Source organism: Notamacropus eugenii, chromosome 2 (assembly GCF_028372415.1).
Source record: "Notamacropus eugenii isolate mMacEug1 chromosome 2, mMacEug1.pri_v2, whole genome shotgun sequence".
NCBI lineage: Eukaryota > Metazoa > Chordata > Mammalia > Diprotodontia > Macropodidae > Notamacropus > Notamacropus eugenii.
Window position 1 is genome coordinate 12141292 of NC_092873.1, and position 58685 is coordinate 12199976.

At 39.4% G+C, this 58685-nt stretch overlaps 1 protein-coding gene across 2 annotated transcripts; it reads left to right on the forward strand.

The window, feature by feature from the left end:
- The first annotated feature begins 2830 nt into the window (after positions 1-2830).
- MS4A14 (membrane spanning 4-domains A14) lies at positions 2831-54080 on the forward strand. 2 transcript variants are annotated; one of them, XM_072638756.1, is made up of 7 exons: positions 2831-3101; positions 3195-3332; positions 4847-4900; positions 7617-7769; positions 8253-8357; positions 19934-26638; positions 26725-26839. In XM_072638756.1, the coding sequence occupies exons 1-7, from the start codon at positions 2958-2960 to the stop codon at positions 26740-26742; spliced, it is 7317 nt and encodes a 2438-aa protein (XP_072494857.1). In that variant the 5' UTR covers positions 2831-2957; the 3' UTR covers positions 26743-26839. The 2 variants fall into 2 exon arrangements, with proteins under 2 accessions (XP_072494857.1, XP_072494856.1); XM_072638755.1 differs by having other exon boundaries at positions 2836-3101; positions 19934-54080.
- Positions 54081-58685: the final 4605 nt, after the last annotated feature.

Here is a 58685-nt window from a genome sequence, read left to right on the forward strand (position 1 = left end):
TCCAGGTATTCGGAGCTGTAGTGGGCTATGTCAAATGGGTGTCTACAGTAAATTCAATAGCAATATAATGAACACCCAGGATGGAAGGGTGAACAGATTGCCTAAGGAGGGGTGAAGTGGCATGAGACAGAAATGTAGTAGGTTAAAGCTCCCTATCAGTAGTGGGAGAGAGGGAAAGAGGGAGAGAGAGAGAGAGAGAGAGAGAGAGAGAGAGAGAGAGAGACAGAGACAGAGACAGAGACAGAGACAGAGACAGAGACAGAGACAGAGACAGAGAGACAGAGAGAGAGAGACAGAGAGAGACAGAGACAGAGACAGAGAGACAGAGAGACAGAGACAGAGACAGAGACAGAGAGACAGAGACAGAGAGACAGAGACAGAGAGACAGAGAGAGAGAGAGAGAGAGAGAGAGAGAGAGAGAGAGAGAATGACAGGTTTGAATGAATATAGTTGCTTAAGGAGATGGTAAGTGGAACTACAACTATGTATGGGAAACAAGCTCAATATCTTTCTGGTGTTCAGTAAATCCAGGTGTCCTCTATTGTCTCAGGCTCTAGAAAGTCTTAATTCAGGGAAGGTTAGGAGAAAGCAGAGGATGAGGTGTTGGGTAGGGGACTGGATAAAATGACTTCCTAAGGTCTGTTCCAACTCTGAAATTTTATGATTATATGAAAACTTAGTCAAGGTTGTATACCAAGGCATTGCAAAAATATTTTATTTTTAAACATACCTGCAAACATATTTACATGTCTATGTAAATCAAACAGTAAAGACTGATGAGGTATGAAATGACAGAAAAGGGGCCCACAGCTAAGTAGATGAGAAGTAAAAGAAGGTGAAAGGGGAAACCAGGCATGGTGATGCAATGTGTTAGTTGAAACAGAACAATCCAGGCCCAGATGGAACACTTTCTGCTATTGTCTGTGCTTCAAAGAATCATAGAATTTCATAGCTGGAAGTGATCTGAGAGGTCATTTAGTCCAAGGTCAGTGCCCACCCAAAGTATGAATCTTAGCCAGAAGGTCCCTTGCATGCAATCATCCAGTTTCTACTTGAAGAACTCCAATGATGGAAAAATCATTACTCCCATCTTTAAGGCAACTAATTTCCCGTATGGGTAGGTCTAATTGTAGGAAGTTTGTTTTTTATTCTTTATGTCGAATCAAAATATTCCTACCAAAAAAAATGACCTATTTATCTTACATTTTTTTACTCCTATAGAGTCAAGCAGAAAAAAATTACCTCATTTCCACACGATCATTTTTCACATATTTGAAGATGACCCTCATGCTTTCTCTCCCTCACCCACCCTAAGATTTTTCTCTTAACTAAGCTAAGTATCCTCAGACTGAAAATAAATTCCCTTCTGGCATGCTTTTTAAGTCTTCCTTCTTCCCTCTTCATAGCTCATCTAATGGGCATACACTGGTTTACCAATATCCTTTCTAAAATGTGGTAGACACCATGGCACTATCAAGCTGGATGTGGAGGGAGCTACTGATGGAGATTGTGTGCATTATTTTCATTAGCATAATCTTACTGAGATATAGAGAAACGAATAAGATAACAGGGATCTTTAAAAGGGGGACTTTAAAAGATAGAAAGTAGGTATTCAAATTAAAACTTAAGAGAAATTAATTTTCTTGAGTTTAAGAAGTGACCTGGGCTAACAAATAAACGATGCACTGATTTTTCATAATGGGCTGCTGAGTTTTGGTCAGAACCATTGCAAGACCACAGAAAATTTTGTGATAAAAGGTCAAGGAATGGCCATACATTTGCAGAAAGGGGGGCTTGCAAGAAACGCAATCCTTATGTAAACTCATTCCCAGCAACAGGGGCTGGAAGAAAGCAATTAGTAGCAACACCACATACAACTGTCAGTGGGGAAAGTATGGACTTAATTTCATAGTCAAAACTTATACATCCCAAGTATTTACTCTGTGTTATAACCTGTCTTTCTTCAGCTGGAGAGAGATTAACAACAAAGGCTTATCTGAAAGGCTTTACAGCTAAGACTCTGAAGTATTATTGACAATCCTGAAGTTGTACATGATTAATGAAGCCCTATGGAATGGGAGAAGCAGCCTAAGATGCTTCTTTAGAAGATATGTACCTTGTACCAACTGGCTTGGCATTTGGGCAGGGTGACTGAGGGGCTTAAGCAATGCTTTTCTCTTTAAGAGTCACATATCTATGCAGGAGGGCTGTTTCTGTCTACTAGCAGCTTTGATATTATGGCTCAGGCATTGAATTTTAGCACAATGATTAAAAATCCATTCAGCATTAAAAATGTCTACTAGCCCTGGAAACCACTCATCACATGGATCCCATCTTGGATGTTTTGCTATTTGTCACATTCCTTTTGCTACAGCCTGAAATAGATCTAATTGTATCTCATCAGTTTACAAACTTTTTTTTTTAATCCACTCTACAGAAATGTTTTTACCAGGCCTTCCCACACATACTAGTGCAAAGGTGGTGATACATCTGGCAATAATAAAAATCAGTTGTTTGTTGAAAAAAGAAAAAGAAGTGACCTGATCCAATAAGGATTAGAAGGAGGTTGATCAGTTATTCTACAGGTCCACAGAAAAGCAAAGTAGAGAAATGAACTTGAATTAAATATGAAAAGAATCCCCATGGCCAGTGGTATATGAGAATGGGCTCTTGAGGGAGGTTGGAGGATGGGCATTCCAGCTTAGAGGTCTTCTACCTGCCTGAATACAGGAAGCTGTAGGAAGTGACCTGTCAATGTTCTTTCCAGCTCTATGACTCTTTGACTTTATAATTCCATTACTTTATGACCAAATGATTATGATTCCAATATAAAGTAGAGTTAAGAGTCAAGCAAACCAAGTGAACTTGGCAGAGGAACAGAACATGATGTTGTCTGGGATGTCAACCAACCTATTTTCTAAGCATACTTCTGGCAAAGAATCAAAGACAATATCACAATGTTAAAACCTAACCCCAGAGGAGACAGCTCAAAGATGTACCAAGATTCTTTCCATACAGGAAAGTTAATAATTAGTGCAATTCCCTATAAACGTCAAGGTTTTGTGCCAAGTTTATTAAGAGGAGAGCCAAAGTTACTGGGGGTAAGTCAGATCTGTTCAAAGGTAGAAGCCATGGAGGAATGTGTTGCCCACTACTCATCTACACATGGACATTGTTGCTTTCTCTTTACCCAGGTTCTTCAGATCCTGATAGGCTTGATCATCACTGCGTTTGGAGTCTTCTTATTTTCCAGTGTCAAGCAACTCAACCTTCCAAATTCAGAAGTTCCCATTTTGTATATCACAAAATATCCATACTGGGCAGGAGCATGTGTGAGTAGAGTAAATGCAGTGACTTTGGATACGGAATTAGGCCTCTCTGAAACTCCTAGTGAATTCCATGAACCCAGTTCTATGAATGGGATTGAAATCTTGGGTTTCAGTAATCCTACAGAGGATTTATAGAAGTCCTGCCCTGTAATATATGGGTAGCAGTAGAACAGAGTTAGGGTTTGGCTATTTCCTTCCCATGTAGTCACTGAGTATTGTACTAGTCCTATAAATCCACCACTGTTATGGAAACTGGACTGATATCAAGACTGTCTGAGGAGTTGTCAAAGTTCTTCTTTCCTTAGGGGAAACAGGAAAATCAAAGTCATATGAAGGATGGAGGAAGCAAACAGTAGTGGGAAGAAAAGTGAACCTGGAAAAACATGAGACCTGAGTTCAAATCTCAGTTAGAATACTTACTACTCATGGCACTTCGTTCAAAACACGAAAATCTCTATGCCTCAGTATACTTATTGGCAAGATGTGGGGGTTGGACTAGATGATTTCTAATTTCTCTTCTAGTTCTAAATCTAGAACCTAGAAGACCAAATGATAATAGTCACAATTTATAGAGTACTTCAAGGTTTGTAGAGTGTTTTATATATGTTAGTTCATGTGACCCTCATAAGAATCCTGTAAGGTTGGTGTTATTATTATCATCATTTTATAGATGAAAAAACTGAGGCTGAGAGGGGGTGAGTGATTTACTCAGGTACACACAGACAGTAAGTGTCTGAAATCAAATTTGAACTCAGGTTTTCTGTTCCCAGTTCCCAATGTGTCACCTAGCTGATAAGAATGTGGTTGGTGGCCAGAACTGTTATATACTTCGGAAGCCTTTCACTGTCTGCCCTCCTGGCTTTGGATCCATTATTCATACCTTTGCATGGGTCATGTTCCAAATCCACCATGGACCAATCCACTACTCTCCTCAAACATTTCCATTGACTCCTCATTGCCTACCAAATAGGACAAGATCTCCTTATCTCAATGTTTAAGACTCTTCAATGACTGTTTCCAGCTTCATCTCACATTAGTACACTTCCCATATTTGCCTTTCCATTCAAACTGAAGAGTTCACCATCTGTATTCTTCCATCTCCAAGTTAAGACTCATCTTATTCCCTGCCCCAAGTCGTGCATATGCTTTCCCCATCTCCTAACTTCCTCTACTGAAATCAAGGCCAAACTCAATTCTCACCCCCTCCATGAAGACTTCCTTGATTCTGGCATATGAAAGCAATCTCTTTCCCCAAAAACTTCATGACAGTCTGCCTGGAGCTCTACTTTGTCTTTATTAGATTGTAATTTAAATCACAGAAATATTTTTACAATTAACCTCTTTATCCCATTATGATACTTCTTTGCTGACTTGAACTCTTTGGCCTCTGCCTTGAGAATTTAGTGATCACACTAGGAGGAAATGGTGTGTGGAGGAGGGAGCCAAACTAAATTAATATATATTCAGACAGTGGAAGCTATTTCATATGCATTAACACATTACTCTACTCTTAACAGTATATCATTACAGGATTCGTTACAATTTGTAGGACGCTGCATGTCCAAAGGAAGGTAAGAAATAGTCTCTTGGTGATTCAAATTATTTTCATGATTTAATAGTTTAATGCCTCTTGACCTGGAGTTGATGAACTTTTAAAAAAAATTTGATTACTGTTTTTCAATATAATTGGCTTTCATTGTAATCCTGTATATTTAAAAACATGATTCTGAGAAGAAATTCGTAGATGCTTCAGCAGCCTGGCTGCCAAAGAACTCCGTCCACAATGCAAAAGAGATGTTCTAATGGACCTGTGATCTCAATGTTATTTGGAAATTCGATCCAGTGTTGTAGCTCTTAACCCATTGTACCTGTCCATCTTATCTGCCTTTCCTTTTTTTAATAATTAACCATGGGGGGCCCAATACCCTGGAAGCCTTCCTTATACACTCTTGGAATTTCCTGGATATCAATGTTCTCAACATGTGATTGGCCCAACTTTCTGCACCTCATCCCTAATTATACTTGTCTTTGATAATATCCTCTGCAGCACTTCCACTGGGCAAATCCTCATTTGTAACATTTTGTCATTTATACCAAGAGTGTCTCTGTTGCCCTTTGAATGATCCTGAACTCCAAAGTTTTGATGAGCCTATCACTCCATGACTCACAGACACATAATATCAGTAGAAGAAAATATCAGCACTCCTCCCTTTACATGCCCCCCCCCCAAAATCACTGGTTCCTTAATAATTCACCCTGGGTCAGCACATATGTAATAAAAGTATTTCTATTTATCACTATCACTATTTATCTATAGCATGATATTAATTAAGAGTTAATAAAATGAAAACCACTCTGAACTTCTATATGAAAATTCTATAAAAGAAGAGAAAGCAAGCATCAATTTCTTTAGGGCCTGTGGCATAAATTCAATTAGGACATTCCAGCCACTTTTTCCAGGGATTTGAACATGTGCTTTTTGTCAGTTATTTTTGGTCTATCTTCAGCCAAACTGCTGAATCTTCCTTAAAAAAAGAAAGAATTCCTCATCTATAAAATGAGGGGCAGCAGGAAATGGCAAATCACTCAGTATCTTTGCCATAAAAACCCCAAATGGGATCATGAAGAATTGAACATGATTGAAAAACAACAGGTTAACACAATTTACCCTTCAGCGAAGGCCAGGCTGTTCAGAATGGGGGGATTGGTTTGTGGAGAAGGTAGAAAGGCCTTAGAGTATTAAATGCTTTTCTGCAATACATCTGCTACTTGGAGAGGATTTTCATTATTTTGAACACAATAAGGGTTCTGTTAAAAAAAAAAACTATCTTGTGCATACTCAATTATTATGGCAAATAATAAATCCTTTCTTACTATGCCTATAAAAAAAAAAGAAAGAAATCCAACCATGAGGTTAGGACATAAGGAAAAGGAAGTCAGATTCTAACCATTATAAAAAATACATGGAGAAAAATTCACCTTTTTTCCTCCTGTGTATTGGTATGTGCAAGTACCTACCACATTGAGGGCTGTGCAGAAGGCAAGCTTCTCCAGGATTTAATATCTGACTCCCTGGCTAAGCCTTCTTCATCTCTGGGATTCTGTTTTTGTAAATCTAAAATAAAAGGGCTGTACTAGATCATCTCCAAGATTCCCACTCGCTTAAGTCCCTGGATCCTATGTGCTCACCCTAAAATTCAAATTTTTTTGTCCTTAATTCAAAGTGGGACAAAGTGTCAGTTCAGCAGTTGTGACAGAAATAAGAGTTTCATGGAGAAAACTCAAGACATAATTTTTCAGCTCCTTACATACTTCTTTAAGGAGCCTTGATTCCTTGACAATTCCCTCTGTGGGCTTTCTCCACGAAGCTTATGTTCATACTTAATAAGTCTTATAAACATTTATTAAGAACCTACTAAGTAACAAGCATTATGCCTGGTACTAGAAAAACAAAGAGAAACAGGAAACCACGTCCTCAAGGGGCCTGCAGAAGGAGAGACATGTACCTAAGTGTATGGAGGAGACATAAAATGACTACAAGGCAATTGGGGGAGGGAGGGTGGCTATGGCACTTAAGAAAAAGGTTATCACCTGAGAAGAGTTTTGAAGATAATGAAGTATTCTACAGAGGTTAAAAAGGAGTACTTCCTAGGCATAGAGATGACCAGAGAGCAAGGCAAGAAGATAGCAGTGAGGCAAGGTGACCTGTGTGAGAACGGGCAAGCAGGCCAGTGTGACCTGATCTTAGCATTCAGGAAGGGATGCACCCAATGCTGAGCCATCCCAACTCTCCCTGAGCTAAACAGAAGGCTTTGGATTGGAAAGCCTTCCTCAAGAAGCAAGTTTGATTTTTGAAACTAATTTAGTAACAGATATAGAAAAGAAGTGCAGGAAAAGAGCTAAGGATAGAAAACTTACATGTGGCACACAGGCATTTGTGTGGATCCAGATTCCTGTCTGCCATCTTACATGCTTGTGTTTGTGGTAAGATGGGACCTCACAGGAAGATCAGAGAAAGGCTGAGAGAAGGCATTCCACAACCACAAAGAGGTTCTCTCAAGGCCTGGGACAAGGGGGTCCTTCAGAAAGGAATGGAGTACTGTCCTCAGCATCTGGGACATGCCCTCATTCTTATCTTTCCATCTCCATTTCATCCCCACCCTAGTTTGTCTCTGCATTCACTTTTAGGGTCTCTGACTCCTCTGTTGATCTTTGAAGTTAAGGTAATAAGCTCTGTACAGTGCTGGAAAGGCCAGGGGCTGAGTGTCTTTTCTCCATCTCTCTTAGAACCACATCAATATCTTCCTGGGTGTTCTAAGTGTCTTGGTATCCATAAGCGGGATTGCTCTCCTCCTCTACAGCTTAGTCGAGGATGAGTACTTTCACTGTTCATCCCCTTTATCAGAAGGCATATGTTCCATCGGAAAAATCCTCCTTCATGTAAGTGCTCCACCGCATAGACTGAAATCCCACACCATTCCCTGAACAAGCATTTCTCAAGTGCCTAGTACATAGCAGGCACTGTGTTAAGCACTAGGGACACACACACACACACACACACACACACACACACACACACACACACACACACAAAAAAAAGGCTCTACCTTCAAGGAGCTCAAAGGGGAAACCAAAAAGCAAGGTTCTTGTTTTTAAAGTTTAGTTATTTTTTAAAGTTTAGTTAAATTTTAGTTCCTTTAGCTTGTTTGATGAATAAAAATACTGCCCCTTGTGACTGAGGAGTGAATACTTGTTTGCTTTAAAAGACAGGAAAGAAATCAAATTCTGTGGCTGCACACACTCCTGACATGGGCTGGGTCCCCACGCCTGGGCCTGGTCTGAGGCCCAGTGCTCTCTTTGGGCTGTTTGCAGTTGGAGGTTTCTTGCTCCTGAGTGCTCTTTGACCATCTCTGTCTCTTTTAGGGTGTTCTGTCTGTCTTGCTGATCCTTACCACGGTGCAGATGTCCATTGCTGCAACACTAATAGCATTTCAGTGTCAAGGAATGAGGAAAAACTGTGCAAATGAGGTGAGCTCAACATCATTGTGATAACTAAAGACAGGTTGTGTCCTTATTGGGAGACGATTTGATTTTCACTCTCCTGTCTGATTGTATCAAATCCTGTGACTAGGAGGGCTTAGGGAGCTGGCATTAAAGTTGACAGGGAAGTACGAGGGCACTTTTACTTGGGAAGAAGAAACCTTTCCTTCTGTGATTCCCAACCTTCACTGTCTGTTCCTCAGTCTCTCAGCTGTCTACAAAAACTGACTTTCACAAATATTCCTTTTTCCAATTCACTGATAAAATACAACAAAAGCTAAGTTCTTGCTACTCTGGGAAGGAAGCCACTAGATAGCTACATTTCCCAAATCTTCATCACACAGAGAAAAGGAAGGTCACATGTCTGGAAGGGGTGGTTTAAGTGAAAATAAGTTGTCTGTGTAATGGAGTTTTGACATATACCCAGATCTCCTGAGATGGAGCCATATATGTGACAGACACCAGGTACCTGGCAATACTGGGATACTGGGAGAAGACATTCTCTGTTAACTTACCATTTGGGTAACAACCACCTCTCTCCTTTGGCTATGCAACTGCAGCTGGAATAGTCTGTGTCCATAAAACTGCCAGACTGGGACAGTCTTTCTGTCTGTCTGTCTCCTTCCCTCCCTCCCTCCTTCTCTCTCTGGTATACTGGAGGTTGGGGTGAAGATTTTTTTTACCCAAAGCATAGGCACCAAGAGCTACCTCTACCCTGCACTACTCTACTCCCACACCCCAAGCCTTTTGTTTTGTTTCATTTGTCCTTTTCAGCTGTAGGAAAAAGCAGTGGAGTGAGGAACTTGAGTCATGGCAACTCTGGAGGCATGAATCCAGACAGGATGTTTATGCCAACCCTGAGAAGTATCCCTTTTCACCAAAGGCACACCAAAAGTCTCTAGGAATCCCTGATCATTGGCAACCCCCATAGAAGTTCAAGCAAATTTTTTCTGGTTCCAAAGGGCACCCCAAATTCCCCCATGAACCCCTGCTACTTCATTCATGAGAAATTGCAAACTTACCCAAAAGGACAAGAAGACAAGTATGTTCAGTTAGAGACATAGCAAAGAAATTCAAGCACTGCCAGATTTGACACAGACATTCTTACCCTAAGAAGGTGCAAGGCCATATGGCTCTCATAAAAAAGGCAACCATCCTGGGTTTGTTTAAATGCTATACATATACACATATACATACATATATACATACCACTAGGTAGTGGCAGTCTAGTGCAGAAAGTCAAAATTTCTTACCTTATACAGGATTTAACAGAATCCAAAGAACTTTCAATCAACCAAAATAACAACAAAAATATTTTCCAAAAAAACCAAAAACGTATCAGTAATTCAGCAATCAACAAATGAAGTGTGCAAAGTTATATTAGTGGAATTAACCTGTGAGGGGAACCCCTCTAAACAAAAATTCAACTATACAATCTAATTTTCCTTCCTTCCTCTCTTTCCCCCATTTTTCCTTCTTTCCTTCCTGTTTTTTCTTCCTCTAATTTTTCTAGAATCTCATTAGGGTATCTAAAGTTAAAAACCCCAGGTAGAGAATGTCTGTAGCAAAGAGCCCAATTTCATTCAGACCAGCCCCCACATGTAATAGTGATTACCCTTGCTCCCACTCCTGGGAACCAGGTGGATTCCATTGTGCTCCTCCCTCAGTGTTCTCCATTTCTCTGAAGGAACTTTGGGAGTTTCTCTGTCATTGGCTCAAGCCCCATCAACTGTATTCCTTTCATTTCAGAGGGCCCTCTAGCATCCCAGTTCTATTTAATCACTTAGTCACATTAGGTTTTACAAAGGATATTAGTTTCAAAGCTATAGTAAGAACAAACATAAACATTAGTCACCCAAATCACCCCCAATTCTACCTCAACATCTGAGAATGACAAGGGAAACAGGGTCAAAACTTAACTCAGCTCCTACATAGCAGACCTACACAACTCAGCAATAGGTAGGAGGCAAAATTTAAATAGGTTAAACTTCTTTGTGCCACAGATAGGTTTTTTAGCAGCTCACTTTCCAAGTAAAGGAATAATTAATGATTAAACTATTTTGCAAATAAATCATATTTTTAAAAAAGGGAAATTTCAATTAATATCAATTATACTTAGTATTTAAGATTTTTATTTATCATGAAATCACAATAATGATAAGGAAAATTACTTTGTTGCACTCATTTTGTCCTAGGGTTCAACACCAGTAATGACCGAAAACACGGTGAAAAGATATGAGTCTTGTTCTTCTCATACTAGACATAGACTGGCCATAGTTGCCACCATTGCTTGCCACAGGTCATGTGACAAACAGGAGAGAGTGTGCAGTGGCAATCCAACCTCCATGTTACATGACAGACACAATAATAACTAGTGGAAAGAGGGTTGAGGGGACATGGACCAAGCACTCATTAACATCTTTACTTTCTTTTATATCCTTTGGTGGTCAGGCCATATGGTGTGCAGGCCTGCTCTCTAGCATGATTCCACCAGATTCCAAGTCTAAAGCCCTGTGGTTTCTCCAGCCTGCCTACTGGGCTAGCACCAGTGGCCAGCATTGAATCTTGACTCTAAGTCCTGGCTTCAGTACCAGGATCTGTGTATTTTACTGCTTATCCCTAGAACTGAGAAGGACAAATAAAACAGACTAAAGAATTTCAGATCTTTCAGTATGTGTCCTTCCTCTACGGGGATAGATTATAGCTCATTCATGCTTGTTCATTCTGGATGAACCTTACAATAGTAGCTCTACAGCTAGAAAGAACCTTAGTATTTATTTAATCTAATCTCATGTTACAAAGGAGGAAGTGAGGCGAGGGGTTTGAACAAAAAGTGTTCAACAAAAACATACTTAAAAAAGAAAGCAAAATGGGAAAAAAATTGTGACAAATGTCATAGATTATAAACTTGACTTTTTAAAGACATAAGGAACTGTTAAAAAGTCAATATGGTAATTCTCAAGCTACAGCTGGTCAAAGGATACCAACAGAATTGTCAAAAAAAGAAGAAAAACGTTTAAACAATCACTTTAAAATATTCAACTACACTAATAATCAAAGAGAGACAAAATAAAACAACTCTGAGATAATATATCATTGCTGTGGTGGGTAATGACTAGGAAACAATCTGAGCTCTACAATAGGCATAATAAATGGGTTAGCACACTTCCCAGTCAATCCAAAGAACCTAAACACAGAGCGAGACAGATTTTATGTATTAAAAACAATTAATCAAATAACACTAATTAATTAAAAACAACAACAATTAGGTAATCTGATTTCTAATTGGAGAAAAGATTAGGGACTTTACCAAACTGAGAGGGAAAGAATAAACAAGTGCATTTCCCTGGAACAGAAAAAAGTTGTCCTACTAAGTGTGTCTGCATAATAAAAGGAAGATGGAAACAATAACTGATTTACCTATATGAGACTAATTTTCAGGTAACACATATCAGTTTCTTGAGATGTATACTTGCAAGACAACTCCTTTGCACAAAACTTTTGGATCTGATTAGGTTTCTGGTCAGCATAACCTAGGTTCTTAGTTAAGGGTCTCTAAGCAAGAGGTAGAGGTGGTCTAGCTTCCCAGTCACACAGGGCTAGGTTCAAACATTGCAATAAAGTTTTCTCACAATTCCCACAACTGAATAAAGTCTTCTCGCAAGAAAGAAACTGGACTAGACCCATAAAAGAACAGGAAGGGAACTGAGCTAACTCAAGAATTGAATCACAACATGGAGTCAGTGGGGTTCATTCAATTTCCACAATTTCCCCTTTTGAGTCATGGGGGAGGGGCCAGTCCATTCCCCCAATTGGTTACTTATCTGTAAGTCAAATCTATAAGGTTTTTCATATATTCATAATAAGAATTACATAAGTCAGGCAACAGAGCATACTATTTAGAGGGCTCACAATGGTATAGTTGTTTTGAGAGGGAAGATATACATGTCAGCAAGGTAACCAAGAAAAGTTAGCATAAACACCATGAAACAAAAGGCCAAAGCAACACAATGATTATCATCAATATTAAATGACAATTTCCTTGTATCCTAGTGACCCACTCCCAATATCATTTTAATAATTTATCTTATTTTGAATCCCAGATGTTTCATGTAGTCATCTGGTCCCTGGAGATATCTTCTCTGGGACATTCTGGAATAGGCCTCATTCTCAGGGCTGCTCTGAAGGGGACTCTGCTTCTCTGGTTCCAAATCACTTTTAGAAATTCCTAAGCAATTCTGCTAAAATATGCCAGTAATAAGACTTAATAAAATTTAATACAATCTCTTAAATCTGGTTTTCCAATAACTAGTTCATGTAGTAAAAACCAATTCAAGCCTTATGGTTCTGACCTGACAAAAGAATATTTTTTAAAAATTCATGAAAGTCTAACTTATAAAATACACCCTTTTGTCTAAAATTATCAGATACTTTAAAAATGGGAAAATAATTTCACAATTTTATGTGTAAAATTCTTAATCCGATTTTGAGAACTTATTATTAAAACATAATCAAAGCCTGAATTTCCATTAGACAAACATATATCTCCATACTTCCAAACATATATTTGGAAGCCAATTATATACATATGTATATAGTTCTTAGAGAAAATAGTCTTATTCTGCTACTTTTTCAAAATTTATCATTTCATTTCATTAAAAACTTTTACATTGCTTCTTTCTCTCATAACTTTGTTTAATTTGATATCATCCTTATATTATAATTTGACCACAAATACAGATTAAAATTTTAAGATTTTTCATACTTGCATCTTATTATAGCAATTCAGAGCTGTTCCAGCACCAATTAGTAGATTTAGCATTGTACTTTAAAAAAAAAAACACTTCTACTACTCAGCTGACTTGATTATAGTAATTTGCTATGAAAGGAAAATGAAAGACATAGTAATAACAATGTCAACACTCATCTCTTCAAGGACACAGAATGACAACATATACCATATAACAGGAAAAAAATCTCTTAGGTCTCTTTTTGATTCTAGCCATGAGTCATATCTGACAGTAGATCATGTAGTCACAGGACACCAAAAGCCAGACTCATGATTAACCAGGTGGGGGAATTTCCTCTTCAGAAAGGAAATGGCACAACTGACCCAGACACAAAGACCCTAGCTACCATTAGACATGTGTGTACATGTATGTGTAATGTACATATACATATATATGTAAAATTAATCAACACATATTTATCAGTTCTTTCTCTGGATGCAGATAGCATCTTTCTTCATGTGTCCTTTCCTTTTGATTTGTGTATTATAATAACCAAAATAACTTAGTCATTTAAAGTCATTCTTAAACAATATTGCTGGTACTGTACATAATGTTCTCTTGGTTCTGCTGATTTGACTCTCCCTCATTTCACGCAAATCTTTCCATGTCTTTCTATTTCTAAGCTCATTGAGTTCATCATTTCTTATAGCACAATAGTATTCTCTCACACCCATACACCACAATTGGTTCAGTCATTGCCCAAGCGATAGGGATCCCTGCAATTTCTAGTTTTTTCTACCACAAAGACAGCTGCCATAAATATTCCATTCACATTCAAAGTTATAATTACTATTTGTGAATTTCCCTCTTATTTTTGCTTTTTCTCTTTCTCAGCCTCTCTTTTTACTCTAGCCCTGTTGGCTTATCTTCTCATCCCCACTCTCCCCCACTTCACCCACCCGTCCAAGAGTCCCCTTACATCCCCTTCCCAACCTTCCCCAATCTCAATACACACACTCCTCTAAAAGTCCCTCCCCAACCCTGGCCCCCAGTTTTCTCACTTCTCTTCATGTTCAGAACACTTCTACACCCTTCCAGATGTACATGCTGTTTTCCTATTCAACTCAGATGAGAGTAACGTTCCAACATTACCAATCCTCCACCCCCACATGCTTTCTCTGTACTAATTCTTCCTTTACATCCCAGTTTTATAATATAATATTAGAATATAATTGCTCCCTTTTATTTTTCCTACCTAATTTTCTTTTTTACACTCACTCCATCATACACAACTCAACCCCAACCTTTCTTTCAAACTTAATAATAATGACAGTTTTAAGAATACTGATAACATTTTCATATATAATAAGTAAACAGTTTGATCTTAATGAGTACTTTATAATTAGTCTTTAATACATTTTTATGTTTCTTCTGGATATTTTATATCAAATTTTCCATTGAGTTCTGGTTTTTTTGTTACAAATACCTGAAAGTCTTTCAGTTCACCAAATATCAATTTTTTTTTCATTTAGGATTATACTCAGCACTTCTGGGTAAGCATTCTTGAACACAACCCCAGCTCTTTTGTTCTTTGAAAACTCACTTAATAAAGAAATCTTAGGAAACTGATTTTATTATCTGTTTTAAAATATACCCCTATTAAATATTTAATAGTATTCAAATATGTCTTTACTATAGTCTTTTAAAAGCTCAATTCATAATCTAACAGCAAACAGATAAAAAAAGTTTTTCTAACAGCATTTCTGATTAAATGATTTCCTAAATTCACAATATGAGAATTTAGAAATACAATAATAATTTAAACACAATATCACGTGTTTAAAACATGAATCAAAGTGTATTACCAGTCGTATGACATCAATTTAGCTGAATGCATTTCCAAATTATCTCACATAGAAAATCATTAATCTTATTACCTCTGGTATGTTATACTTATCACATCTAAAAATCTATTATGCAATTACATTCAATTAAAGAAATAATAACAATAGTGAACATTTATACAGTACTTAGCTGTGTTTTACATATATTTCAAAATAACTATATCCTTTGGATCCTTACAACAATCCTGGGAAGTGGGTACTATCATTATTTTCCTCTTCACAGGTGAGAAAACTGAGGTAAACAGAGAAATGATAACTTGCTAAAGATCACACACCTAGTAAATTCCTGAGACTACAGTGTAACTTAATTTTCCCTTCATTTTTCCAGCATTTTTTTTTTTTGCATTACATACCACAATTAATAGAAGAACACTTTTAAAGAGCTAAATCTAATACTTTTGTAGTTCCATCCTCTCTTTCCCCTGAGGCTTTTCAGTTTTAACCCCCCGGCAAAAGATAGGAAGAGATTCCAAGGGGCAGCCTTGTATTCCCATCCCCTCGTTTTGGAGCTCATAAGATTCTAAAGACTAGGGAATGTGCTTCCAGAATGGTCTTTCAGGAGCAGAGTAGTGTTATTTCCTCATCACATTCCAAACTATTTTATTCCATAGAATTTCTCCTTAGCAATTTAGCACAAAATTTTATACAACCCCAATTAAAATTAATTTTGGGGTTTCTAAGAGCTTTCTAATATCCTTTGATGACCTTACTTCTCATTTATTTAAACATTAATTATATAAAGCTTTGAAAATTCTACTTAAACCTTCCCAAAAGACATTCCTGATTCTAGGTCACTTCTCCTCCTCCCATCATTGTGAATATCTATCACCATAATCTACAGCAGAGTCTGGGTCCAAGCATGGGGATATGGTCCCTCCTCAGGTACTTCTTTTCAGTTTAAATCACTCTTTCCATTCCTTAATCAAATTTTACTCATTTTAAAGTTTCTCCCAGATTTCGACACTACTTTCTAATCAAGAAAGGGGTAAGAGGTAGCTATAAAATGCAAAGGGCATGACTGTTTTGTTTTGTTTTATTTTGTCTTCACTCTGGGACTGCTTTCAAACTAGCTGCCTTCCTTCATTACACTAAAACAATAAGTCCATCACTCCTCAGGGGAAAAATAATCTAAGTGTTATCTACCCCTGAAACTTTTGCAGAATTTAATTCTTATTTTTCCTTAAAAGAAATTCTATAGTGTAATACCCCAAAACTCACTAAGATATTTCAGCATATGTTAAGCTTCTACTAAATGCCTTATCAGGTAGGACAAAGAGAAAGGGGTAAATTCCTGGAATTAGCCAAAGTCCCAGGAGTTCTCCCCTGTAATCTTCAAATGATTAATTTCCAAACCTCCAAAATCTACTAAAGTGTCTTTAGTAGTTCTACAAACTAGGAAAAAAATTTACTTTCTTTGATTATATGATCTTATCTCTGTAATTCCAACAAGGTCAGGGTTGAAACGACAGAAAAAAGTTATCTTGCAGGTTTGTTTTTGTTAACATAATCTCCTACTGAAAGCCTAAAGTGGGAGTTAGTCCTGCTTACTGAGAGAACTGCTTCAAGAATGAAACGTTATTAATCTTTCCCAGCATGTTGAACTCTTTGTTACAACTTTTTAGCAGTTTTTCTGGCTGATTGTATTTTCCCCTTAGACATCTTACAAGGCAGGAGAATCTACAAACAACACTAAACATGACACACAAAAAAGATTTTCCTGTATTTTACAAAGAAACAAAAATACACACAAAATGAGGTAAATATGAATTTGCTAGTCTTAATTTGTTCAATTTGCTACAATGAAAAGAGCCAAATTAGGATCAAAGCAAATTTACTAGTGAATCTCTTGCACGGTTATGCTAGACATCATAGAATTCAGTTGTGCACTCTCCCAAACTTCCCCACCTCTAGGGAAAAACTCAACTCTGAATTTCCTTTGCCTAGGGGAAAAATCTACTCCTACAATTAAACCTAAACCTTACCTTAGGTTTGGAAGAAATGGGGACTGACAGCAGGAGTCAGAACTTCAGGGGCAGTCTTCCACAAAAACTTCCCTCAGTGAAAGATTAACTGGAATACTGTAGGGAGTTTTTCTGAAAGGCTGTTATCCTGGGGCTTAGAATCCTGACTCAGTCTAAGCTTGGCTTGCTAAAAACTGTGGCGAATAATAACTGAGGAAATGTCCTGAGGTATATGATTTATTAGCAAAACAGGCATAATAAGTGAATCAACACACTCCCCAGTCACTCCAAAAAATCTGAATGCAGAATGAGAAAGATTTTATGTATTAAAAACAATTAATTAATTAGAAGAAAACAACCAGGATACAAAATTAGGCAAACCAATTTCTAATTGGAGGAAAGTTAAGAAACTTTACAAGTAAGGAAGAGGTACAACTCCCTGAAACCAGAAAAAGAAATTTAAAAAAAATCACTCCCCCCAAGTATGTCTATTCAATCAAAGGAACAAGGAAACAATAACTGATTGGCCAGCATGAGGCCAGTTTTGTGATAAGACATATGGGTTCTTGAGACATATAGTTGTGAGAAAACTCCTTTGCATCCATTTTTGGATCTGACTGGGTTTCTGGTCAACATAATCTAGGTCCTTAGTTATGGGTCACTAAACAATAGGTAGAGTTTGGGCCAGCTTCCCAGCCACAGGGAGGAAGGATTCAAACAATGCAATAAAGTTTCTTTCAGTTCCCACAATTAGATAAAGTTTTCTCACAAGACAGAAATTGGACCAAACCCATAACTGAACAGAAAGGGAATTGAACAAGATCCAAAATGGAGTCAGCGTGGCTGACTGTTCTCACAATGCCCATCAGATAGGCAAAAATAATTAAATGCAAAAAAGAATGCTACTGAGCTTTTGGGGGTAGAGACATACTTATCTATTAGTGAGAGGACTATGATTAATAACATCCTTAGAAAAGCAATTTAAGAATATGCTACATATTGTACAAGTTGTACAGGTTGTACAAGTAATTCTAACTGTTGATCCTATAATTCCATTACTGGAAATAGCTTTTAAAATGCTATAAAAAGCATTCTCTGTGCCAAGATTTTCCCATAAGGATGTAATGGTAATTATGAGAGTTAAAGACCTTGCCTATCCATTAATGGGCCTACCCATTAAGGGAAGTTTGATCAGGAGAGATTTGTTTTGTAGGAAGGCCCACACCTTTTGTTAATTTCTAATGAGGCACTGGTTCTCCAGGGTTGTGATGCCCTTTGGTTCTGAAAAGTGTATAATTACTTTGAGGTGAAGTTTTGCTTTGGGGTTTAGGCATTGGAAGTTTGGCCAGAGGAGACTCTGGACAGCTGCTAAGGAGTCCCACCCCACCCCACTTTGAAAACCCTGGTGTTAGTGCTTCTCTCTCTGGTCAGATAGTTGGATCTGTCTATTGATCTGTGATGTATAGTCAGACAGTTGGGAGCCCTGTCTGTTGCTCTTTATTTTTCTGTTTGTATTTTCCCTGAAGTTCAGGGTGCTGCTGACTTTTTCCCCTGAACCAAGTGAATGATATATGTGCTTGATTAAAGTGAGATTGTTGACCCCTCAAAAGTTTCTTTCCTTTTAGAAAAGCAGATTTAAGAACCTGTACAGCAGGTCCTCCTGTGTATTCCAGGGTCCTTGCTGTTACAAAGAATTATATCAGATCAAACACATATGTACTGGGGAGAATGGCCAAGGAAAGACTTCAATCTCTAGAACACATGTAAATTTTCCCTCATTGTTGAGTTATACCAAGCATGGGCACTCTTCCCTGTCTATCTTCAAGCTAATATGTGAAAAGTTGGTGAGCCTACTTGCAGATATAAGTTGCAGGGGCTGGTATTATAATGGTGGAGAGTCTTCTAATTGGCTGATGAGGTAGAACTAAGGATGTGTAGGAAAAGTTTAAGGAGATAATTGCTTGAACCCTTTTCTGTAGGGCACAGAACAGGAGAGGAGCAGATTGCCTTATTTCTTACCTTATTATTATATGACCCTGAGCACATGGTAGTACCTGTTGTATTTGTGTTTATTCTTCCCTGGTCTTATATGGATATGAAATGGACCAGGTCACAAGCTTGTGAGCTTTAAAAGTCAAAAATGGCCATCAGAAGTTCTCTTAGTAAGTACAGTCAGTAGCAGACACCACTAGAGTCAGTAGCAGCAGCAGTGCAGTTCAGTGAAGAGCTAGCCCTGAGGAACATCCTCAGGTCTACCTTCTCAGTCAATTAGAAGAGTCTCCACCATCATTACCCTAAAACTCCATACCAGAAGTAGGTTCACCAAGCTTCTACATGATGGACCGAAAACAGGGAACAGTACACATACTCTATGTAAGCCTTCAAGAAGGGCAAGTCTGAGTGTTCCCTCTTTGACCAGCGCCACAATTAACACGCATAAAAAAACCCTTATTTTCAATATGGAAATCATTTAATAAAATGTGAAATATTAATGTGATAGAATATTATAGTACAATTAAGACCAACAGCTATTAAACATATAAAGAAATATTGAAAGACCTTTATGAAATAAGAAGTCAGAGTAGAAGCAGAAGAATGAAGTATACATTCACTATGACCATATAAGAGGGAAGGGGGAAAAAGGAGAGAATGAGAGGGAAGAAGGGAGGGAGTGGGGGGACAGAGAGAGAGAAAAACAGAGAAGAGAGAATATAAGGAAAAGTAAATGAGAATGAATGGACAAAATAATTCCAATGAGGACTTAGTGGAAATAAATGAAAAATTTATGATATTTTATTCATTGAAAATAATTATTTTGAATACAATAATAGTTTTTGCACTTTGCACTGATGGTTAATCTAGTCTTCTATTATAAAAAAGAAAGCACAGCATTGGGAAGTAGGAAGATAATACTCAGAGGAGGTAATAGCAATGGGATTGACACCTGTCATTTCTGATTGGCTTTACAGGTTGTGTATTTCCTGCCTTCTGAAATCAAGGAGCCCAAACAAACTGAGAGTCTGGTAAACCAGTTGCAGTTTCACATTAAGAAAAATCCTACTGACCAAAATGAGGAAGATACATTGGTCTCCTTAATTGGGAGTTATACTTTCTTCAAATTAAGAGCTTCAAGAAGTTCTGTAACCCAAATGGAACCTCCACCACCTCCACCTCTACCTCCCCTCGCTACAACAGAGGAAACCCTTGAAAGTTCAGATTCATACAGCTCAATTTCAAGGAAAGAATCCACTCAAATTCCTTTTTCCAAAATTACTGAAAATAAATCCTTTCAAATTTCTTATTTCTCTACCCCAAGTTCATCAAATATATCAATACAAAAATCACTTTCCTTACCTTTAACTACAGAAAGACCTGTACAAGTTTCCTCATTTGCAGGGCTAGATTCAGAAAGAGTATTCAGGGACTTTTCCCCTTACTCCAGCCTAAGTTCAACAAGTGAATTCATAGAAACTTCCCTTTACACAGGCCTACATGGAATGAACAAACCCATCGAATTTACATCTTTCTCAGGCCCAATTGGACTAACAGAAATACCAGAAATTCCTACTTCCTTTTCAAGCACAAGGTCAACAAGTGAATCCATAGAAGCTCCCCTTTCTACAGGACTACGTGGAGTGAACAAATCCATCCAATTTCCCTCTTTCTCAGACTCAAGTGGACCAACAGAAATTCCTCCTTCCTCTGCCAGTTCAACGTCAACAAGGGAATCTATAGCAGCTCCCCTTTCCACAGGACTACCTGGAGTGAAAAAATCTACTGAATTTACATCTTTCTCAGGCCCAAGTGGACCAACAGAAATCGCAGAAATTCCTCCTTCCTCTGCCAGCCCAAGGCAAACAAGGGAATCCATAGAAGCTCCCCTTTCCACAGCACTACCTGGAGTGAAAAAATCTACTGAATTTACATCTTTCTCAGACCCAAGTGGACCAACAGAAATCACAGAAATTCTCCTGACCTTTGCCAGCCCAAGGTCAACAACGGAAACCATAGAAGCTCCTCTTTCTTCAGAACAACTGGAAGCGAACAAATCCATTCAATTTCCCTCTTTGTCAGACCCAAGTGGACCAACAGAAATCACAGAAATTCCCCTGACCTTTGCCAGCCCAAGGTCAACAAAGGAAACCGTAGAAGCTCCTCTTTCTTCAGAACAACTGGAAGCGAACAAATCCATTCAATTTCCCTCTTTGTCAGACCCAAGTGGACCAACAGAAATCACAGAAATTCCCCTGACCTTTGCCAGCCCAAGGTCAACAATGGAAACCATAGAAGCTCCTCTTTCTTCAGAACAACTGGGAGCAAACAAATCCATTCAATTTCCCTCTTTGTCAGACCCAAGTGGACCAACAGAAATCACAGAAATTCCCCCTTCCTTTGCCAGTCCACGGTCAACAAAGGAAACCATAGAAGCTCCTCTTTCTACAGAACTGGGAGTGAACCAATCCATTCAATTTCCCTCTTTGTCAGACCTAAGTGGACCAACAGAAATCACAGAAATTCCCCCTTCCTTTGCCAGCCCAAGGTCAACAAGGGAAACCACAGAAACTCCTCTTTCTACAGAACAACTGGAAGTGAAAAAACCCATTCAATTTACATCCTTCTCAGGCCCAATTGGACCAACAGAAATCACAGAAATTCCTTCTTTTTCTTGCCCAAGTTCAACAAGGGAATCCATAGAAGCTCCACTTTCCACAGGACTACTTGGAGTGAACAAATCCATCCTATTTACATCTTTCTCAGGCCCAATTGTACCAATGGAAATCACAGAAACACCCCCTTCCTTTTCCAGTCCAAGTTCAAGAAATGAATCTACAGAAGCTCCCCTTTGCACAGGACTATTTGGAGTGAACAAACCCACCCTATTTACATCTTTCTCGGGCCCAGTTGGACCAAGAGAAATCACAGAAATTCCTTCTTTTTCTTGCCCAAGTTCAACAAGTGAATCCATAGAAGCTCCCCTTTCCACAGGACTACTTGGAGTGAACAAACCCATCCAGTTTACATCTTTCTCAGGCCCAACTGGACCAACAGAAATCACAGAAACTCCTCTTTCCTTTTCTTGCCCAAGTTCAACAAGTGAATCCATAGAAGCTCCCCTTTCCACAAGACTATTTAGAGTGAACAAATCCATCCAGTTTCCCTCTTTCTCTGGCCAAAGTGGACTAAAAGAAATCACAGAAATTCCCTCTTCCTCAAGCCCACTTACAAAGAGCAAATCTATGCAATTCCCCTCATTTTCATGTACCAGTGTATCCACACAAGTCACAGGAGTTCCTCCTCTTTCCTCCAGCATAAGTTCAAGTGAATCCATGGAAGCTCCCTCTTCTTCTGGTCTACTAGCAAAGAGTAAATCCATTCAATTCCCTTCCTTCTCAAGTGCCACTGCACCCACAGAACTTAAAGCAGTTCTTCCCCCGGCCTCCATCCCAACTTCAACCAGTGAATGCATGGAAGTTACCCCATTGTCAGAACTAACTGCAAAAAGCACATCTGTGCAGTATCTGTCTTTTACAGGGGTCATGGCACTAAAAAAAGTGAAAGAAATTGCCCCTTCCTCCTCCAGTCCAAGTTCAACTAGTGAATCTATAGAAGGCCAACCTTCCTCAGGTCTAAAACCAATGAGCAAACCAAAGAAATTTCCTTCATTGGGAGGTCAAAGTTCTCGAAGGGAAATCAAAGAAGTTCCCCTTTCCTTCTCCAGTCCAAGTTCAACCAGTGAAATCAGGGGAAGTCCCTCATCTTTAGTCCAACTTGAGACAAGTAAATCTTCTACCTCAGATCTCACTGTACTGACAGAAGGCAAAGAAGTTCCTCCTCCTTCTCAGATCATACATTCAATCAGTGAAGCCATGGAAATTCCTTCCTCCGAGCTAGTTGCAATAAACAAATCTGCACAATTTCCCTCTTTCTTAGGTCCAACTGCAACAACAGCAGTCAAAGAAGTTCCCCCTTCCATTTCTAGCCCAAACTCACCAAGTGAGTCCATGGCAGCTCCTTCTTCAGGTCAACTGGTAATAATCAAATCTCTGGAATTTCCCTCTTCCTCAAGGCCCAGTACACCAAGGGAAGAAAAAGAAGTTCCATTTTCTTCATTCAGGCCAAGTTCAGTTCATGAATCCCTGGAAGCTGCATTCTCAGGCCAAGAGGCAACAATAACATCTGTACAATATCCTTCTATGTTAGATGCCAGTGCAACAACAGAAGTCCCACAACATCAACCTTCTTCCCCCAGCCTACAGTCAATTGGTAAATCCATGGAAGATTATTTCTCAAGTCAACTGGTAACAATCAAATCTCTGGAATTTCCCTCTTCCTCAAGGCCCAGCACACCAAGGGAAGAAAAAGAAGTTCCATTTTCCTCATTCAGGCCAAGTTCAGTTGGTGAATCCCTGGAAGCTGCATTCTCAGGCCAACAGGCAACACTAATGTCTGTACAATATCCTTCTATGTCAGGTGCTACTATAAAAACAGAAGTCACACAACATCAACCTTCTTCTCCCACCCTACCTTCAATAAGTAAATCCATGGAAGCTCCTTCTTCAGGTCAACTGGTAACAATCAAATCTCTGGAATTTCCCTCTTCCTCAAGGCCCAGTACACCAAGGGAAGAAAAAGAAATTCCATTTTCTTCATTCAGGCCAAGTTCAGTCCATGAATCCCTGGAAGCTGCATTCTCAGGCCAACAGGCAATACTAACATCTGCACAATATCCTTCTATGTTAGGTGTCAGTGCAACAACAGAAGTCCCACAACATCGACCTTCTTCCCCCAGCCTACAGTCAATTGGTAAATCCATGGAAGCTCCTTCTTCAGGTCAACTGATAACAATCAAATCTCTGGAATTTCCCTCTTCCTCAAGAACCAGTACACCAAGAGAAGATAAAGAGGTTCCATTCTCCTCATTCAGGCCAAGTTCAGCTGGTGAATCCCTGGAAGCTGCATTCTCAGGCCAACAGGCAACAATAACATCTGTACAATATCCTTCTATGTCAGGTGCTAGTACAAAAACAGAAGTCACACAACATCAACCTTCTTCCCCCAGCCTGCAGTCAATGAGTAAATCAATGGAAGCTCCTTCCTCAGATCAACTGACAACAATCAAATCTCTGGAATTTCCCTCTTCCTCAAGGCCTAGTACAATAAGGGAAGAAAAAGAAGTTCCATTCTCCTCATTCAGGCCAAGTTCAGTTAGTGAATCCCTGGAAGCTGCATTCTCAGGCCAACAGGCAACACTAATGTCTGTACAATATCCTTCTATGTCAGGTGCTACTATAAAAACAGAAGTCACACAACATCAACCTTCTTCCCCCAGCCTGCAGTCAATGAGTAAATCAATGGAAGCTCCTTCCTCAGATCAACTGACAACAATCAAATCTCTAGAATTTCCCTCTTCCTCAAGGCCCAGCACACCAAGGGAAGAAAAAGAAATTCCATTTTCTTCATTCAGGCCAAGTTCAGTCCATGAATCCCTGGAAGCTGCATTCTCAGGCCAACAGGCAACACTAACATCTGCACAATATCCTTCTATGTCAGGTGCTAGTACAAAAACAGAAGTCCCACAACATCGACCTTCTTCCCCCAGCCTACAGTCAATTGGTAAATCCATGGAAGCTCCTTCTTCAGGTCAACTGATAACAATCAAATCTCTGGAATTTCCCTCTTCCTCAAGGCCCAGCACACCAAGAGAAGATAAAGAGGTTCCATTCTCCTCATTCAGGCCAAGTTCAGTTGGTGAATCCCTGGAAGCTGCATTCTCAGGCCAACAGGCAACACTAACATCTGTACAATATCCTTCTATGTCAGGTGCTAGTACAAAAACAGAAGTCCCACAACATCAACCTTCTTCCCCCAGCCTGCAGTCAATGAGTAAATCAATGGAAGCTCCTTCCTCAGATCAACTGACAACAATCAAATCTCTAGAATTTCCCTCTTCCTCAAGGCCCAGCACACCAAGGGAAGAAAAAGAAATTCCATTTTCTTCATTCAGGCCAAGTTCAGTCCATGAATCCCTGGAAGCTGCATTCTCAGGCCAACAGGCAACACTAACATCTGCACAATATCCTTCTATGTCAGGTGCTAGTACAAAAACAGAAGTCCCACAACATCGACCTTCTTCCCCCAGCCTACAGTCAATTGGTAAATCCATGGAAGCTCCTTCTTCAGGTCAACTGATAACAATCAAATCTCTGGAATTTCCCTCTTCCTCAAGGCCCAGCACACCAAGAGAAGATAAAGAGGTTCCATTCTCCTCATTCAGGCCAAGTTCAGTTGGTGAATCCCTGGAAGCTGCATTCTCAGGCCAACAGGCAACACTAACATCTGTACAATATCCTTCTATGTCAGGTGCTAGTACAAAAACAGAAGTCCCACAACATCAACCTTCTTCCCCCAGCCTGCAGTCAATGAGTAAATCAATGGAAGCTCCTTCCTCAGATCAACTGACAACAATCAAATCTCTGGAATTTCCCTCTTCCTCAAGAACCAGTACACTAAGAGAAGATAAAGAGGTTCCATTTTCTTCATTCAGGCCAAGTTCAGTTGGTGAATCCCTGGAAGCTGCATTCTCAGGCCAACAGGCAACAATAACATCTGTACAATATCCTTCTATGTCAGGTGCTACTATAAAAACAGAAGTCATACAACATCAACCTTCTTCCCCCAGCCTGCAGTCAATGAGTAAATCAATGGAAGCTCCTTCCTCAGATCAACTGACAACAATCAAATCTCTAGAATTTCCCTCTGCCTCAAGGCCCAGTACACCAAGGGAAGAAAAAGAAATTCCATTTTCTTCATTCAGGTCAAGTACAGTTGGTGAATCCCTGGAAGCTGCATTCTCAAGCCAAAGGACAACAAAAACATCCATACAATTTCTTTCCATATCACATGCTAGTGCAACAACAGAAGTCATACTATCTCAACTTTCCTCTCCTAGCCTACATTCAATGAGTAAATCCACAAAAGCTCCTTTCTCAGAGCAAGAAGAAACAAACACAACTGTACAATTTCCTTTTATGTCAGGGACAACCACAGCAATAGACGTCACACAAACACAACCTGTCCCCCCCAGACTACAGTCAATGGGTGAATCCATGAGAGCTCCTTCCTCAGGTCAACTGGTAACAATCAAATCTCTGGAATCTCTCTCTTTCTCAAGGCCTAGTATACCAAGGAAAGATGAAGATGATCCATTTTCCTCAATCAGGCCAAGTTCAATTGGTGAATCCATGGAAGCTGAATTCTCAGGTCAAGGGGCAACAAAAACATCTGTACATTTTCCTTCTACTTTAGGTCACCTTGCAACAACAGAAGTCACACAACCACAAACTTCCTCCCATAGTCTCCATTCAATGAGTGAATCCATGGAAGATTCTTTGTTATTCCAAAGGGCACCAAGCACATCTGTACAATTTCCTGCTTTGTCAGATTTCAGTGCTAGAACAGAAGTTGTACAACCTCAACCTTCCTTGCCCAATCTTCTTTCAGTTAGTGGATCCACTGAAGCTCCATTCTCAGACCAAGGGGCAACAAACACATCTATGCAATTTCTTTCTTTGTCAGGTTCCAGTGCAACAACAGAAGTCACACAACCTCAACCTTCTTCCCCCAGACAACAGTTAATTAATGAATCCATGGAAGCTCCTTCCTCAGGTCAACAGGTAACAATCAAATCTCTGCAATTTCCCTCTTCCTCACGGCCCAGTACACCAAGGGAAGATAATGAAGTTCCATTTTCCTCCTTCAGGCCAAGTTCAATTGGTGAATCCATGGAACCTCGATTCTCAGGCCAAGAGGCAACAAACACATCCGTACAATTTCCCTCTATGTCACGTACTGCTGAAACAACGGAAGCCACACAACTTCAACTTTCCTCCACCAACCTACTTTCAATGAAGAAATCCATGGAAGTTCCTTCCTCAGATCAATTGGTAACAATCAAATCTCCACAACTTCTCTATTCCTCAAGGCCTAGTAAACCAAAGGAAGATAAAGAAATTCCATTTTCCACCTTCAGGTCAAGTTCAATTAGTGAATCCATGGAATCTCCTTTCTCAGGCCAAAGGACACCAATCAAATCGGTACAATCTCCATTGTCAGGTTCCAGTGCAATAACAGAAATCACACAATCTCACCCTTCTTCCCTCAACTTTCTTTCAATTGGTGAAGCCATAGAAACTGAATTCTCAGGCCAAGGGGCAACAAACACATCTGTACAATTTCCTACTGTATTAGGTACCAGTACAAAAACAGAAGTCACACAAGCTCAACCTTCATCTCCCAGGTTATGTTCAGTTATGGAATCCATGGAAGCTGCTTTTTCAGGCCAAAAGGTGACAAGCAAATCTGTACAATTTTCTTCTATCTCAGGTTCCAGTGCAACAGCAGATATCACACAAATTCAACCTTTGTCCGCTAGCTTACATTCTTTTAATGAATCCACGAAAGGGTCTTTCTCAAGTCAACTCACAACAAGCAAATCTGTACAATTTCCTTCTATGTCAGGCATTACTGCAATAACAGAAGTTACCCAACTGCAACCTTCCTCTGCCAGTCTACGTTCAATTAGTGAATCCATGGAAGCTCCTTTCTCAGGTCAACTGTTAACAATCAAATCTCTGCAATTTCCCTCTTCCTCAAGACTCAGTACACCAAAGGAAGATAAAGAAGTTCTATTTTCCTCATTCAGGTCAAGTTCAATTAGTGAATCCATGGAAGCTCCCTTCTCAGGCCAAGGGGAAAGAAGCATATCTGTACAATTTCCTTCTATTTCAGGTACCACTGCAACGATAGAAGTCACACAACTGCAACCTTTCTCTGCCAGTCTACGTTCAATTAGTGAATCCACGGAAGCTCCCTTCTCAGAACAAGAGGAAAGAAGCATATCTGTGCAATTACCTTCCACGTCCAGTACTGGTGTAACAACAGAAATCACACAATCTCAACATTCTTCCCTCAGTCTGCATTCAACGAGTGAATCCATAGAAGATCCTTTCTCAGGTCAAGAGGAAACAAATAAATCTGTACAATTTCCTTCTATCTCAGGTTCCAGTGCAACAACAGAAATCACACAACCTCAACCTTCCTCCCCCAGCCTACATTCAATTACTGAATCCATGAATGGTTCTTTCTCAGGCCAACTGGTAAGGAGCAAATCTGTACAATTTCCTTCTATCTCAGGTTCCAGTACAACAACAGAAGTCACATACCATCAACCTTCCTTCTCCAGCCTAAGTTCAATGAGTGAATCCATGGAGGCTTTTTTCTCAGGCCAAACAGCATCAAGCACATCTGTACAATTTCTTTCTATGTCAAGTACCCATATGACAACAGAAATCACAAAGTCTCAACCTTCCTCACCCAGTATAACTTCAAGGAGTGAATCCATGGAAGCTGCTTTCTCGGGCCAAGAGGAAATAAATAAATCCATACAATTTCCTTCTATCTCAGGATTTAGTGCAACAACAGAAATCACACAACCTCAACCTTCCTCCCCCAGCCTACATTTAATTACTGAATCCATTAGTGGTTCTTTCTCAGGTCAGCTGGTAAAAAGCAAATCTCTGCCATTTCCCTCTTCCTCAAGTGGCAGTACACCGTGGGAAGATAAAGAAGTTCCATTTGCCTCCTTCAGCCCAAGTTCACCTGAAGAATCTACAGAAGCTTTCCCTCCCTCAGGCCTACTAGTAACAAGGGAATTTCTCCAATTACCCTCTTTTTCGAATGCAAGTACACCAACAACAATTCACTTTTCCTCTTCTAGGCTAAATTCAAGAAGTTCATCTATCAAAGTTCTCCCTTCCTCAGACCTTCTTACATTAAGCAAATCTGTGCAATTTCCATCTTTTTCAAGCCCAAATATACCAAGAGAAATCGGAGAAAGTCCTCCTTCTTCCTCAAGAATAAGTTCAACCAGTGAATACATGGAAGACCCAATTTCTTCACACTCACCTACATTAAGCAAATCTGTGCAATTTCCCTCCTCCTCAGGGTCAAGTATACCAACAGAAGGCACAGAAGTTCTCCCTGCCTCATTCCATCTAAATCTTAATGATTTAGAATCCATTGAAGTTCCCCTCTTGTTAAGTCCACCTGCAATGAGTAAATCCACACAATTTCCCTCTTTAGAACGACTAAGTGTAACAACAGAAGCTCCTTCCTCACCCAGGCCAAGTTCAATGACTGAATCCATAGAATATCCTCCTTCTACTGGCCTAAATATAGTGAACAAGTCAGTGCAAGTTTTATCTTTCTCTTACTTAAATTTATCAACTGAATCTACCAAAGATTCCCCTTTCTCAAATTTAATTTCACAAAGCAAAACTATGCAAGCACCATCTTTGATTCAGCCAAATTTACCTCCTCACACTATGGCAACTGACCCATTACTGCACTTCAGCAAAGTGAATAAATCCGAGGGAGCTACTTCTTTTGTAAATCTAAATAGATCTAGTGCATACACCCAAGTTCCTTCTTTCTCTGATACAATTTCAGTGAGTAATTATGTGGAATTTACCTCAGGCCCAAGTTCACAAGAAGAATTTCCAAAAGGGAGCCCTTCCTCTTGTCCAGCATCACAGACAGAATCTGAAATGATTCTCTCTTCTGATACAAGGTCATCAAGAGAATTTCACTCTTTCTCAGATCCAATTTATGTGAGCAAATCTATACAACTCCCTTCTTTTTCTGACTCAATTTCACTGAGTGTCTTAAAAAAAGTTCCTTCTTCAGTTCACGGATTATTAAAAGAATCCATACAAGTTCCCAATTTATTTGATAAAACTTCATCAAGAAAAGCAATATATGTTCCCTCTTCTGTTTTAGAGAACAAACTCGTGCAAATTTCTTCTTTCTCTGATCTAAACTCATTACCTCTTGACAAAAAAGAAGTCATATCTTTCCCAGGTTCATTTTCATACAGTGAAGCAATTCAAGTTTCTGATTTCTCAGACACAGGATCACCACAGGAAGTTATTCAAGCTCCTTCAACCTACCATGCCAACTCAGTTAGCAAATCCACACAAGTCCCTATTTTCTCTGACCTAAGTACATCCACAACATGCACAGAAGAAATTTCATCACTTCAAGTTCCAGTTACATCAGGAGAAACCATACAAGTTCCTGACTGCTCTGCCACAAGTTCGTCTCAGGATGTCATTCAAGTTCCATCTAGAATTCACATCTTTTCAGTGAGTAAATCCACACAAATTCCTGATTTGTCACATCTGCCTTCATCAACTATTAGCACAGAAGTCATACCTTCCCCACATCCATTTTCATACAGAATATCCATGCAAGTTCCTGATTACACTGAGAAAAGATTGCCACAGGAACCCATGGAAACGCTCTCTGCCAACCTTCCTATGTCAGCGAGCAATTCCTCACAAGTTCCTACTGTCTCTGACCCAAGTACATTCAAAACATGCATAGAAGAAATTGCATCAATTGGAGTTTTAGTTTCATCAAAAGAATTCATACAAGTTCCTGATTCCACTGCCAAAAATTCTTATCAGGATGCCATGCAAGTGCTGTCCAGGATTCAGATTGCTGTAGTGAACAAATCCACACAAGTTCCTATTTTCTCTGACCCAAGTATATCCACAACAGATGCAGAAGAAATTTCATCATTCCCAATTCTAACTTCATCAAAAGAATCCATACAAATTCCTGACTGTTCTACCACGAATTCTTCTCAGGATTTCATTCAAGTTCCCTCTAGAATTCACTCTCTTTCAGTGAATAAATCCACACAAAGTTTTGGTTTGTCACAACAATCTTTGTTGTCTGTTGGTACAGAACAAGTCATGCCTTTCCCAGCTCTATTTTCATACAAAAACTCCATTCAAGTTCCTGATTTCTCTGACATAAGATTGCCTCAGGAACCCTTGCAAACTCCCTCTGCCAATCTTGCTATGTCAGTGAGGAAATCCTCACAAATTGCAACTGTTTCTGAACCAAGTACACCTACAACTTGCATAGAAGAAATTTCATCATTCCCAAATCAAGTTCCATCAAAAAAATCCATTCAAATTCCTGATTCCACTGCCAAAATTTCTCCTCAGAATGCCATACAAGTTCCCCCTTGGATTCACATTGCTTTAGTGAGCAAATCCATACAAGTTCCTATTTTCTCTGACCCAAGTACATCAACAACAGATGTAGAAGAAATTTCATCATTCCCAGTTCTAGCTTCATCAAAAGAATCCATACAAGTTCCTGACTGTTCTACCACAAGTTCTTCTCAGGATGTCATTCAAGTTCCCTCTAAAACTGACACTTTTTCAATCAGTGAATCCACACCAATTATTGGTTTCTCTCACCTATCTCTACCAACTCCTGGCACCAAAGAAGTCATAACTCCCTCAGGTCCATTTTCATATAGAGAATCCACGCAACTTCCTGATTTCTCTGACACAAGATTGCCACAGGAACCTGTGCAAACTCCCTCTGCCAATTTTGCTATGTCAGTGAGCAAATTCTCACAAGTTCTTACTGTTTCTGAACCAAATACACCCACAACTTGCATAGAAGAAATTTCATCATTCCCAATTCTAGTTCCATCAAAAGAATCCATTCAAATTCCTGATTTCACTGCCAAAACTTCTTCTCAGAATACCATGCAAGTTCCGCCTTGGATTCACATTGATTTAGTGAGCAAATCCACACAAGTCCCTATTTTCTCTGACCCAAGTACATCCAAAACAGATGCAGAAGAAATTTCATCCTCAGTCCTAGCTTCATCAAAAGAATCCATGCAAGTTCCTGACTGTTCTACCACAAGTTCTTCTCAGGATGTCATTCATGTTCCCTCTAAAATTGATACTATTTCAATCAGTGAATCCACACCGATTATTGGTTTGTCTCACCTATCTCTACCAACTCCTGGCACCAAAGAAGTCATAACTCCCTCAGGTCCATTTTCATACACAGAATCGATGCAACTTCCTGATTTCTCTGACACAAGATTGCCACATGAAAATTTGCAAACTCCCTCTGCCAACCTTCCTATATCAGTGAGAAAATCCTCACAACTTCCTACTGGTTCTAAAACAAGTACAGTCATCACTTATATAGAAGAAATTCCATTGTTCTCAGGTCTAATTTCATCAGCAGAATCCATACAAGTTCCTGATTCCTCTGCAAAAAGTTCTTCTCAGGATGCCATGCAAGTTGCCCCTTCCATTGACACTACTTTGCTTAGCAAATCCACACAAGTTCCTATTTTCTCTGACCCAAGTTCATCCACAACAGATGCAGAAGAAATTTCATCATTCCCAGTTCTTGTTTCATCAAAAGATTCCATTCAAGTTCCTGACTCTTCTACCACAAGTTCTCCTCAGGATGGCATTCAAGTTCCCTCTAGAATTCACACTCTTTCAGTGAGTAAATCCAAACAAATTCTTGGTTCGTCTCACCTATCTTTATCCTCTGTTGGCACAGAAATCATGACTTCCTCAGGTCCATTTTCATACAGAGAAACCATGCAAGTTCCTGATTTCTCTGACACAAGACTACCGCACGAACCTGTGCAAACTCCCTCTGCCAATTTTGCTATATCAGTGAGCAAATCCTCACAACTTCCTACTGGTTCTGAATCAAGTACACCCATAACTTGCAAAGGAGAAATTTCATCATTCCCAATTCTAGTTCCATCAAAAGAATCCATTCAAATTTCTGATGCTACCGCCAAAATTTCTTCTCAGAATGCCATGCAAGTTCCCCCTTGGATTCATACTGCTTTAGTGAGTAAATCCACACAAGTCCCTATTTTCGAGGACCCAAGTACATCCACAACAGATGCAGAAGAATCTTCATCATTCCCAGTTCTAGCTTCCTCAAAAACATCCATGCAAGTTCCTGACTGTTCTACAAGTTCTTCTCAGGATGTCATTCAAGTTCTATCTAGAATTCACATGCTTTCAGGGAGGAAATCCACAGAAATTCCTCATTTGTCACATCTGTCTTCATCAACTACTGGCACAGATGTCATGACTTCTTCAGGTCCATTTTTATACAGAGAATCCATGCAAGTTCCTGATTTCTCTGACAAAAGATTGCCACAGGAACCTGCACAAACTCCCTCTGCCAACCTTGCTATATCAATGAGGAAATCCACACAAGTGCCTACTGCTTCTGAAATAAGTACACCCACAACTTACATAGAAGAAATTCCATTGTTCTCAGGTCTAGTTTCATCAGCAGAATCTGTACAAGTTCCTGATTCCACTGCAAAAAGTTCTTCTCAGGATGCCATGCAAGTTGCCCCTTCCATTCACACTATTTTACTTAGCAAATCCACACAAGTTCCTATTTTCTCTGACCCAAGTTCATCCACAACAGATGCAGAAGAAATTTCATCATTCCCAGTTCTTGTTTCATCAAGAGAATCCACACAAGTTCCTGACTGCTCTGCCACAAGTTCTTCTCAGGATATCATTCAACTTCCCTCTAAAATTCCCACTCTTTCAGTGACTAAATCCACACAAATTCCTGATTTGTCTCATCTGTCCTTATCAACAATTGGAACAGATCAAATCATACTTTCCCCAGGTCCACTTTCATACAGAGAATCCATGCAAGTTCCTGATTCCTCTGACATAAGATTGGCACAGGTTCCTGTGCAAACTCCCTCTGCAAATCTCGTTATGTCAGTGAGCAAATCCTCACAAGTTCCTACTAGTTCTGATCCAAGTACACCCACAACTTGCATAGAGCAAATTCCATCACTCCCAATTCCAGCTCCATCAAAAGAATCCATTCAAATTCCCCATTCCACTGCCAAAATTTCTTCTCAGAATGCCATGCAAGTTCCCCCTTGGATTCATACTGCTTTAGTGAGCAAATCCACACAAGTTCCTATTTTCTCTGACCCAAGTACATCCACAACAGATACAGAAGAAATTTCATCATTCCCAGTTCTAGCTTCATCAAAAGAATCCATACAAGTTCCTGACTCTTCCACCACAAGTTCTTCTCAGGATGTCATTCAAGTTCCCTCTAAAATTCACACTCTTTCAATCAATGAATCCACACAGATGATTGGTTTGTCTCACCTATCTATATCAACTCCTGGCACCAAAGAAGTCATTCCCTCCTCAAGTCCATTTTCATACACGGAATCCTTGCAAGTTCCTGATTTCTCTGACCTAAGATTGGCACAGGAACCTGTGCAAACTCCCTCTGCCAACCCTGCTATATCAGCGAGCACATCCATACAAGTTCCTACTGGTTCTGAAACAAGTAAACCCACAACTTGCAAAAAAGAAATTTCATCATTCCCAATTCTAGTTCCATCAAAAGAATCCATTCAAATTCCTGATTCTACTGCCAAAATTTCTTCTCAGATTGCCATGCAAGTTCCCCCTTGGATTCACATTGCTGTAGTGAGTAAATCCACACAAGTCCCTATTTTCGAGGACCCAAGTACATCCACAACAGATGCAGAAGAATCTTTATCATTCCCAGTTCTAGCTTCCTCAAAAACATCCATGCAAGTTCCTGACTGTTCTTCTACAAGTTCTTCTCAGGATGTCATTCAAGTTCTATCTAGAATTCACATGCTTTCAGGGAGGAAATCCACAGAAATTCCTCATTTGTCACATCTGTCTTCATCAACTACTGGCACAGATGTCATGACTTCTTCAGGTCCATTTTTATACAGAGAATCCATGCAAGTTCCTGATTTCTCTGACAAAAGATTGCCACAGGAACCTGCACAAACTCCCTCTGCCAACCTTGCTATATCAATGAGGAAATCCACACAAGTGCCTACTGCTTCTGAAATAAGTACACCCACAACTTACATAGAAGAAATTCCATTGTTCTCAGGTCTAGTTTCATCAGCAGAATCTGTACAAGTTCCTGATTCCACTGCAAAAAGTTCTTCTCAGGATGCCATGCAAGTTGCCCCTTCCATTCACACTATTTTACTTAGCAAATCCACACAAGTTCCTATTTTCTCTGACCCAAGTTCATCCACAACAGATGCAGAAGAAATTTCATCATTCCCAGTTCTTGTTTCATCAAGAGAATCCACACAAGTTCCTGACTGCTCTGCCACAAGTTCTTCTCAGGATATCATTCAACTTCCCTCTAAAATTCCCACTCTTTCAGTGACTAAATCCACACAAATTCCTGATTTGTCTCATCTGTCCTTATCAACAATTGGAACAGATCAAATCATACTTTCCCCAGGTCCACTTTCATACAGAGAATCCATGCAAGTTCCTGATTCCTCTGACATAAGATTGGCACAGGTTCCTGTGCAAACTCCCTCTGCAAATCTCGTTATGTCAGTGAGCAAATCCTCACAAGTTCCTACTAGTTCTGATCCAAGTACACCCACAACCTGCATAGAGCAAATTCCATCACTCCCAATTCCAGCTCCATCAAAAGAATCCATTCAAATTCCCCATTCCACTGCCAAAATTTCTTCTCAGAATGCCATGCAAGTTCCCCCTTGGATTCATACTGCTTTAGTGAGCAAATCCACACAAGTTCCTATTTTCTCTGACCCAAGTACATCCACAACAGATGCAGAAGAAATTTCATCATTCCCAGTTCTAGCTTCATCAAAAGAATCCATACAAGTTCCTGACTCTTCTACCACAAGTTCTTCTCAGGATGTCATTCAAGTTCCCTCTAAAATTCACACTCTTTCAATCAATGAATCTACACAGATGATTGGTTTGTCTCACCTATCATTATCAACTCGTGGCACCAAAGAAGTCATTTCCTCCTCAAGTCCATTTTCATACACAGAATCCTTGCAAGTTCCTGATTTCTCAGACCTAAGATTGGCACAGGAACCTGTGCAAACTTCCTCTGCCAACCCTGCTATATCAGCGAGCACATCCACACAAGTTCCTACTGGTTCTGAAACAAGTACACTCACAACTTGCAAAGAAGAAATTTCATCATTCCCAATTCTAGTTCCATCAAAAGAATCCATTCAAATTCCTGATTCTACTGCCAAAATTTCTTCTCAGAATGCCATGCAAGTTCCCCCTTGGATTCACATTGCTGTAGTGAGTAAATCCACACAAGTCCCTATTTTCGAGGACCCAAGTACATCCACAACAGATGCAGAAGAATTTTCATCATTCCCAGTTCTAGCTTCCTCAAAAACATCCATGCAAGTTCCTGACTGTTCTTCTACAAGTTCTTCTCAGGATGTCATTCAAGTTCTATCTAGAATTCACATGCTTTCAGGGAGGAAATCCACAGAAATTCCTCATTTGTCACATCTGTCTTCATCAATTACTGGCACAGATGTCATGACTTCTTCAGATCCATTTTTATACAGAAAATCCATGCAAGTTCCTGATTTCTCTGACAAAAGATTGCCACAGGAACCTGCACAAACTCCCTCTGCCAACCTTGCTATATCAACGAGGAAATCCACACAAGTTCCTACTGCTTCTGAAATAAGTACACCCACAACTTACACAGAAGAAATTCCATTGTTCTCAGGTCTAGTTCCATCAGCAGAATCTGTACAAGTTCCTGATTCCACTGCAAAAAGTTCTTCTCAGGATGCCATGCAAGTTGCCCCTTCCATTCATACTACTTTACCTAGCAAATCCACACAAGTTCCTATTTTCTCTGACCCAAGTTCATCCACAACAGATGCAGAAGAAATTTCATCATTCCCAGTTCTTGTTTCATCAAGAGAATCCACACAAGTTCATGGCTGCTCTGCCACAAGTTCTTCTCAGGATATCATTCAACTTCCCTCTAAAATTCCCACTCTTTCAGGGACTAAATCCACACAAATTCCTGATTTGTCTCATCTATCCTTATCAACAATTGGAACAGATCAAATCATACTTTCCCCAGGTCCACTTACATACAGAGAATCCATGCAAGTCCCTGATTTCTCTGACATAAGATTGGCACAGGTTCCTGTGCAAACTCCCTCTGCAAATCTCGTTATGTCAGTGAGCAAATCCTCACAAGTTCCTACTAGTTCTGATCCAAGTACACCCACAACTTGCATAGAGCAAATTCCATCACTCCCAATTCCAGTTCCATCAAAAGAATCCATTCAAATTCCTGATGCTACCGCCAAAATTTCTTCTCAGAATGCCATGCAAGTTCCCCCTTGGATTCACATTGCTGTAGTGAGTAAATCCACACAAGTCCCTATTTTCGAGGACCCAAGTACATCCACAACAGATGCAGAAGAATCTTCATCATTCCCAGTTCTAGCTTCCTCAAAAACATCCATGCAAGTTCCTGACTGTTCTTCTACAAGTTCTTCTCAGGATGTCATTCAAGTTCTATCTAGAATTCACATGCTTTCAGGGAGGAAATCCACAGAAATTCCTCATTTGTCACATCTGTCTTCATCAACTACTGGCACAGATGTCATGACTTCTTCAGGTCCATTTTTATACAGAGAATCCATGCAAGTTCCTGATTTCTCTGACAAAAGATTGCCACAGGAACCTGCACAAACTCCCTCTGCCAACCTTGCTATATCAATGAGGAAATCCACACAAGTGCCTACTGCTTCTGAAATAAGTACACCCACAACTTACATAGAAGAAATTCCATTGTTCTCAGGTCTAGTTTCATCAGCAGAATCTGTACAAGTTCCTGATTCCACTGCAAAAAGTTCTTCTCAGGATGCCATGCAAGTTGCCCCTTCCATTCACACTACTTTACTTAGCAAATCTACACAAGTTCCTATTTTCTCTGACCCAAGTTCATCCACAACAGATGCAGAAGAAATTTCATCATTCCCAGTTCTTGTTTCATCAAGAGAATCCACACAAGTTCCTGACTGCTCTGCCACAAGTTCTTCTCAGGATATCATTCAACTTCCCTCTAAAATTCCCACTCTTTCAGTGACTAAATCCACACAAATTCCTGATTTGTCTCATCTGTCCTTATCAACAATTGGAACAGATCAAATCATACTTTCCCCAGGTCCACTTTCATACAGAGAATCCATGCAAGTTCCTGATTCCTCTGACATAAGATTGGCACAGGTTCCTGTGCAAACTCCCTCTGCCAATCTTGCTATGTCAGTGAGGAAATCCTCACAAATTGCAACTGTTTCTGAACCAAGTACACCTACAACTTGCATAGAGCAAATTCCATCACTCCCAATTCCAGCTCCATCAAAAGAATCCATTCAAATTCCCCATTCCTCTGCCAAAATTTCTTCTCAGAATGCCATGCAAGTTCCCCCTTGGATTCACATTGCTGTAGTGAGTAAATCCACACAAGTCCCTATTTTCGAGGACCCAAGTACATCCACAACAGATGCAGAAGAATCTTCATCATTCCCAGTTCTAGCTTCCTCAAAAACATCCATGCAAGTTCCTGACTGTTCTTCTACAAGTTCTTCTCAGGATGTCATTCAAGTTCTATCTAGAATTCACATGCTTTCAGGGAGGAAATCCACAGAAATTCCTCATTTGTCACATCTGTCTTCATCAACTACTGGCACAGATGTCATGACTTCTTCAGGTCCATTTTTATACAGAGAATCCATGCAAGTTCCTGATTTCTCTGACAAAAGATTGCCACAGGAACCTGCACAAACTCCCTCTGCCAACCTTGCTATATCAATGAGGAAATCCACACAAGTGCCTACTGCTTCTGAAATAAGTACACCCACAACTTACATAGAAGAAATTCCATTGTTCTCAGGTCTAGTTTCATCAGCAGAATCTGTACAAGTTCCTGATTCCACTGCAAAAAGTTCTTCTCAGGATGCCATGCAAGTTGCCCCTTCCATTCACACTACTTTACTTAGCAAATCCACACAAGTTCCTGACTGCTCTGCCACAAGTTCTTCTCAGGATATCATTCAACTTCCCTCTAAAATTCCCACTCTTTCAGTGACTAAATCCACACAAATTCCTGATTTGTCTCATCTGTCCTTATCAACAATTGGAACAGATCAAATCATACTTTCCCCAGGTCCACTTTCATACAGAGAATCCATGCAAGTTCCTGATTCCTCTGTCATAAGATTGGCACAGGTTCCTGTGCAAACTCCCTCTGCCAATCTTGCTATGTCAGTGAGGAAATCCTCACAAATTGCAACTGTTTCTGAACCAAGTACACCTACAACTTGCATAGAAGAAATTTCATCATTCCCAAATCAAGTTCCATCAAAAAAATCCATTCAAATTCCTGATTCCACTGCCAAAATTTCTTCTCAGAATGCCATGCAAGTTCCCCATTGGATTCATACTGCTTTAGTGAGCAAATCCACACAAGTTCCTATTTTCTCTGACCCAAGTACATCCACAACAGATGCAGAAGAAATTTCATCATTCCCAGTTCTAGCTTCATCAAAAGAATCCATACAAGTTCCTGACTCTTCCACCACAAGTTCTTCTCAGGATGTCATTCAAGTTCCCTCTAAAATTCACACTCTTTCAATCAATGAATCCACACAGATGATTGGTTTGTCTCACCTATCTTTATCAACTCCTGGCACCAAAGAAGTCATTCCCTCCTCAAGTCCATTTTCATACACGGAATCCTTGCAAGTTCCTGATTTCTCTGACCTAAGATTGGCACAGGAACCTGTGCAAACTCCCTCTGCCAACCCTGCTATATCAACGAGCACATCCACACAAGTTCCTACTGGTTCTGAAATAAGTACACCCACAACTTGCAAAGAAGAAATTTCATCATTCCCAATTCTAGTTCCATCAAAAGAATCCATTCAAATTCCTGATTCTACTGCCAAAATTTCTTCTCAGAATGCCATGCAATTTCCCCCTTGGATTCACATTGCTGTAGTGAGTAAATCCACACAAGTCCCTATTTTCGAGGACCCAAGTACATCCACAACAGATGCAGAAGAATTTTCATCATTCCCAGTTCTAGCTTCCTCAAAAACAACCATGCAAGTTCCTGACTGTTCTTCTACAAGTTCTTCTCAGGATGTCATTCAAGTTCCCTCTAAAATTCACACTCTTTCAGTCAATGAATCCACACAGATGATTGGTTTGTCTCACCTATCTTTATCAACTCCTGGCACCAAAGAAGTCATTCCCTCCTCAAGTCCATTTTCATACAGAGAATCCATGCAAGTTCCTGATTCCTCTGACAAAAGTTTGTCACAGGAACCTGTGCAAATACCCTGTGCCAACTTTCCTATGTCACTGAGCAAATCCACACAAGTTCCCACTGGTTCTCAAACAAGTACACCCAGAAGTCATACAGAAGAAATTCCATTGTTCTCAGTTCTAGTTCCATCAAGAGATGTTCCATCATTTGTAGTTCCCGTTTCATCAAAAGAATCCAAACAAGTTCCTGGTTCTTCTGACATAATTTCAACAAAACTTAAACAAGTTCCCTTGGCTTCTAACGCTATTTCAGTGAGTAAATCTCTACAAGTTTCTTCTTCCTCGGTATTATATACATCAAACAAATCAACCCAATTTCCCTCTTTCTCAGGTCTCATTTCTTTGAACCAGTCTGTGCAAGTTCCTTCTATCTCTAGCACAAATTCAAGTGAATCTATGGGAGTACCCTCTCTGGCAGAACCATATTTGACAAAACTGTCCAAGGAATTTTCCACTTTACCTAAGGGAATTTCATTTAGCAAACATGAGCAAATTCCTTCTTTCTCTGGTACAGTTATATCAAGGAAACACACAGCAGTTTCCTCTATTTCAGGCCAATATTCATCACAGGAATCAATGGAAATTCACTCTGTCTCAGGATTGACTTTAACAAAAGAATCTATGGATATTTCCTCTTTATTAACACTGCACTCACAGAGAGATTCTATTCAAGATCATTCTGTCTCTTACTCAAGGTCAGTAATAGAAAGAGATGATGTTATCTACAGTCAAAAGTTAACAAGAGAAGCTAAGGAAGTTTATACTTTCACTGCCCCTTCTGCCCCAAGTAAATCTCTGCAAGTTCCTTCTTTTTCCAGCATAAATTTTCAAATTCTTTTTCTCCATGGCCAAAATTTGGAGGACAAGTCCGTACAATTTCCTTCTTTCTCAAGTGCCTCTACTTCAAAAGAATCTGTGGAAAATCTAACATTCTCTGTGACAACTTCAGGGGGAGAATCAACACAAGGTACATCCCTCTCTATTCCAAATTCAGCAAGAGAATCCACTGAATATCCCATTTTCTCTGGGCCAAGTTCAACAAGAGAATCTGTAGTTCACCTTTCTTCTGAATTAAGCTCAACACACAACATAGTAAAAGAGGATGCACATTTGGCTACTTCAAGTTCATCTCATAGATCCATAAATGATTTCCATCCCTCCATACCCACATTTTTGAGCAAATCCATACAATTTCCTTCTTTCACAGTTACAAGTTTGGTAAAAGAATCAATTGAAGCCCCTACTTTATCTATGCCAGATTCCATGCAAGAATGTATACAAGGTTCAGCTCTCTCTAGGTCAGATTCATTTAAAGAATTCTTTGAATTTCCCATGTTCTCTGGACCAAATTCAATAAGGGAATCTTTAGAAATTTCCCCTTCCTCTAGCATAAGTTCAACAAAAGAATTTTCAGATGAGAATACAGGTTCTTCCAGACCAACTTCACGGAAAGAATTTCCTCAATCTTCTCAAAGAAAATCCAAGAACATTTCTCCTAGCCAAAAAATTATGTTAGTGAGAAAAACAGTACAATTTCCTTCTTTCACAGGCCCAACTTTATTAAAAGAATACATAGAAGTTACTGTTTCATCTGTGTCAAGCTCAAAAAGAGATTCAATACAAAGTCCTACTGTTGGTGTCCCAAATTCATTGAGAGAATCTTTTGAATTTCCCATTTTCTCTGGGCCAAGTTCAAGTGAATCTTTAGAAGTGTTCCCTTTTTACACTTCAAGTTCATCAAAAGAATCTAAGGAAATTTTCCTTTCTGCTAACATAAGATCACCAAAAAAATCCATAGAGAGTGAGAGTACTAGTTCTTATACCACACGTTCACCAAGAAAACCAAAAAAATTTTCCCCTCCCTCCAGTCAGAAAGAAGTAAACATATACATAGAATTTCCTTTTGATTCATCTCCTAATGTTTTGTTTGAATCAAGTCCAAAGAGAGAGTCCATTCAAGGTCTGGATGCTGCTGGAAAAAAATCATTAAAAGAATCCACAGAAATTCGTGCACTTTTGAGACCAAATTCAACAAGAGACATAGCAAAAGTCCCTCCTTTATTCCTTTCAATTTCGTTAAGAGAATCAAGAGAAATTCTTTCTTCCCTTAGTTCTGGACCACCAATATATTCATCAAAGAATGAGAATACAGATTTTCCCAGTCCAAGTCCACAAAAACAATCAAAACAAGTTTCACCTACTTCCAGTCTTATGTCATTAAGTAAAGGTATACAATTTCCTTACTCCTTGAGCCAAAAAAAATTGTCTCTGGAAAACTCACAGACAGAGTCCATACAAGAACCAAATTTCACTGAATCAACCAGACAATCCATAGAAGTACTCTCTACCCCAATTTCTTCCAAAAGTGCTACAAAAAGTTTTCCATCATACACCTTACGTTACCCAGAAGAATTTGCAGAGTGTAAGAATATCTACTCTGCTACCTCAATTTCACCAAGAGAATCAAAACAAGCTTCAGCTACTCCTACCGTAAAGTCAATGAGTAAAGCTATTCAATATCCTTCTTTGTCAGGCACAAGGGTTTTGTGTATAGAAAACTCACAGAAAGAATCAATACAAGGTTCAAATTTCTCTGGAAAAACTTCATTGCAAGAGTTGGTGCAATATTCCATTTTCACTGGTCCAAGTTCGACAGGACAATCCTTAGAAATTCCAAGTCTTTCCACTTCGATGTCTTCAAAAGGAGCTGCAGAAGGTCTTCCATCACCTGGACTGCATTCTCCAGGACAATTTGCAGAGAATGAAAGTGTCGAATCTGTCACACCAAGTCAAACAAAAGAATTCAAACAAGCATTGCTTCCTCCCAGCCTTATATCACTGAGCAAAGCTATCCAATCTCGGCCTTCCTCAGGCACAAGGGTTATGTCTGCAGAAAGTTCACTAAGAGAATCAATACAAGCTCCAGATTTCTCTGAATCAAAATCACTGCAAGAATTATCTGACTTTTCCTTTATTTCTGGGCCAAGCTCACCCAGAGAATCCTTAGAAGTTCCCCTTCCTTCTACTTCAACTTCTTTAAAAGAGGCTATAAAAGGTCTTGCATCATCTGACTTACATTCTACAGACCAATATGCAAAGCCTGAGAGTGTTCAGTCTGCAATCCAAAGTTCACAAACAGAATCCATACAAGTTTCCCCTAATTCTAGAAAAATGTCACTGGGAGAAGCTATACAATATCCTTCTTTCTCAAGCATAAGGGTTTCTTCTGTGGAAAGCTCACCTAGAGAATCCATAAAAGGTCCAGGTGGCTCAGACTCAAAAATATTTCAAGAATCTTTGGAATTATCCATTGCCCCCAGACCAAGTTCAACAAGAGAATCCTTAGAACCTCCTTGTCTTCCCATTTCATCTTTTTCAGCAGAAATGAAAGAGACTTTACCTTCTCTCAGCCTTATGTCACTCAATAGAGCTGTACAATTTCCTTCTTTTTCAAGCCAAAAAGATATGTCTCTAGTAAGTTCACAGAGAGAAGCCATAAAAGGTCCAGAAGTCTTTGAATCACAATCATTGCAAGAATCTTTGGAAATTTCTATTATTTCTGAGCCAAATTCAACAGAAGGGCTAGATTTCTCTGACTTGAAATTACTGCGTAAATCATTGGAATATTCCATTATCTCAGGGCCAAGTTTAACAAGAGAATCTTTACAAAGTCCTCTTCCTTCTACCTCAATTTCTTCAAAAGGAGTTGCAGAAAGTACTCCATCATCTAGCTTACATTCTCCAGAAGAATTTTCAGGGAATGAGAGTATTCAGGTTGCCACCTCAAGAGAATCACAACAAGCTTCCCCTCCTAGACTTATGTCACTGAGTAAAGATATACAATTACCTTCTTCCTCAGGCACAAGGGTTATGTCTGTAGAAAGTTCACAAAGAGAATCAATAAAAGCTCCAGATATCTCTGAATCAAAATCATTGCAAGAATCATTGAACTTTTCCACCATTTCTGGGCTAAGTTCAACAAAAGATTCCCCAGAAGTTCCTCTTCTTTCTACTTCAACTTCTTTAAAAGAGACTACAGGTCTAATGTCATCTAGCTTGCATTTTAGAGACAAACATGCAGAGACTGAGAGTGTTCAGTCTGCCATAGAAAGTTCACAAACAGAATCCAAACAAGCTTCCTCTCCCACTAGAAAAATGTCACTGAGCAAGCATATGCAATATTTTTCTTTCTCTGGCACAAGGGTTTCTTCTGTGGAAAACTCTGAGAGACAGACCATACAGGACCAAGATGTCTCTGACTCAAAATCACTGGGAGAACCTTCAGACATTTCCCTTGTCTCTGTGCCACATTCAACAAAAGAATCTTTAGAAAATCCTCTTTCTTCCACTTCACCTTCTTCAAGATTAGCTGCAAAAGATCTCCCATCATCTAGCCTGAGAACTTCAGTTGAAATTACAGAGAACGAGAGTGTCAAGTCTGATACCATAACTTCACCAAAAGAACCCAAAATATTTTCTTTTCGTGACAGCCTTAAATCACTGACTAAAGTTATACCATTTCCTTCTTTCTCTATTCAGAAAGATTCATCTCCTGATAGATTAAGGAGAGAGTGCCTCCATGGTCATTTATGTGATTCAAAATCAGTGTGGGAATCTTTGGACTTTACTGACATTTCCGAATCAAGTTCAGGAGTCTTGGAAATGCCTCATCATTCACGTTCATATTCTCAAAGAACTATGGGAAGTCTCCCATCATCTAGCCTGAAGTCTTCAACAGACACTGCAAAGAAAAACCATGTCCAGTCTGACACCATAACTTCACCAAAAGAACCCAAAATATTTTCTTTTCGTGAGAGCCTTAAATCACTGACTAAAATTATACTATTTCCTCCTTTCTCTACTCAGAAAGATTTATCCCCTGATAGATCAAAAAGAGAGTGCCTCCCTGGTCATTTGTGTGATTCAATATCAGTGGGGGAATCTTTGGACTTTTCTGTCATTTCTGGATCAAGCTCACCAGGAGAATCCTTAGAAATCCCCCCTCTTTCCCCTTCAATTTCTTCAAAAGGAACTGTGGAAGATGTTCCGTCACCTATCCTGAGGTCTCCTATAGAAATTACAGAGAAAAAAAGTGTCCAGTCTAACATGCTCACATCACCAAGAGAATCCAAACAACCTTCCCCTTCTAGTTCTACATCACCAAGTAAAGCTACAAATTTTGCTCCTTTCTCAAACAAAATGTTTTTGTCTGTGGAAAGTTCACCAAAAAAATCCATACAAGGCCCAGATGACTCTGACTCAAAATCATTGCAAGAACCTCTGGACTCTTCCATTATCTCTGGGCTCAGATCAACAAGAGAATCCTTAGAAGTTCCTCCTCGTTCCACTTCACCTTCTTCACAAAGATTTGTAGGTTTTCCATTATCTACTTTGAGGTCACAAGAAGAAATCACAGAGGAACAAAGTGTTCAGAGTGACACTGCAAATTCACCAAGACAATCCAAACAAGTTTTCTCCCCTTATAGCAATATTGCACCAAATACAGCAATACAAATTCCTCCTTTCATAAGCCAAGAAGTTTTCTCTTTGGAAAGTTCTCAAAAAGACTCTATACAAGGACCAGATCTCTATGAATCAAATTCATCAGGAGTATCTTTGGACATTTCCATTATCTCTGGGCCAAGTTCAACAAGAGAATCCTTAGATGTTCCTCTCCTTTCCACTTCACCTCCTTCACAAGTTGCTGCAGGTGGTCTTCAATCATCTGGCTTACTATCACCAGAAGAATTTGCAGAGAATGAGGGGGTCCAATCTGCTATCCCAAGTTCACAAGAAGAATCCAAACAAGTTTCCTCTCTTTCAAACCTTAAATTACTGAATAAAATTATACAAATCCCTTCTTTATCAAGCAGAAAAGATTCCACTCTTGAAAGCTCACAGAGAGAGTCCATAGAAGGTCTAGATGTCTTTGAATCAAAATCACTGAGGAAACCTTTGGACTTTTCTACTATACCTGAGTCAAATTCAATAAGAGAATCCTTGGAAGTTCCCCTTCATTCCCCTTCAATTTCTTCACAAGTTGCTGCAGAAGATATTCCATCATCTACTTTGAGGTCTTCAATAGAAATAACAGAGAAAAAGAGTGTTCACTCTGACATCCCAGTTTCACCAAGAGAATCCAAACAAGTTTCCCTTTCTTCCAGCCTTATGTTACTGAGTAAAGCCACACAATTTCCTTCTTCATTAAGTGTAACAAATTTGTCTGTAGGAAGCTCAGGGAGAGAGTTCATACAAGATCCAGATGTGTCTGCTTCTAAATCATTGCAACAACCTTTGAAAATTCTCATTACCTTTGGGCCAAGTTCAGCAGAAGAATCCTTCAAAGTACTTCCTCCTTCCACTTCACCTTCTTCACAAGGAGCTCCAGAATTTCTTCAATCATCTGGCTTGCTCTCTCCAGAAGAATTTGCAGAGAAGGACAGCATTCAGTCTGCTACTCCAAGTTCACAAACAGAATCCAAACAAGCTTCCCCTCCTTCTAGAAAATTGTTGCTGAGCAAAGCTACACAATATCCTTCTTTCTCAGGCACAAAGGATTTGTCTATGGAAAGCTCAAGGAGAGAGTCCATACAAGGTCCAGATGTCTGTGAATCAAAAATATTACAAGAATCCTTGGATGTGTCTGTTATTTCTGGGTTGAGTTCAACAAGACAATTCTTGGAAGTGCCTCTTCTTTCCCCTTCAACTTCTTTACCAGGAGTTGCAGAAAGCCTTCCATTATCTAGCTTGGGGTCTCCAGAAGAAATCACTGGGGAAGGGAGTGTGCAGAGTAGCAGCTTAATTTCACCAATGCAATCCAAACAAGCTTCCCTTACTCATAGCTATAGCTATAGTCCACAAAGTAAAGTTACACAATTTCCTTCTTTAACGAGCCAAAAAGTTTTGTCTCTGGAACACTCCTGGAGAGAATCTAAACAAGGCCCAGATTTCTATAAACCAAAATTAACAAAAGAATCTATAGACATTTCCATTTGCTTTGGGCTTAGTTCAACAGGAAAATTCTTACAAGTCCATCTTCCTTCCATTTCACCCTCTACAAAAGAACCTGAGGAAGATCTTCAATTATCTGGCTCAAGGTCTGAAGAAGAATGTGTAGAACCTGAGAGCGTCCAGTATGCCATCCAAATTTCAGAAACAGAATCCAAACAAGCTTCATCTCCTCCTAGAAAAATGACACTGAGCAAAGCTATGCAATATCCTTCTTTGGACTTCTCTGCTATTTCTTGGCCAAGTTCAACAAGAGAATCCTTAGAATTGCCTCTTCTTTCCCCTTCAACTTCTTCACCAGGAGCTATAGAAAGTTTTCCATCATCTAGCTTGAGGTCTCCAGAAGAAATCACAGGGGAAGAAAGTGTCCAGAGAAACACCCAAAGTTCACCAGGGCAATCCAAACAAACTTCTCCTTCTAATAGCCATTGTTCACTAAATAAAGCTATACAATTTCCTTCTTTTTCAAGTCAAAAAGTTTCATCTCTGGAAAGGTACCAGAGAGGGTCTATTCAGGGTCCATATTTCTCTGTATCAAAATCCTTGATAGAATCTTTGAGCTTTTCTGTTACCTCTGGAGAATGTTCAACAAGGGAATCCTTTGAATTTCTGCTTCCTTCAAAAGGTACTACTCAAGGTCTTCCATCATCTGGATTAAAGTCTCCAATAGAAATTAGAGAGTCTGAGAGTATGCAGTCCTCCCCGCAAAGTTTAACAATGGAATCCCATCAAGTTTCCCCCACTAGCTTTCTGAAACTGAGTAAAGCTACCCAATTTCCTTCTTTCTCAAGCCAAATGATATCGTCTACGGAAAGCTCACCGAGAGAGTCCATACATGGTCCAGATTTTTCTGAATCAGTTTCATTGAAAGAGTCCTTAGACTTATCCATTATTTCTAGTCCTATCTCAACAAAAGAATCCCTGGAAGTTCCACTGCCTTTTATTTCGGTTTACTCAAAAGACATCACAGAAGTCCCTCCATCATCTGATTTAAGGTCTCCAGTAGAATTGGCAGAGAATGAGAGTATCCCGTCTGACATACAAAGTTTACCAACAGAGTCCAAACAAGGTTGTACTCCTGGTAGCTTTATTTCACTAAATAAAGCTACACAATCTCTTTTTTCAAGCTCAAGTGTTTCATCTGTGACAAACTTACAGAGAGAGTCAATAAAAAGTCTGAATTTCTCTGAATTACAAGATTCCTTGGAATATTCTGTTATCCCTGGGCCAAGATCAACCAAAGAATCCTTAGAAATTCCTTTTATTTCCCCTTCAACTTCTTTAAAAGATGCTACAGAAAATCTTCAATCATCTGGTTTCAATTCTCCTGGACAAATAGCAGATAATGACAGTGTCCAGTATGGAACTTTAAGTTCACCAAGAGAATTCAAACAAGCTTCTTCTCCTTCAAGACTTGAGTCACTTAGTAAAGCTACACAATTTCCTTCTTTCTCAAGCACAAAGATTTTATCCATGGCAAGTTGGAGAAAATCAATACAACGTCCAAATATCACTAGAACAAATGTATTACAAGAACCTTTGGATTTTTCCAATATCCCTGGGCCAAGTTTAATAGGAGAATCCTTAGAAATTTCTTTTTTCTCCTCTTCAATTTCTTCAAAAGTATCTGAAGAAAGGCTTCTGTCATCTGGCTTAAGATCTCAAGGAGAATTATTAGAGAATAATATGGTGCATTTTACCACCTCAAATTCACAGAGAGAGATCAAACCACCTTCCCCTCCATCCAGCCTTACATCATTGAATATAGCTACACAATTCCCTTCTTTATCAAGCATAAATGTTTTGTCTGTGACAAACACAGAAAAAGAGTCTTTAAAAAGTTTAAATTTCTCTAGAAAAACTTCACTGCAAGAATATTTAGACTCTTCCATTACTTCTGAGTCAAATTCCATAAGGGAATCAGTGGAAATAAACTTTCTTTCCATTTCAACTTCTTCAAAAGGATCTGAAGAGGGTCTTCCATCATCTGGCGTATGGTCTCCAGTAGAATTGGCAGGGAATGAGAGTGGCCAGTCTACCACTCCCAGTTCACCTGGACAGTCCAAAAAGAGTTTGGCTCCTTCAACTCTTTTATCAACAAATACATCTTTGCAATTTCCTTCTTTTTCACTTCCAAAGATTTTGTCAGCAACAAGTTCACGCAGAGAGTCTATACAAGGTCTAGACTTTTCTGAACCAGATATAATGCAAGGCTCTTTCGGCTTTTCTAATTCCTCTGGGCAACAATCAACAACTGAATCGTTAGAAGTTCCTCCTCTTTCTACTTCAATTTCTTCAAAGGGAGCCACTGAAATTCTTCCATCGTTTAGCTTAAGGTCTCCAGTTGAATTAGGAGAGAATGTGAGTGCCCAGTCTATCATTCCAAGTTCATCAAGGGAATCCAAAAAAGCTTCCCTTCCTACTACTCTAACATCACGGAGAAAAGCTATACAATTTCCTTCTTTCTCTGGTCCAAGTCTTCTGTCTGTGGCAAGTTCAAGGAGAGAGTCAATTCAAGGTCAAGATTTCTCTGTCCTAAATTCATTGCAAGAATCCTTTAACTTTTCCATTATCTCTAGGCAAAGTTCCACAAGAGAATCCTTAGAAGTTCCTCTTCTTTCCACATTAGCTTCCTCCAAAGGAACAAAAGAAGGTTATCAATCATCTGGCTTACAGTCTCCAGTAGAATTTGTAAAAGATGATAGTACTCAGTCAACCAGCCCCAGTTCACCAAGAGAATCAACACAACCTTCCCTTGCCACCAGTCCTAGATTATTAAGTAAGACTTTTATGTATTCTTATTGCTCTGGAGCAAGTATATCCCAACATTTCATGGAAGTTCCTGATTTTTCTGTGCCAACTTCCCATAAAGAATCAATACAAGCCCCTGCTTTATCTGGCCGAAATTCAATAAGGGAACCCTTTGAATTTCCTACTGTCTCTGAATCAAGTTCAACAAGAGAATCCTTTGCAGTTCCTTCTCTATATACCTCCAGTTCTTCAGGAATATCTACACACGTTCCTACTTCTTCTGGTCTAAAATCATCAACAGAATATATAGAGAGTGAGTGTGCTCGTTCTCCTAGTTCAAGCTCACCAAGGGGATCTGGACAACCTTCTCCTATTGCTAGCCCTAGATTACTGAAAAAGCCTATACCATCTCTTTTCTCAGGACCAAATGCTCTAAAACAATCAGAAGATGGCCCCTCTTCTTCTATGTCAAGTTCACGGAGAGAATCAATACAAAGTCATGATTTCTCTTTTACAAGTTCTCTGAAAGAATCCTCTGAATTTTCCATTATCTCCAGGACAAGTTCAACAAGAGACTCTTTAGAAGTTCCACCTCTTTCCATTCCAAGTTCATTGAAAAGATCTACAGACTTTCTGCCTTCCTTCAGCTTAAGGTCCCCAGCAAAATATTCACACAATGAGATTATTCATTCTCCCAACTCAAGTTCACTAAGAGGCTCTGAACAATTATCTCCCACAACTAGCACTAGAGTATTGAAAAAATCTGTAGCATTTCCTGTTTTCCCAGAACCAGCTGTAACAAAGACCATAGAAATTCCTCCTCTCATCTCAAGTTCACAGACAGAATCCTTTGAATTCCCCATTTTTTCTGGATCAAGTTCAACAAGAGAATTTGTACATGTTTCCCCTCTTTCCATTTCAAGTTTATCAGAAAGATCAACAGAAATTCTTCCTTCCTCTGGCATCAGATCATCAACAGAATTCAAAGAAAGTGAAATTGCCTGTTATACTAGTCCAAGTTTACCAAAAGAATCTGCACAACCTTCCCCTACTATCAGTCCTAGATTATCAAGTAAATCATTACCACTTCCTCATTTTTCAGGAACAGGTTTATCAAAACAATCCATGGAAATGTCTCCTTGCATCTCAAGTTCAAGGCGAGATACTATACAAGGACCTGTTTTCTTTGTCCCAAACTCCATGAGTGGATCCTTTGACTTTCCTATTTTCTCTGGGCCAAGTTCAGCAAGAGAATCCTTAGAAGTTTCCCCTCCTATTTCAAGATCCTTAAAAGACTCTAAACACATTCTTCCTTCATCAGGTTTAGGGTCACCAATAGAATACACAGATAGTGAAAGTGTTCACTTTGCCAGTCCAAGTTCACCAAAAGAATCCAAAAAACCACCACCTCCATTCAGTCCAAATTTAATTAATAAATACACACAAATTATTCCTATTTCAGAGTCAAATGTGGCAAAAGAATCTATAGAATATCCTGATTTCTCTATTTCACATTCACAGAGAAAATCCACACAAGATCCAGCTTTCTTTGACTTAAACTCTATGACAGAATCCTTTGATTTTCCCATTTTCTCTGGAGCAACTTCAATAAGACAGTCTTTAGATGTTCCCCTTTTTTCTCCAAGTTCTTTGAGAGGACCTACAGAACTTCTTCCTCCATCTGTCTTGAGGTCCCCGGTAGAATATGCAGAGGGTGAGAGAGCCCATTCTCCTAGCCCAAGTTCACCAAGAGAATCTAGACAACTTATCCACCTTCCAAGCCCAGATTTAGGGAGTAGATCTATGCAATTTCCTTCCTCCTCAGATCCAAGTGTATCAAAACAATCAACGGAAGTTCATGTTTCTTCAATGTTACAATCACAGAGAGATTCCATACAAGACAATGCTTCATTAGTCCCAAATTCACTGAGAGAATCCTTTGAATTTCCCATTTTTTCAGGCCTAGGTTCAACAAGAGAATATTTGGAAGTTCCTTCCCCCTATTCTAGATCAAATTCTATAAAAGAATCTTCACCAGTTATTCTAATTTCTGGCGTAACATCAGCGAAAAAATCTGAAGAGGACAAAATTTCAACTGCAGTCACCCAGCATTCAGTGAGTGATTTCAAGGAAAATCTAGCCCTCAAGGGCCTAAATTTCAGGACAGAACTCATGCAAGTTCATCCTCCCTTGATTATCAGTCTTCCACAAGAATTCCCTGAAGGTCTCCATGTCCCCAGTTCACAGAGACAATTCATTCAAGTTCCTACTACTTCTAGCCAAAGTTCACAGACAGAGTACATCGATCTCTCTCCATCCAGCACCTCTCAGAGAGAATCCATTTATATTTCTGCTTCTTCAAGGCCAAGTTCTCTGAGAGAGTCAACAGGTCTCCCTCCCACTAGTATTAGCTCCCAGAGAGAATTGGATCAAGTTTCTGATTTGTTCAGCCCATGTTCACAGAGGATGGATCTCCCTCCCTTCAGCATCAATTTCCTGACAGAACTCATTCAAGTTCTTGTTTCTAACATCCCAAGTTTGCCAAGGGATTCTCTAGGTGTCTCTTTACCCAATACCAGTTCCCAGAAAGAATCAACTGAATTTCCTGATTCTTCAATTCAGAGTTCACAGAGAGAACCCATGAGTGTCCTTCCTTCTACCAGCAGCCATCAGAGAGAATCCATTCAGGTTCCTGTTTCTTCCAGCCAAAGTTATCAAAGAGAGCTACTAGCTATGGCTCTGTCCAACATCAGCTTGCAAAGAAAACTGATTCACATTCTTCTTTCTAAAATACCAAGTTCAGTGAGAGAGCCTCTAAATCTCCCTCCCTCCAGCATCAACTCTCAGAGAGAACTCATTCAAATTCCCTTCTCTTACAACCAAAGTTCACAAAGAGACTCTATGAGTCTCCTTCCCACCACCATCAGCACCCACAGAGAACTGATTCAAGTTCCTGTCTTCTATAGTCCAAGTTCACAGAGAGAATATATGAGTCTTCCACTCTCCAGAATCCACTTCCAGAGAGAATTAATTCAAGTTCCAGACTCTAATAGTTTAAGTTTACAGACAGGGTCTGTGGGTTTCCTTCCCTTCAGCATCAGCTCCCAGAGAAAATCCACTCAAGTTCCTGTTTCTTACAGCAAAAGCTCACCGAGAGTCCTCAAGGATCATCCTTCATCTACCATCAGCTCACAGAGGGATTCTATTCAAGCTATTGATTCTTTTAACCCACCTTCACAAAGAGAGGTCCTGGGTTTCCCTCTCTCTAGTAGCAGCTCACAGAAAGAATCTATTCAAATCCCTGCTTGTTATAGCCCAAGTTCACAGGAAGAGTTCATAGAAGTTCTCCCATCCTCCAGCCCAGTCTTCCAGAAAGAAGTTTCTATCTCCCTTGGTCTTAGTCCATCAGAGGAATTCATGCAAAGTCCCCTTTCCTCTGCCCGAAGTTCACCAAAAGATTTCATAGATGTCATTCCTTTATCTGGTCCAGATTCATCAGAAGAATCTGTGGGCACTCCTCTTTCCTTTGGCCAAAGCTACCTACAAAATTTCATTGATGATTATCCTTTGTCAGGCCCAGTTTCATCAGAAGAATTCATGGATGTCCCTGCTTCCACTTCCCCAAGTACAACAAAGGAATTCATAGAAATTCTCCCTTTCTCAAATGTTTCACCAAATGAATCCAAACATGATTCTCTTTCCTCTGAGTCCACTTCAGTGGAAGAATTAGCACCAGTTCCTGCTTCTTCTAGAGAACGTTCACTGAGAGAATACTTTCTAATTCTCCCTTTCCCAGGACAAAGTCCACCAAGAAAATCTATCCAGACCCATGCTCCAACTTCATGTTTATCAAAAGATGATGTGGATGAATTCTTTGATATTCAAGTCCCCTCTTGCTCTTCACATCATCAAAGAGAACCCATGCAAGTGCCCTTTTCCCCTTGTCCAAGTTCAGTGGATCAATCTATACAACCATCTTCAGCTCCCAAAAAAGAAAAACCTGTCAAACTTACAAAGCCTTCCAAAGAGGAAAGAGAACCCATGCAGATCCCATAATGTTAGTGGAAAGTGGAAAGAAACTCAGATAAACACTAATGTTTCCAAGTCTCACCCCATCCACTCACACTAATGTATTCAAGTCCACTAAGCCATATATGGTACTATACTGGGGATTCTTAAGACTTGAGTGGAAAGCAAAACAACAGCTTTGGTCCTAATTAAAATCAAATAAAACTAAGTAAAAATTATCAAATTCTAATTGAGACTTTTATTTAGTAAAGAAATTTCCATATTGATTTTATACTTAGCAGATGCTTCCTTTAAATATGGATACACAATTCTTCCTGCAGCTAAGTGGTACAGCAGATAGTGTGTCAGAAACTTATCTTCCTAAGATCAAATCTGGCCACAAACACCTACTGTGTTACCCTGGGCAAGTCACTTAACCCTATTTGCCTCAGTTTCCTCATCTGTAAAATTAGTTGGAGAAGGAAATAGCAAACCACTCCAGTATCTCTGCCAAGAAAACCCCAAACAGGGTCACAAAGAGCTGGACACAACTGAACAGTAATGCTTGCAGTTGAATACTAAATGAACCAATGTTCCTCTAACAATGACTCATTTTTTCTCCTTTCTCCAGTGTCCAATAAGCCAGACAGAAGGCCCAAGCACTCATTGCTTTCTACAAGTCATAAAAAGGCTCAGGGACGGGTAAATGGATAGACAGGCAGGTCAATGAAAGGAAAACTCCTATTTTTTTCCTTCTCTACTTTTTAATGACTTTCTGATGGTCTTTGTCTTTCTTTAGTCCTTTTCCTTTTTCTTCCTTTCTCCCTCTCTCTTATTCCTCCCTTTCCCTATTCCCTTTTACTTTCTCCTTTCATTCTATCTCCATTATTTCTCCTTTCCTCTATTGCTCCCTTCCATCTCTCCTTTTCTATTTACTGTATCTTCCATTTTTATCTCCTTTATTACAACTCCCATATTTCTTTTCTCCCTCTTTTCCTTTCTTCTCCTTTATTCCTTCCTTCTCCTACTCCTTCCTTCTCTATCTTCTACCTATTCTTACCTTTTTTCCTTTTCCCCTTCTGCTTTCCCATCCTTTTCTCTTTCAGAAGCATTAAGAATGTTATGTGAAAATCACTGTGATACATACACAAAAAGATACAAAAACCATTCACATAATCTAAGAGTTGTGAAGTATCTCAGCAGCTACCTAGCCTAATCTATATATGAATAGAAATTCTTTGGGAGGATAGGGGTGGCAGGAATGTGGAAGTGTCATCTAGTATCTTCTCCAAAAAAGGAGAAATTACTACCTCCTAAGTCAATTCATTCCATTCTCCAGTAGCTCCAACTTTCAGGACCTTAGTAATAAAGATAAAGTTCCTTTGTCCAGAGAATTTACAAACTGACAGGGGACCTAGAGTGGGGAGGGATTTAGAAATATGCAATAAGTATAAGTTTTAAAACATTAAAGGTCTGAGGAATGGTCATTTCTGACTGGAGTATCAAGTTTCATGGAGGTATCTTTTGAGCTATACCTTGAAGGATAGGTGGGATTGAAGAGAAGAGGTGACAGCCAGAAGGATTCTAGGCACAGACTGAAAAGCAATGTAAGGAACATAATGTAGTCCAGCCTGACTACAGAATGGGGCTCATGGAGGGCAATCATAAGATAAACAAAATGAAATTTAAAAGAAATGTTAAGTTCTACATTTAATGTTAAGTTCAAAAAAGTGTTTAAGTACATGATAGAGAAGACAGTCAAAAAACTGTTCATTTGGGAAAAAATGCTACCTCTATGTTATTGTGGACAGCCAACTCACTGAGGCAAGATTGCAAAAGGGCAGCCACAAAAGCTAATACATCTAATTTTGGTCTGCACTGATAAAAAGAAGACTGTGAGCTCTTCCAGTAGACTAGAATGAGTGGTAGAGTGAAAAGATAGCCCCTGAGGGAAGGGACTTTATGTTTGCGTTTAATTTTTGTCTTTTTTTGTATCCCCAGTGCTTACCACATTACCTTGCATACAGCTGGTTGGTTATCCTTTGTTCTCAAAGAGGACCAAAATGATATAACGAGTATGTCCAACTGTGGCTGCTCAAACCAATACAAGCTCAGAAGGTTCTACCACAGAACAGGCACCAATAGTGCATGTGAATATTTGGGGTGGATTCTCTAAATTTGTGCATATTGTACTTCTGTTGAGCTACTTCAATTCTGTTTTGTTCATAGAGTATAGTGCCTTCTTTGATGTGGGTACACCATGCTGGGCAGTCCTCTACCAGCATCTCCCATGTTACACAATTCAGTTCCAAAGTTCTTCAGAAATACCTTGAGAGTATCTTTGTATTGCTTCTTCTGACCACCATGTGAGTGCTTGCCTTGTGGGAGTTCCCTATAAAAAGTCTTTTAGGCAAGCTTATGTTTGGCATTTGAACAACATGGCCAGCTCTTCAGATTTACATCCTCTTCATAGAATTTGAATGTTCAGCAGTTTACCACAAGAAAAAATACTGTGTCCAGGATTCTATCCTGCTAAGTGATCTTCAGAATCTTTCTAAGTCAATTCAAATGGAAGCAATTCCATTTCCTGGCATGGGGAAATTCAGAATCTGCTAAATGAAAAACGAGAACTCCACAAGGTTTACCAGCAGGATAGATTATCTATCTCTAAGAAAATAGCATTTAACTCCTTCAAAAGTAAAGTACAAGTGAAGCTTAGATACAGGATTCTTAGATCAGTAAAAGGAAGATGAAGTTCAATTTTACATAGATAGTAACAATCCAAAGTCCTTTTATGATGCCCTGGATATAGGCCAAAGATGTATGATGCATCTCAACAGCTCAGTGCTAATGGAATCACATTGATTAGTAAAAAGGACATGATCCTGGAAAGATGGGTTGAACATTTCTATAGTGTTAATAGACCATCATCAATCAATGCTGAAGTCATTGATTGTTTACCTCAAGTTGAAGTCAATCTCTCTCTAGACAAATTTCCAACTGCAGAAGAGGTTTTGAATGCTGTTAGGCTCCTTTCCTGTGATGTGGACTCTGTTCCACCTGACATTTACTAGGTGGAGGGGGTGGGGGGGGCCCATTGCTCATACAAAAGCTGAGTGAAATTTTCCAGGTTATATGGCAAGAAGGGGTAATCTCCAGGAGTTCAAGGATACCTCCATTGTCCACCTCTATAAAGGTGAAGGAAATAGATAGTCCTGTGAAAATCACAATGGGGATTTCTCTCAGTCAGTGCTGGCAAGATTCTTGCCAGAGTCCTCCTTAACAGGCTGGTCCCTCACCTGGAAGATGACTATCTACCTGAGAGTCAGGGAGGCTTGCACACAGTAAGTGTTTAATAAAGATCTATTGATTAGAGCACTCACAACAAGAAAGGTAATACAGTCCTGTATTATTCCCTCCTGCTCAGACCATATCAGGACAACTCTTCCAACTTCAGAGTACTACCTTTGCAAAGGGACATTGACAAACTGGAGTGCTTCCAGGGAGAAAACTGAATGATGTTCTAAAATGAGGGTGGGGAATTTGTGGCCCTCTAGGTCCTCAGGTGTGGGACTTTGACTGAATCCAAACTTCACAGAACATATCCCCTTAATAAAAGAATTTGTTCTTTAAAACTTGGTAGAAAAATCCCTTAAGGACTAGCTATCCCACGGACTTTTGAGGGAAATTTCTATCTTAATACAAATAACAGATCCATAATAATGACTTCCATATCCTAAGGATGAAATTCTTTTTTTTTTTTTTTTTTTTTTTAGGATGAAATTCTTAAGAGTAACTAAAAAGAGACTTCTAGCAAGATGACTGAATGAAAGATTGTATCTTAGTATAATTTCCACTCACCCCATTCAATAACTTCAAAACAACAAGAAAATCTACAAATAAGAATATGAAGAAAAGAGGCATCCTCACACAATGAGAAGCATTAAGAAATAATAACAGAAAGTAAACTTATGGATCCATTTTCCCTTGCTGCACCCAGTTCATCTCCTTCTCAGGACAGTCATCTCACCTGGTCCATATTTGAAGCTGTAGTTGTGGTTACCATTGCCTCATATCATCAAAAGTTCTATCTTGGCAATGATCCACTGACATCCAAATCACTTCAAAAATGGCAGAGAACATTAAATTCACCCAGGTATCTGATAAGAGAAGAGGGTATAACTGTGAAAGGGAAAGGGACCTAGAAAATACAAAGGAGGATAGAGAGGGAGGGACTTTTATAATAAGAGAAAAGAGTGTGGGGGAAATTATAACTGCATCTGTGGTCATATTCCCATGGAGTTTCCATACATCCATTCAGAGCGCCCCCACTCCACATCTTGCCAATGGAAAGAAGTCATTAAACCTGTACAGGGGCAAATGTGAGCAGGAATGAAGAAGTAGGCAAACAACTGAAGGCAAGCAGTTTGGCACAGTCAGTCAAGAAGGATTTGTTAAGGGCTTATTATGTATCAAGAACTGTTCTAAGTGATGGGACAAATGAGAAGGGGTGAAAAACAAAAAGGCTGAAAGAGAAAATTTGAGCATAACCCCAGTCCCTAATCAGGTAAAATAGCAGTTAAAATCATAAAGAAAGAAATGCAAGCAAAAAGTAAGAAAAGGACATAATAACAATAAATTAAATGGAATAACTAGTACCCAGTAAAACTGTAATGAACAAAAAAAGGAATAAATTCTATAGTTCAACCATTCTATAATAATGAAACACCATCAAATTCTGTAATTGTTCAAAAATAGAATAAAAACTTTGAAATAAGAATCAGAAGAAGTTAGAATGAAAATTAGGGGAAGAATTTGAGCTTTCAAAGGAAAAAAAAACACA

Excerpts from the sequence above, each read along its gene's own strand:
- MS4A14 (XM_072638755.1), top strand. The coding sequence starts at position 2,958 with ATGTTAAAACCTAACCCCAGAGGAGACAGCTCAAAGATGTACCAAGAT. Across the intron at positions 4,901-7,616 it reads CGCTGCATGTCCAAAGGAAG|AACCACATCAATATCTTCCT; the intron begins GTAAGAAATAGT and ends CATCTCTCTTAG. Across the intron at positions 7,770-8,252 it reads TCGGAAAAATCCTCCTTCAT|GGTGTTCTGTCTGTCTTGCT; the intron begins GTAAGTGCTCCA and ends TGTCTCTTTTAG.